Source organism: Cornus florida, unplaced genomic scaffold (assembly GCF_030987335.1).
Source record: "Cornus florida cultivar Cherokee Brave unplaced genomic scaffold, ASM3098733v1 CherokeeBrave_3.0.0_Hap2_Chr05, whole genome shotgun sequence".
Classification (NCBI taxonomy): domain Eukaryota; kingdom Viridiplantae; phylum Streptophyta; class Magnoliopsida; order Cornales; family Cornaceae; genus Cornus; species Cornus florida.
The window spans coordinates 40,430,623-40,502,711 of record NW_026775575.1 but is presented as its reverse complement, the minus strand read 5'-3'; the positions used below and the strand labels follow the sequence as shown (position 1 = coordinate 40,502,711).

General features: G+C 36.5%; 1 non-coding gene across 1 annotated transcript; it reads left to right on the top strand.

Annotated features, from left to right (window-relative positions):
• The first annotated feature begins 43,813 nt into the window (after window positions 1-43,813).
• Window positions 43,814-43,920, top strand: LOC132310733 (small nucleolar RNA R71). The gene has a single exon (XR_009482692.1). It is a non-coding gene; the product is annotated as a small nucleolar RNA R71 (small nucleolar RNA).
• The last annotated feature ends 28,169 nt before the right edge of the window (window positions 43,921-72,089 follow it).

Sequence of the window (72,089 nt, the reverse complement as noted above, 5' to 3'; positions counted from 1 at the left end):
TTTGATGAAACAAAAACCTAAAGTTGCATATTTTTTAGTTTGACCCTATTCTGTTACAGGGGCATTTCGAGTATTTCACAATGAGTTTTTTTCATTTTTTCTCAGGAGTCACGTAGAAAACTTGATTTTAAGGGGGTTTATTTTTTGTGTTTTTCCAGAAAACATCATCTTGGCTCTCAAAAATCCATATTTTTCTAGAAAATCCTTGCTGCCAGGTTTTGCAAATTTTTAGTACAAATGTAGTTGGTACTATTCATTGACTTTTTTTTGAAAATCGTCATGACCGATCCGAAACTTCCGGAGGTCCTGTGGGTGTATTTTAAGATTGCTTTTTCAATTTAGGCAATTTAAAAACCTCCCGAAGCCCTATTTCCAAAACTTGGGCAGTAGCTCGAATTATTTTTTTTCCTCTTGACCTGATTTTCTTGGGGGCATTCTGGGAATTTTACAATGCATTTTTTTTGTTTTCGTTCATGATCAGGGTAGGAAACTTGATTTTAGGGGGGGTTTCTTCTTTGAGTTTTTCCAAAAAAGTCCATTTAGATGCCCGTTTTTACTCTCAGTTGCAGCAGTGGTGGGTTGTCCTCGTCGGGCCGCCACGACATCATTTTTGTTTTTAGCCTTTCTCCCCCGTCCAGACTCCAAATTGAGTAAACTTTTTTTTGAACTTGACTAATTTGTCATTGTCTTTCCAGCGGTGTGCTCAATAGCAACTGAATCTATTTTTTTCAAAATAACCAGTTTGCCCCTAGGTTCTTTTTGTCCTTTTTTGAAACGACACTTCTGCATTTGTTTCCTTTGGGTTTCGTGACCTCATTGAGGGTCACATTGGTGTCTTAGAGACGCATTATATCTCTAGAGACCGTTGTTTCACCTTTCGCTTCCGCATTTCAGATCCATTACCGGGTCATCTTTTGGTCATCACTGATTCACCGGGTTTACAAAACTTGGGCCGTCACAAGTGGTATTAGAGCTCCTAGGTTTGAAAACCTTAGGACGACGGGTTTTGGGTGCATATCATGCTTTTGTTACCATGCTCTAAGTGTTTATATGCTTTATGATAACATGTTTTGGTTGATAACATGTTTATGTGCTTACGTGCTACATGTTGTATGCCGTTCCTTTAGCATTGCTTTATTCTAATGTAAAGAGCATGACATGTGACGTATGCTAGATTATAATTATATATGCATAATTATGTTGCATATTTGGCATGACACGAGATTGGTCATTAAGGCACGAGTTGAGGTTAATGGTGATTGTAGTCACAGTTTCATGGTAGTATAAGTTATTATCGACCTAGTATTGGTTTTAAGGTAGGTGGATGGTCACCTTTTGTTTAGGCTCTCATGAGATGAGTTGTTTGGCGTTACCATAGTGCTGGATTTGTTGGTTTGGAGCCATTATGAGGTGGATGGTCACCTTTTGTTTTTAGCCTTGATTGTTCAGGATGATTCCTCTGGAACTTGCATTTTTTGTGTGCGGGTACGTTGTGGGCGGGTGCATGGCACTGTCATACTACAGTACTAGCATGTTACATGTGCAGTTCGGATGGAATCAGTGTCGATTTTGTTTTGATAGGCGTTATCCTTTTGATCGATGATGATGGTGTTTGTTTTGGGGATCAGTCGTGGTGATTGATTTGGTTGTTGTTGGCATGGCTATAGTTGCCATTTTCTTTGGAGTTCTCCTTGAGTGATGACGCTTTTGGGATCAAGTCGATTGATTGATGTTTCGGGTAGAGAGAGCATTGCATTGTTAGCGTCACTTGTAGTGTCACCTCTAGATTTGGAGTTAGATTGTTAGAGTCTTACCATTGTGGTAAGGGCTCACATTTGTTTTGAGACAGGTTGATGTCATATTGGTTTTTGGAGATAGTTTATGGCTAGGACTGGTCCTTCCTTTTGCTTAGACACTCTAGGACACGATGTCCATAGGGTTCATTGTTGCATTATTTTGTCTTTTGCAGTTTCGTTTACTACCATGTTAGTAGTATGATTTATGATGTTGTGATGTATGAGTAGATGGAGGTGTATCCACATTTGCTTTCTTGTTGTGTGGTATTAACATGTCTTCCTTATATGCTTAGAGATGCCATATTGTTATTACGTTTTAATGACATACTTTTGTGCTTACGTGGAGACGAGTTGCATGTACCTTTGATTTTTATCTATATGAGTAGATTTCTTTCTGGTAGTTTCATTCCTCGTCACATGCATGACTTCCAGGTTTGGGTTCCCTTTTTTTTCTCCTCAGTCGCACATAATGTGTATATGGGTTTCCGTAAGAGTTTCGTTGTGAGATTCCTTCTAGAGGAGTTATCTCATTTGTTCCATCTTGAGCTGTCCACTTCCCTACGGTGGGAAGGATGCTCCATTTTCATGTTTGTCATATCAACACTTGTAGGAGGATATGGTTTCTTCTCTTTCCTTGGTTTGTGTTAAGGTCTTTACAAGGAGTGAGTCTCTTCTTTTCGTTGCGTTGTGAGGTAAGCTCGATGCTCTTTTGAGAATGTCTTTTAGAGACTTGTTTCTGTTTTGGAGGTCTGGATGTGGTTAACTCTTAGGAAAAATTTTAGAGGATCACTGTTGGATATGGCTTGTTGTGGAGTTTCTCATCCTAATTATAACTAGGTATGGTTTTGAGGAATCGTAGTTCCAGTGGTTGTTTATGGATCGATAGAAATTGAGGAATTTTGATTTAGCTTGGTGTTGCCAATCATGGTTTTGAGAGATTCATCTTGTGACCTTAGTTGTTGGTATTTTGATGTGTGTGCCACTTGGTGGATTTGTATTTTGAGGATTTAGTTATCCGTAATAGGGATGTGGATCTGATGTTTGATTACGGTGTAGTCTTGTAGTTGATCTGTTTCAGGGAGATGTGAAGGACTGTCGATGAAATGTCTTATTGTGAGGTTCGTTTTGATTTCTGTAGGAGTTGATTTGCTTGTCAGGTTTTGGATTCCTGATTAATGTTGTTAATAGGGGTATTTTGAGACATTGGAGATGTTGGTTTTGTTGTATTGAGGATTTAAGGCCTTAAGCATAGCAATACCTATGGCATTGTTGTCAGAGTTTTGGGATTGGCTAGGATGGTCTGGCCAGACATCTTTGGACCATATCTCAACTCTCACAAAATGTTGGTCTCCGTAGTGCTTTTGGCAATGATCATTTTTGACATTGATGTCATTTGTATCAAGAGGTTTCTTGGGTAAACCTAGTGGGGGGCAGGTTATGAATTAGTGCCTTATACTGCCATGCTATCGTGCAAAGTTATGTGTTGTGGGCGAGTACTAGTTGCCGTAGATGCTACCTTACTGACGAGTAAGTGTGGGCAGGCACTTGGCACTGTCATTGCTACCACACATTTGAGTACGTCGTGGGTGGGTTCTAGTCACTATTCGTACTACCGCATCGTCTTGTTCGGTACCCTGATATGATACATGGTTATCTTGGAGATCTTTTGGTGGTTGTTGTTGGATCGGTATGATGGTTCATCTAGAGGGATGTTTACGGTTGTTGTCTTCTGTTCCTTTGTCTCACCTTGGGTTCTGTGTGTGAGTTCCTACTTGTTGGGTGGCCATTTAGTCACCTTCCTTTTGAGAGGTTGTCCTGTTATTAGCACGTGGGTACGAATGACATTGGTTTGTGCATTGTCTTTCAGCATTAGGATTGCTTTTGTATCGCATTGTGTGGGATACTCAGAGATGTACTCCGTAGTTATCCTGGTTTCGCCATTTTGTTTTGGTTGGGACTGGATTTCGGGGACGAAATCCCTTTAAGGTGGGAAGGTTGTAATGACCCGGATTTTCATGGATTTTTTTTTTTTTTTTTTCCGTTGTCTTTCCTTTCTGAGTTCAGTTCCTCTTCGCTTAGTGTCATCTCGAGTGCTCTTGAGTGATTTTTGAGACTCTTTTTTATGGATTGACAACTTCCTTTGAGGACCGAGTCGTTTCCACATTTTTCGTTTTTTCGACAATATTCACTTTTCGTCCTTTTCCCTATTTCGTCCTTTTCCCTATTTAGTTTTTTCCCCGTTTGACACTTTGTTGGCATAACCACACTTCTTGTGTTCGAAGTTGGTTTTTGACTTCATGTATCTCCATCTTGAGTGGTTTCCACGAAATACGTATCTTTACTTTTGCAAGAAAGTACTTTAGTTGTTCCCGGTGTCCATAGGGGCATGAATGCAAAGTTCTTTGAAATTATTTTCTTTTCTTGGGGTGTTTTTCGTAAATATCTTTTGAAGATATTTTATTTCAGGGGTTTTTAGAAAAATATTTTTGGAAGATATTTTTATTCTGGGCCATTAGTGCAGTTTTCACTTTTTAGAAGGGCCATTGTGCAATAAATGAAAGTTATTGCTAAACGCCTTATTTTGAGCCTGGATCCTTGTACGGGATTCATTTTCACTTTTTGTCGAGTCGTGTACTCTTAGAAATTCCTTCTGGTCATTGTTTTCCAGTTTCAGGGTTTCTGGCCCAAGTTAGAGCCAAACTTGTTTGGGGCATAACTTTCTGTTCAGGACTCAGTTTTTGACGCTGTTTCTTCTGTTATTCATATTTTCTCATTTTGAATCTTTTTTGTTCATAGAGTTTTGTCATTTGAGTGCGTCTGCTCAAATTTCACTTTTTCGGACTCGGCGGGGCTCGTTCGGGGCACTTTTTGAGATTTCTATAAAAGGTCGCGTAGAAAACTTGATTTTGAGGGGGGTTTCTTTTTTGTGTTTCTCCAGAAAACATCATCTTGGCCCTCAAAAATCCATATTTTTCCAGAAAATCCTTACTGCCAGGTTTTGCAAATTTTTACAAATGTAGTTGGTACTATTCATCGACTTTTTTTTTTTAAAATTGTCACGACCAATCTGAAACTTTCGGAGGTCTTGTGGGTGTATTTTAAGATTGTTTTTTCAATTTAGGCAATTTAAAAACCTCCTAAAGCCCTATTTTCAAAACTTGGGCAGTAGCTCGGATTATTTTTTTTCCTCTTGACCTGATTTTCTTGGGGGCATTCTGGGAATTTTATAATGTATTTTTTTTGTTTCCGTTCACGAGCATGGTAGGAAACTTGATTTTAGGGGGGGTTTCTTCTTTGAGTTTTTCCAAAAAAGTCCGTTTAGATGCCCGTTTTTACTCTTAGTTGCAGCAATGGTGGGTTGTCCTCTTCGGGCCGCCACGACATCATTTTTGTTTTTGACCTTTCTCCCCCGTCTTGACTCCAAATTGAGTAAACTTTTTTTTGAACTTGACTAATTTGTCATTGTCTTTCCAGCGGTGTGCTCAATAGCACCTAAATCCACTTTTTTGCAAAATAACCATTTTGCCCCTAGGTTCTTTTTGTCTGTTTTTGAAACGACACTTCTGCATTTGTTTCCTTTGGGTTCCGTGACCTTATTGAGGGTCACATTGGTGTCTTAGAGACACATTGTATCTCTAGAGACCGTTGTTTCATCTTTTGCTTCCGCATTTCGAATCCATTATCGGGTCATCTTTTGGTCATCACTGACGCACCGGGTTTACAAAACTTGGGTCGTCACATAAGCCATGATACATGATAAAAATGGCAAAAGCCCCATGAAATACAAGTCCAATTCATCAGAACTCTAAGTAGAAATTAATTAGCCTAATTAATTAATTTTTCTAGAAATCAAATTTTTCCAAAAATTCTCAAAATAACATATGTGAATGTCCATTCCATGGTGATTGCAAATATCACATCAATTTCACAGAGCAAGATATAGTCACGTGGAATTTAATTAACTTAATTTAATTAAATCTCTAGATTTCAAAAGTTATTCAAATGATCCCAAATTAATATATAATAAGGATTAAGTCATGGTCATGCCATATATCAAGTCCAAAATGAAATACAAGCAAAACACAATTAACTAGAATTTAAATCAAATTAAATTAATTAAATCTCTAGATTTGAAAACTCATTCAAATGGTTCCAAATAAATATATAACAAAGATCAAGTCAAGGTCATGCCATATATCAAGTCTAAAGTGAGTTATACGCAAGTTACAATTGATCATTAATTTCTTAAATTAATATAAAACATGTATACAACTTGTATTTTACTACAAAAGTAATTAAAACACTTGGAAAATAAATTATAACACCCCCTACCTCACAAGAGGATTGTTCCTCTTGAACCCAAGGCTAGCAAGCACAAAATGGTAAACCCTTCAAGGGTTATGTAGAGGAAGATGAGGGGAACAAAAAGTATTCCCAAGGTTAAGCTTAGAAATCAATGGAAGGCTCTCAAAAATCAAGGTCAAAGCTTAAGGCTTTAAGCTTCTTCCATGGAGGCTAGGGTTCTAATGTGAAGGATAATGAAAAATGTGAGGGAGATGAAATGTGAGTGGAGGATTTAGAAGTCCTCCACTCACTAGGTGAACAAACACCATGGTCAACACGCACACACATATGCAAGACTACATTTAGAGCCTACACTTGTCACAAATCAATAGCTCCTTCCTAGGCTTAATCTTAAGCCTACACTTGTCAACCATCTAAGCCAACAAGTGCACCAATCCTAAGCCAACAAGTGGGTGAATCTCCACCCCCCACATGTCATCATCCAAGGCATCAAAGTGTTTCCACACAAATGTCAACAAGTGGACCAATGAGAATGTGACACTTGTCACACTTTTCGAAAATTGTAAAAAGGTCCTTTTTAAAAATATCTTCAAAATTAAATTGCAAAATGGTCCCTAAGATGAAAAATAATTACTTTAAGTAATTACACAAGTAACCCCAAAAACAAAAGTTTCCAAAGAAAGTGTGCATCCATACCCCTAAGGAAGAAAGTAAACAAATGGCATACATTTCTAGGAAAGTAAAAATACACGTTTCTAAGAAATCATATATCATGAGTGCATGCAAAAGTGGAAGCAAAACCAAACACGAAAAGTGAGGTTGTGCCAACAAAGTGACAAACGGGAAAAAGACAAAAGGTGAATAGTGCCCGAAAAGTGAAAATGCAAAAATGACTCGGTCCTCAAAGGAAGTTGTCAATTAAAGGGAAAGAGTCTCGGAAACCATTTCCAAGCACTCGAGATGACACCCAGTGATGAGAAATAGAACTCACAAAAGAAAATTAAATGAAAAAAATTTATCCGTATAATTTGAGGAAAAAGGAAATGAGGGAAAATGACCGGGTCATTATATTGTTGGCCTTAAAGATCTCATCTAAAGGAAAATCTAATTGTTTTGATGATTACAAATCATTAATGATGTTAAGTACTAAAATTTCAATGAGTGATGTATAGATGATCAACATTCAAGGGTAAACCTCAATGATGAGCTACAAAGTCTATTCCAAGCAATGGATACAAAGTAATGAGCTATAAAGACTATCTCGAGCATTCCAAGCAATGGATATAAAGTAACCTTAAAGTTGTAAGAATTCAAAGGCATATCCAATCAAAGAAAACTTAGACTACAATGATCATTCAAGCATTTCTAAGAAAGAAAGCAAGTCTTCAACAAGCTTAAACATTATGATCAAAGAATGAAGAAAAGGGTAGATAGAATGGTGAGAGCTTAGGACTAAATGTCAAAGTATATTTGAATATATTTTGAAGCTCAAAATTATAGGATTATGCATATTCACTCTAATTAAGTTTACAAATGCCTAATGATTACTCATGAACTTCATATTTACATTCTTACTTTAGCTTCACATGATAGGAAATGCATAGGACTTAATTAAATTCACTTTTAGTCATGCACAACAATGGAGCCACCTCTATGAAGAATGGATCATGCTCTTTTCTTTCCAGTAGCAAATTTTGGCTCAAGAATCATACTTCCAAGAATTGAGCCGCCTTCTATTTTTTGGAGTTGCCTCCATGAGATGTAGAACCATCTCCATGAGACATGGAGCTGCCTCAAAAATGATAGAGAGCAGCATCCACTTTAACATAGAGCCGGCTCTCTCTGTGGGATTTGAATTCCAATGGAATTTTTGCATTAAATGAACTCTAACCACCTCTAACAACTATATTGAGCTCCAAAACTCTATAAATTTAGATAGTTGGTCTGCTGAATATTTACACCACTTAAAAGAGCATTAAATATTCTCACTTAAGCATTCATTTATATTATTACATCCTCTTATATCATCTTAGAGATTGAGCTTCATTTATATTCATATCTACTTTAGTTATGAGTTGAACTTGTACAACTTTTCTTTAAGAGAGAAACAATCTTGTATTTCATTTATATTGCTTCAAACTTGTAAGGGTTGGTGTGACCCAAAAGAAGCCAATGAGAAGGGTGTTCTCCTAGCAAGGAAGATAAATAAGGTCTTGCTTCATGTGAAGGTTTGCTCTCCACCATTAAGAAGAAGCTCTAGTGAATTTGGGAAGTCTCAAGGGGACCTTGAGCCGAGGAGTAAGAGCTTCCGAACCTCGCTGAATCACCAAGTCATTATTTGCAATTTCTTATCCCTATCTCTTTTATACTTGTGCTATATATTGCTTAACTATCTTAATTGATTTTTGCATGATAGTTGGTTAGAAATATAATTTATAAATTACAAAAATTGGCTATTGACTCTATTCACCCCCTCTAGCTAAAGTCAATTAGTGACTAACAAGTATCTTTATACTAGTGCACTGAGCTGTAGTATTACACTAATGAGGAAAGAAACATGGCACATTCTACCAATCATTGGTGAGGGAACATTCTAACATTCCTTAGTGAAAGGACCACAATACCCCTGCTAGTTTTGTTTCTTTTATCCTTTAGTACACTAGCAATACAACAACTCACATTGTATACTTATATATGATATATACCAAAAACTTGGTGCCAAAGAAATGAATAAATGTCCTCACTCTATCACTCTAGGACCACTGTCCACGTGTCAAGAAAATACACTCCACACAATGACTTAAATGCCCCTCCACCGGACACTTGTCAATATATAACAAAAATGAGTGTTGCAACCTATATATTTACTAACACACTATATATCTGAGCTCTGTGAAGCAATGTAGCATTCAAGGGAAATATAAAATGATCATATAAACGTGTGAAAAGACTAAATTTCCCCTGAATGAGCCTGTGATCAAGAATACATATGTTGCACCAAAAATAACTCTGTCTTGGTTTGTGACTTGAACTTGTGCTACAATGTACTTTCTTTAATCAATTGAAAATGAACGCTCTCATACTTAAAAATTCCACATTGCCCCTGTACATCACTGAACTGGCCTGAGCACACCAAAAATTATAGTATATCACAATAATGGATCTGTGATCAATCTTCTGACATTTAAAGATTAAACCCCAGATTAAAGCTGAAACCAACAAATTATTACAAGAGCATAATAGTCCTAAGTTCTACCTCAAAGGGCAAAATAGTCCAAGAATCATGGCAAGGGAAAAATTGTCTAAAGTTCTACTACAAGTTAGCTCAAGAACCATTGTAAGGGAAAAATCATCCAAACTTCTGCAAAAAGGGGCAGAATAGTCTGAACATCAACTTCGTGGATAAAGATGTCAATTCTCTCAAGTATGAACTTCAAAGGTAAGAATTACACTTGAATTTCATCTATCACTATTTAGGTTCATGCATTCACCTTATTTGTGATCACATGCTTTGAGGTGCATGGTAAATCCTTTGATATTTTATTTATTTATTTTGGGAAAACTAATTTTCATGATAAAATATGTACATTATGCTTAGTTTAAGTTTCTAGAACTTTCTACTAAATATACACGTGATATATATCTTCATATGTATTTTCTTAAAAGTATATATAAGGTCAATATTACTTAAGATGAATTTGCTAAGCATGCTAATACTTCCCATATTGAGATTTTAGCATATACTTGAGCATTAAGGATATATTTTATCAAAGATTGCATATAAGCTATTTTGATAAAGTTCTAAGTTTCCTTAGAAACTATATATAAGTATGCATCATGAAAATATTGTTACAGAACCTTCTTGCACATTTTCTATACTTAATACACGTGCATAATTATTTTAAGTCGGTCACTAATTACCAATGTCGAAAATAACAAGTTGTTGTTGTGTCGATCGAACCCAGCACTTCTCAATCGGTTAACAAAGTACGCCAATGACTTCGATTGACCCTAAGCATATCTTAATCGATCTAATGCTTTAAATGTTAGATCACCAGAAACATTTTAAGTATAAAACTAAATTTCTATATTGAGTTTACTTGATTAGTTTTACATGTTTTAATACATTATATGGGTCAAGTTTAAAAAAAAATTTAAAAAGAAAAGATATGTATATACTTTATATGATATATTCTACGAATGATCTATTCTTATATAAATATACTTTTATACTATATTATGTATCTTATTTATAACTTGGTAAACAAGTTTACCTAGGGACCGTACCATTTAAGTGGGGAACAAGTATAGTTCTCTATATATACACAAATTCTGATCATTCAGAATATGTGCCATACCATATATCTCAAATAATATAGCCCCGAGTGCTTACCACCGCCAAAAGCATTAATTTATTTGTTTATTTTCCACAAGTGTTCTGTATGAGAGTTCTACTTGTGTGTATCTATAAGAGAGTATGCATGAAAGAAATTTCTTATGTGATTTAAGGGCACCACACTTGATATATACATACACATACATCTTATATATCCTATGTTATTTATTTTTGCATTAATCATATTGGTCCCACCTTTGAATTAGGTTCTGTCGTTGTGAAAAAGTTGTCACAGGTCCACTTCTTTGTGTTTTAAGTGATTTTGGAACACATAATGCATTATATTGATCTCTAGGGCAGTATGGTCATTCTATACTCTTAAGAAGACTATTCAAATAGCCTAACGAAGGTACATTGTGTTGACAGTTCTCATTGTAGGCCAATTAGGGTTTCAGACCCTTGTTCAGAAGATGATATTTTGCTTCAGAGACATTTAAGGGCAATTGAGTCTTTTCACACTTGTATTATACATAATACACTTGTTTAAGATAGTGCATTGTATTGAATTGCTCTATATCAAACTTTGATCAAGTGTTCACAGATGCATCTACAAGATTATGTGTATATTGACAAGTTCCTTTCAACAGGGGTATTTTGGTCTTTGCAAATGTTGAGCATCTATGTAACACGTGTCTTCTGGTCCTAGTGTGAGAAGATGCATGCTGTTATTCATTGCTTAGTGATTAAGGTTGATATATATACAAACATACAAGTTGTCAATGAGCTTGCTCATTAAACTAAATTATGTAATAGTGGTAAGGGTATTATGGTCCATTCACAGAGGGAATTACAGATTATTCCGTGGCCAATGATTGGATGATGGTGCCAGATATATTTCCTCGTTTAGGTAGGAATTGTATCAAGGACTACTATATATACACTATTATAATGTATTTTAAGGTTTGAGCCTTTTTTGAAAACCCTAAGCAAGTTGCATTGTATCACACACTCAAGATACCTAAACAATGACCATTTTCTGAGCGTTGAGATTTATTTATGAGCTTAATTAATCTCAAAAATGGGTATTAAGTGTATGAGCGCTTAATGATGATGAGTGATGTGTACCAAATTATAACCACTCGCACTAGCACAAATCTTTACAGAATAGGGCTATATTAAGGGTGTCAAACCACAAAGAGACCGTCGTAGTTTATTTAAGCATCCAATTAATATTTGTTTGATTCAAGGAAAAATATTAATTGGTTAAATTGTCTGTCACGAACATAAAAAAGTAAACTAAATTAAAGATAAGATTAAAAGAGAGAAAGTCTTAGGGATTGACTTCACCACAAATCTCGTATTATGGTCAACCATTCAACCTTGGGATTTCACAATTTATGTATCAGATGAATTAAACTCAATAACATTTATTAATTCAGGTTTAAAGAAAGATGTTCCATAAACTTCAACTAACAATAACCTATCTTCGGTTGGGACAAATTATCTACCTACCTACTTTTAATTAATATTGCAGTATAACTCATCTTCCCTAGGCATAGATTATCAAAACGTTCATTCATGAAAAATGTTAGAACACCATTGCATAATCTCTTTTCTTATATCCTATAAGCATCCACCAGTTTCGTACAATAAGAATAGGTTGAGAACAATTTAAGAACAATTAAATCTAAGACAAGGTATTAATTATTCAAAAATCATTATTTCATTAAAACACCAATAGATCCATAATCAATTGCTTATAATTATGCAATCAAGATACATAAACACATAAATCCCCAAAGTTAGAATGATCAAACCATAATACTTAAATTCGGGCTACATCAATGCCCTAAGAAAGGAATTAGCTACTCATGACAACGCTAGATATCATTTGTATTGTCATGGTCTTTATCATCACGGACTGCAATTCTCTTCTTGGGATTTTCCCTTTGAAACCCTAAAAGCTGCCACCAATTAAGAGAATAATAACTAAGAAAAGAGATATGAGATCCGTTGCCTTGTGCCTCCTTTTATAGAAGAATTAACTTCTAATAAGGGTTGGATAGACTTTTAGGTCTTCAGGGGTGATTTGGGCCTATCTAGAGTGAAAAATGACTTAATTAAGACAAATTCCGCATCTGAAAAGTATGACTAAACAGCAAGGGCTTGAGTTTAGAAGATATGGCTCGAGCCTCTTGAGATAAGGCTCGAGCAGAACTTCAACACTTAGTCAATTTTCTCCTAATATTTTCTGAAGCGTCTTTTTCATCAACACTTAGAATATTTTGGGGATGAATCTTCATGGTGTTCGATCACTAAGTCATGGTGCTCGATTACTGTTTCCTGAGCCTCGAGCCTTAGGGTTTTGGGCTCGAGCCTTTTGGCAAAGGCTCGAGCTTTTTGATAAAGGCTCGAGATCTGGTAACTTTGGATTTTTTGAAGTGTCTTTTGGTATTCCGAGGCAGTTTTAGCTCAATCACTTTTGCAAGTGCTCGAGCACCTTGAGTTTAGGCTTAAAACTTAAGATATAGGCTCGAGCCCTTTTGAGAACATAAGCTCGAGCCTTGGTACTTAAACTTCTCCAAAATCACCATTTTGTCTCTAAACTTACTTCAAATGATCGGCAACAACTCTACAATCTTCAATGTCGGTCTTTTTATTATAAAAGCTTGATTTTAACCAATTCTTTGGGAAAACACCTAAAAAAATGAAATAAGCATAATTCAGTATAAAACTAGATAGAAGTATCACTGTAAGTCTTAACATACGTGTATTTAGGGGCTCAAATATGTAATATTCAGCGCTCATCACACCCCCAAACTTACATATAACTAGTCCCTTAGGAATACAAAACTAAAAAGCCATTTTTATGGGAATCACAGTTGTATTTAGCTTATGTAACAAGCCTTGAAACCCCTACGTTACCCTTAGTAGACGAGTTGTAGTCTCAAGAGAGTTTCCAGTAATGGTAGCCACAAACATCTCAAATAGTGTCTTACTTGCACAATAAGCTCATTCAAACCTATTTTCATATCACAATGTCCCAACAGTGCATCAATCAGTCAAATATAACAAGTATAAGGAACTATATGAAACCGGAAAAATCTCTAACCCTCGATATTATATAAGTAGCCATGGTCCCTATATGTCAATTTAATCACAAGTTTAACAATCCCAATCCCCAAAATCCTTTTTAATAGTGAACTCACAATTTTAAACATGTGGCTTACTATCCATACTTATATCTGACTTATATTATTCCTCAATTCACAAGTAAACCTTTCAAATTCTAATCCCCAAGGCATTTTTTCTAATTTTCTACTGGTATGCATTTATTTCATTCATCACTTATTTTTTTTCAAAAGGGTACTGTGCAATGCTTAGGTCTATCAAGCTTTCTAGTTTACTCATGTAACAAACTTTTAGCCAATGGCTCCCAAACTAGATAGCTTTAGGGTATTAGGTGTTGAAACACCCCTAAGGACCTAATTGCTCAAGTAATCTAGGTAACCTAAACCACTTATATAACAAAATTTTAGTTAATGACTCCCAAACCAAATGGTTTTAGGGCATTAGGTGCTGAAACACCCCTAAGGACTTAATTGCTCAAGCAACCTAGGTACAGACCTAAACTAGACCCTTTATTTCTCTTTATTTATTTATTTATTTATTTATTTTATTTTATTTTATTACATTGGTGAGAAACCCTTTTCAACTTTGTTGCAACATACCATTTTTTTTCTTTCTTTCTAATAATTTTTTTTTTTTTATACCTTAGTTATCATCAAATTCACCTTCGCATCTCAGTTTAACACAAAATAGAACAAGACTTAAAGTTTATACCACATAGAATGCATGCAAGTGTGAATATGTGCAAAGTGAAGTATTCTAGGAATCAAAATCATTAAATTGTAACTATCCTGACAAAGTGGACCACAGGCATTAACTGATTTGAAATTTTTTCAAAAATCCCAATTTAGCATGAATTCGGTATACAAGCCATCTTTAACCAATATCAGATTGCAAATGGACATCATAACAATCGACAGACTCAAACTCATGCCTAAACAGTTAAAATTCATTCCCTTATGCATAACATATTATCAGCACAAAGTTTAAAGTTATTTGTGCCTTACCCCAAAACTTAGTGTGCACATTGTCCTCAATGTGGGGAAATAGATATAGAGATAGAAAGATATTACCAAATATGTAGAACTAACAAAGATCAGGAATGCTAGCACAGAGGGGCAAAATGGGCATTTTACCCCCAAATTTAGTCCTTTGTACCTGGTAAAATAATTACACTCAACAACACACATCAGAGTACCAAGTATATTAAGTAAAACAGATATATATCAATAAGCACAAGTAGATATGACAATAATATATACACATGCTAAGTTTAACGTTGATAGCTCGACCTCATACTAAGTTTAACGTCGCTAGTTCGACATAAATGTGACTTCTCTAGTCCAAATAAATAGGATCATAAAGTTCTACGGTCTCCACATTGCCTATCTGCACACTACCCTCTATGTAGGGTTTTAGTCTTTATCCATTGACTATGGATATGACTCCAGCCTTGGAATCCTGTATTTTTATTGCGCTATAGGGTATAACAGATTAACCTTGTGTGGACCCTCCTAACGTGACCTAAGCTTTTTAGGAAAAAGTTTCAATCATGTATTAAACAATCAAACTTTTTACCCTGGATTAAAAGTATTACGCAATATGTGCCTATCATGGAATGCCTTGGTCGTTGATTTATAGATTTTAGCACTCTTTTAAGCATCATTATGCAATTCTTCGAGTTCGGAAAGTTGAAGCTTCCTATTAGAGCCGACAAAGTTCAAATCGAAGTTGAACTTTTTTATGACCTAAAGAGCTTGATGCTTTAACTCTACAGGAAGATGACATCCTTTACCATAAATGAGACGATAAGGTGACTTGCCAATCGGAGTCTTATAAGTTGTTCGGTAAGCCCACAAAGCATCATTCAGTCTCAATGACCAATCTTTACGATCTGGCTTAACCGTTTTCTTAAGAATGTTTTTAATTTTATGATTGGATATTTAAACTTGGCCACTTGTTTGGGGATGATAGGGAGTGGCAACCTTATGAGTAATGAAGTACTTTAACAATAAGGTACAAAAATACATGTTATAGAAATGAGCACCTCCAGCACTAATAATTGCTCGTGACATACCAAACCGGCTAAAAATGTTCTTACGAATAAACTCAACCACGACATTGTAATCGGCGGTTTTAGTAGCCATTACTTCAACCCATTTAGACACATAATCAACAGTTACAAGAATGTACTCATAACCGTACGAAAGTAATAAAAGGACCCATGAAATCAATATCCCAGACATCAAAGACCTTAATGATTAAGATCGAAGTTAAGAGCATCATGTTCCTTCTGGAAATTGATCCTAACTTCTGACATCGAATACAAGACCTACAAAACATATAAGCATCCCTAAAGAGTGAAGGCCAAAAAAAACCACATTGAAGGATTTTAGCTGTAGTTTTCTTTGCACTGAAGTAACCTCCACAAACAAGAGTGTGATAGAAGGAAAAAATACTACGAAACTCACTCTCAGAAATACATCTATGAATAATTTGATTGGCACAATATTTAAAGAGTTGGGGATCTTCCCAGAAGTACATCCTAATTTGGGAGAAGAAATGATCTTTTTCCTACTTTGACCAATGTAAAGGATTTTTACCAATTGTGAAATAATTCACAATATCGGCAAATCAAGGCAAATTCCCATGAGAAACCTCACATAGTTTCTCATCCGGATAGGAATCATGAACTAGAAGTGACGTTGAGGTGTCCTCAATTAAAATTCTAGAAAGATGGTCAGCCACCACATTCTCTGGCCATTTTTTATCCAGGATTTCATAATCTAACTCTTGAAGTAAGAGGATCCCTTGAATCAGACGGGGTTTGATTTCTTTTTTAGATAGAAGATGTCTTAAAGTAGAATGATCTAAATAGACCGCTACCTTAGATCCTAACAGATATTATCTAAATTTATCCAAGGCAAAGACAATTGCAAGTAACTCTTTTTCAGTAGTGGTGTAATTCAATTATGCATCTGAAAGAGTTTTGCTCACATAGTAGATAACATGAAGAAGTTTATTTACTCGTTTTCCTAGGACAGCACCCATAGCATAATCAAATGAGTCGTACATGATCTCGAATGAAAAAACCCAGTTTTCAGGATTCATGATAGGAGCAAAAGAAAGAAGAGAGTGAAGCTTATGGAAAGCTTTAAGGCATGATTCATCAAAGACAAAAGGAGCATCCTTTGCAAGTAGATTACACAAAGGACAAAAAAATTTGTTGAAATCTTTGATGAAGCGTTGATAAAACCCAGCGTGCTCAAGAAATGATCGCACTCCCCTTACAGAGGTAGGAGGAGGCAATTTAGAGATTAAATCTACTTTGGCTCTATCAACTTCAATACCTCTTTCTGAAATGATATGTCCTAAAATAATCCCCTCTTGAACCATAAAATAGCTTTTTTCCCAACTAAGAATAAGATTTGATTCCCTACAACGCTAAAATACTAGGGACAGATGTTGAAGACAGTTTTCGAAAGTGGATCCAAAAACAAAGAAGTCATCCATAAAGACCTCAAGAGACTTTTCAACCATATCCGAAAAGATAGATATTATACACCTGTGGAATGTTGCAGGAGCATTGCACAAACTGAAAAGCATCCATCTATTATAGCTGATTATAGTTTTCTCAATAATCAATATGCACATGCCATCCAGTGGTGGTGCGCTGTGGAACTTATTCTCCCTCAGAATTCTCAACTACTGTAATACCTGACTTTTCAGTAATCAATATGCACATACCGTCCAGTGGTGGTGCGCTGTGGAACTTATTCTTCCTCAGAATTCTCAATTACTGTAATACCTGACTTTTTAGGTATTACCTGAGTTCGACTCACCCACTTGCTATCTGAGATAGGGTAGATTATTCTTGTATCTAGCTACTTCACAACTTCCTTCATAACTACCTCGTTCATATTGGGATTCAATCTTCTTTGGAGTTCCTAAGATGTTCGGGAATCCTCCTCTAAATGAAACTGATGTATTAAATTATGGGGCTAATTCATTTTAAATCAGCCACACTCCACCTAATAGCCTCTTTATTTTACTGAAGAACTTTTAAGAGTCTGCTTTTTGTGGAACTTGTAAGATTGGAAGCAATGATCACTGGTAGGGTGTCATTTGAACCCAAGAAAGCGTACTTAAGCTTGTCCGGGAGTGGCTTAAGCTCAAGTTTAGGTGGAGACTCGAGAAAAGGAATCAGCAGAGTACTAGAGAGTGGAGGAAGGGGCACAGTTCTAGACTTCCATAGAGGAAAATTTATGATATGAGTGGTGTTAAGAAAAGAATTCACTTTAGTAATTGAAGATTTGATATCAATTTCCTCAAAGTTAAAGTGATTCAGACAAACCTCTAAAAGATCTTTGGATATAATAGTTAGGAGTGATTCCTTAACCAACTTATCGATAACATTAAGGAAGAAGCATTCACTATCATTATGAGGATGATGAATGGCATTAAAGATGTTTAACTTGGTTTTCATATTTCCAATTCATAGCACCAGTCCTATAGTTAATGCAATCATTTGATGTAGCAAGGAAAGGACGCCCAAGTATGACTGGAATATCCTTTTTGGAATCGTGGACTCGTTCTGCATCAAGAACTAAGAAATCGATCAAACCATGACATTGAGGCCTAAACTAGATTTGGAAGGACTTGGAAACATTGTTATAACGATCAGTTTAGTACTAAAATTTAAGTAAATTATTGCGTTGATTTTTGCACAAGTGAGTTTGTTGCACATAGTAGCGTTGAGTTCCTTTTCATACAATGGTTGGATATATTTTTACCTATTATTGGAAATTATATGTCAGATTGGATGTGTTCCCCACATATAATTTGTTGAAAAGGTTGGATTTGTTCCTTACCTTATATCTGAGAGGTTGGATTCGTTCCTTACCTATGTATATGTGGTTGCATGTGATTTTTATATATGAGGTTTTGTATGGTCTAAAGTTGGAATTTGATCCCTTTAAATGAGCAGGGAAAGTGAAATTTATTTATTTAGATGGATATATTATCTAGTGTACCTTTATTTATCTAGGTGAGGTAAGATTATTACTTGTTGAGCAGTGATCTTGCTGAGCTTGTGAGCTCACCCCATTTTAACATTTCATGTACTTGGTGGTTGTAGAGTTGGCGTTGAGGACCGGAGCAATTCAGAGTTTCTTTTTTTTTTTAGTTGTGAGAGATTTTTATTTTGAGGACTTAATGTAACTTCATGTTGATTTGAGTAATGTATTTTGGAATGATTTTTAGTTCACACCCATTTTGAGTTTTGTTATCATATGTATTTGTATTGGAATTTTAGGGCGTGACAGATTGGTATCAAAGCTAGTACCTAGCCGGAAGTGTGGTGATAGTGATGATGTAGACGGTATGAGTGGGCAGGTGAGGTGCACTGGCGAGCTAGCATACTTGGAAGCAGGTCACAGTATCCCACACTGCCTGGGAGAAATGGTGATTATATGTAAACTCGCAGAATTATATACTTCGAGATTGAAATTTCTAAAAGGGTGGAGACTGTGACAACCCAAATTTTATTTAGGCTTGATTAATTATATCGGAGACTTTATTGAAGTAATCAGTGGAATTTAGACTTTTTAGTTACTAATGCTAATGTGATTAGAGTGCACAAAGGAAACGTAGTACATGATGTTAAGGGTGTAAGGCTTGATGTTGTAAGCACTCACTTAGAAGTAGATATGACATTTTAGAATATCAGAGAAGGTTTAGATACCTATAAGTTTATAGATTCTTATAAAATAGCACATTGTTATTTAATTATGTTGAATAGTTTTTATTAAGGTTCTAGAAAAGTGATCTTGTCCCTCCATTAGATTGATCTTGGCTATTCAGTGAGGAGAGAATGGCTATAAATGAATGAGCTAATTGTGTTCTAACAGTAACAATTCATCTAATTTTGAGGACAAAATTTATTTAAGGAGGATAGAATGTAACATCCTTATTTTATTGTAACCTAAGTATTATATAATTGCAAAATAGATATAATAGATAAATAGATTATGTTGGTGATATTGTATCACATTATTGTAGCGGTTAATGATAGAATCTATTGGGTATGTTACGTTGTGTAACCACTTACCTAGGAACATGTCGACGTGGAGAATCGTTTGCAACTGAATGAATGTATCTATATTTAAACAGTAACCACTCAGGGTTTGATTAATTTGTATAAACGTTTTAGTGTTTATGAAGAAAGTGGTTTTGGGATGAAGTTTAAGGTAATCAGTATTCCCTTTACATTTTATTATTTAGATTTATTTTAATATTATATTTGTCAGTGGTAAAAGAGTAGTTTTGGTAATCATAATGATTGACCGTGAAAGGACTCGAAGGATTATTAAGTTGGATTAGGAACTATCATCATGTGAGTAAGGCAAGTTTAATCTTTACCTTCTTCTATATATATATATATATATATGATTGAGAGCACATATTTGGTGATTCTATTTTTTCTAGATTGAGGATAGTTAAGTTCTTGTATTAATGTGAATAATTAAGTATTTAGTGATTCTGTATTTTAGATTATTATTAGCATGTTTACAATTATTTTATTTTTACGATTGGTTATTGTGGGTGAATGATTAGCAATTGGAAGATACCTGTTATATATGGATTTATAGGTTGATAGATCCATGACATTGAGGCCTTTTGGGGTAAAGCCCAAGAGCAAAAACCGTGCGGGAGACAACTTGTCCACTTTTATTATTACATCTTCAACAATACCTTGTGGTTGCTTGATAGAATGGTCAACAAGCTGTAGAACAACTGACGTAGGTTTTAATTCTCCCAAACCTAAATTCTCATACATCGAGTAAGGAATGAGATTTACATTTGCTCCCAGGTCAAAAAGTGCTCGCTCTATCACATTGTTTACAATATTGCAAGAAATTGTAGGAGCACCAGGATCTTTAACCTTAGGTGGAGTGTTGTGTTGAAGAATATTACTTACTTGCTCAGTGAGACAAATTTTCATAGGAACTTGGCTCCTCAATTTTCTCTTTTGAGTACACAAGTCCTTTAGAAATTTGGAGTAGGCAGGGATTTGTTTGATAGCATCTAGAAGAGGAATATTGACTTTTACCTGTTTTGAAGACATCCATCATGTCTTGGATTTTCTCTCCTTGCTTACCAAAGTAAGAGGGTCCCTTGAGACGTTCAGGAAAAGGTGTTATTGGATCATAAGCTGTCTTGAAATCTAGAGTGAATTAATTAAAATCTATTTAATGGCTCAATTGATTTAATTATGTTTTAACTTGATATATGTAATGTCCTTGACTTATTCCTTAGCATATATTAATTTAGAGTCATTTGGAGTTATTTTAAAATGTAGAGATTTAATTATTTTATTTTTAATTAAATTCTATTTAGTTGTTCCAATGATCTAATCAAGTTTTTGATTTGATATATATAATGACCATGACATAATCTTTGACATATATTAATTATGAATTATTTGGATGAGATTTAAATTCTAGAGAAATTAATTAATTAGTTTAATTAATTTTTATTTAAGTGTTTTATTCGTTTAAATAAGTATTTGACTTGATATATGTAATGACCATGCTATGATCTTTGATATATATTTATTAGGGAATATTTGGATGAGATTTGAAATCTAAAGAAATTAATTATTTTATTTAATTAATTTCCATTTTTATTGCATTAATGATTTAATCATGTATTTGACGTTGATTGTATGTTTGAATCATGATTTTGGACTTATGTTATATTTATGAGATTAAGTTTTCAATATTGATAATATTGTTATAGTGTGTAATGAATCGCACATTGAAGATTCGACATCTTATGCCTTGTATGTGTAACGAATCGTATATTGAAGATTTGACATTTTATGCCTTGTGTGTGTAACAAATCGCACATTGAAGATTCGACATTTTAAATGTCATTTTAGACTTAAAACCCTAGGACATGGCTTGTGTGATTTCATCTCTACTTGTGCATTGAAGGTGGTTTCTATGCATTATCTAATTTTGTATAAGTTTTGGACTTATTTTGGAAACACGTGGGACATCACACAATTTTCCATGGCTAAGGCAAAGTCCTAGTACAGGGGAGAAAAGTTCCCTCTACAAATATAGTGCGTACTTGGGTTGTTCCTGTGGATTAGTAGCCCGATTGACTGCTGACATCTAGTGCGCACTTAGGTCGTTCCCGTGGGTTAGTAACCCGATTAACTGCTACGTCTTGATTCTATTTCGGGATTCGATGTCCAAGATATTCCACTATTTAATTTCTCATTTAATTCCAAGTTGGCAACTAATGCTTAATTGTGACTTGTAATTTTAGTATATAAAAGTTCTAAATTTGTTTTTGAGACTTGTGTTTTTTGTACTTCATTTCAACCATTTAAGTAGTTGAGATAATCCTTTAGTTCACTTTGGAACATAGACGCTAAGTGGCGTGAACCACTTTAGTTGATTTCGCATTTTAGATTTTAAGTTGATAACTTTGATAATCTGTATCTTATTGCGTTGTATTAGAAGTTCCAATTATGTAAACTGTATCATTTTGTTGTTTTCGCATTTTAGATTTCAAGTTAATAACTTTGATAATCTATATCTTATTGCGTTGAGTCGTATACTCCAATTTTGTTAAATTGCATGAATATTGGGCTTTATGCTAGAAATGCTTTAAGGTAGCTTAGGATGCTCATTTAGTCTTACTTTTGACATAGACATTAGGTGGAATGAACCACATGGATTGATTCATATCAACTTGCAAAACTTGTAAAACTTTAGGTCTATGCATGTTCATTCCCTAAGAGTAATGTACGTTACTCACCCAGCTGAATGCGATTTGTTTCAGGCAAGAAGACGTGATTTCTGGATGTACAATATCCCTAGGTTGTTTTTTAATTTCGAGTACTCTTAATGTATATTTTTTCCCACATGCAAGTGTTAGTATGTTTAAGTTTTACTTGTAAAGTTGTAATACTTAGTTAGGTTCAATATGTCGTTTATGCCTTTTATTATGTAAAGTGTACTTAGATACACTCTTTAAGACATATTTAACATGTTTGTAATGAGGCCCATTTACTTTTAAGTTATTTCTTTTAAGTATTTTTTGTTTCATGTATAATTATTGAAAAATAGGAAAATGTGAAGTTTTAATGCGTCATTTTCAATTCAGAGCATGTAAAGTGTGCCTAAGCACACTTATTAGGACTATTTTAATATATTTGAGGTGTAGCCAAGGGCCAAACACCTTTTCGTTTTGATCTACGCATGTTGGCTTCAAGTTTTACTTTTAAAAGTCATTTTAGGTAAATTTTAGGTTTGATAGGTCGTATTTTGCATCGGGCATATTTGGGGGTTACAGACCATTCCCGCACGCTTTAAAACACTTATTACGTTTGCGTGCACAATCGTTTTAATACACAACTTCATATTCGACCATTTGAACACTCGAAGCAATTTCTATTTTAGGTTTTTTGTCAAAACTGAGCATAAGGGCATTTTGGGGATTTCACATAAAAAATAAAAAAAAATTGACATAGCCAGCTAGAAAACGTGATTTTAAGGGGGGTTTCTTCTTGGAGATTTTCCAAAAAAATAATTATTTAAAGGTCTGTTTTTGCTCTCTATTTAGCATTTTCTGCCAAAATCAGCTGCTATCAGCATTTGTTTGGCCGCGAGTGCATGGGCGCGTGCGCCCAGCACGCGCATGGGGGCTTACTCCCTTAGCTGCGACGACACCGATTTTGTTTTTGACCGTATTTCTTTGTCTAGACTTCAAATCAAGTGATTTTTGAGTCTAACATTATTAATTTTTTGTTGTCTATCCAACAGTGTGCTAGGTAGCATCTATATTTTTCTAAAAATTACCATTTTGCCCCTAGGGCTAAACTTGTCCATTTTTAAAACGTCACTTCCGCACTTTATTTCCTTGAGTCCAGTGACTTCATGGGAAGTCACATTGGTGTCTTAGGGATAACGTACATCTCTCGAGACTTTATTTCCGTGCGAAAAGACCATTTTGCTCTTAGGGCCATACCTGGTCTATTTTCAACCCTAGCTTCCGTTTTTATTCTCGTTGAGTTCTGTGGCCTTATGGAAGGTCACTTTGGCATCTTAAAAATGTTTCGTTATTCTAGAGACTTTGTTTTCTGTTTTCTCTTCCGCATTCGGGGTCCGTTATCGGGTCAAACTTTGAGTTATCACAGAACGCACTGGCTTAAAAAACCAGGGCCGTCACAATATGTTTAAATCGGATAAAAACTGAGAGTTTATATGTTTAAATATATGTTTACATGCTTTGTATAATTTTGTAATTTGATGTATGAATTATTGTTATAACTTGATCTCTACATGCCTAATTACTGTAATTAAATTATTAAAATATTTTGTATAATTATTAGGAAATAATCTTCAAACGATCTATGACAGAATTCTGAATAGCAGTTTGATAATTCTGTTTTTGACCAGATAATAGTGTTTTTTTGGTTGTAAACAATCTATTAAGAAAAATCCACTAGCTTTTGCTTGTGGGACATATCAGTTTATGGCCGAAAACCATCATTTAGAGTTCCGAAATTGCGTTTTGTAATTGTTAGAAGGCATCACAGTATTTTTGTGATATTTGTTAGAGGCTAAAACGAAATCCGATTGTCTTCATATTTTAAATTTGGTTGCTTTTGTTGATTATATTTCTTATTATATTTTTCCAGAGTTTTTAGAGATACTTTATTTTTAGGCTTATTTTCAGAATTGCGTTCATTGTACTAAAACTCGATAAATTTTAAATGATGAGTTAAATATAGGGTATATATTTGATAAATAATATTAATTATATTAATCATATGACCGTCACAGCATGTTTAAATCGGATAAAACAGAGAGTTTATATGTTTAAATATATGTGTACATGCTTTGTATAATTTTGTAATTTAATGTATGAATTATTGTTATAACTTCATCTCTACATGCCTAATTGCTGTAATTAAATTATTAAACTATTTTGTATAATTATTAGGAAATAATCTTCAAACGATCTATGACAAAATTCTGAACAGCAGTTTGATAATTCTGTTTTTGACCAGATAATAGTGTTTTTTGGGTGTAAACAATCTATTGAGAAAAACCCACTAGCTTTTGCTTATGGGACATATCAGTTTATGGCCAAAAACTATCACTTAGGGTTCTGAAATAGCGTTTTGTAATTGTTAAAAGGTGTCACAGTATTTTTGTGATTTTTGTTGGAGGCTGAAACGAAATCCAATTGTCTTCATATTCTAAATTTAGTTGTTTTTGTTGATTATATTTCTTATTCTATTTTTTCAAAATTTTTAGAGATACTTTATTTTTAGGCTTATTTTCAGAATTGCATTCGTCGTACTAAAACTTGATAAATTTTAAATGATGAGTTAAATATAGGATGTATGTTTGATAAATAATATTAATCATATTAAAAATCTACTGGTATGGTATTAAAATATAATAATCGTAGTTTGAGTATATGATGTAGTATGATAAACGTTATTAAGCATAATTATTTTTTCTCGTTGATAAATGATATTTATTATATCATTGTTATTATTGGATATTTTGATAAATAATATTGATCATATTATAAATGATGTTAAGAATAATGTGATTTATAAATAATATAATGGGTTATACGTTGTTTATTTGATGTTTATATTGTTTCAATTGTTATAACAATTGTAATGGATGATTTAAAAGATTATAATCATGTTATTAAGTATGTTATGATCTTATATATATATATATATATATATATATATATATATATATATGATCTTTATATGTTATTTTTTTTATTGTGTGGGAACCATTGTCAGGATATGGTTTCAGATTTATACACCATTGTTAGGAAATAGTTGTATATTAAGGGTGAGCTGATTAATAAGTTTAGACTTATTCCTTATTATGCCATTGTTAATATATAGATGACGGACATGGATTTTGCTATTATTAGGATATGGCTATATTGCCCCTGGGATGTGTAGCTGGATATAGAGGATGTGAGTATTGATAAGCGCTGAAAAGTGCACATTTAAATCCCTTAAGCTTGAGTGTTCTAGTACCTCATTCTATCTTATTTTCCCATTTTAGTCTAATTTCATGTTATTTCCCTTTTCAGACACTTATCCCCAAAATAAGTTAATTCAGCTGAATTAGAGCATTAAAAGAAGCAATCTCAAGCTTAAAGGAAGAAAGGAGCAAAGTGGAAGCAAAGTGGTGAAGGAAGCTCTCCATAATCGATCGAACCCAAGCTCCAATCGATCTCATAGTGATCGATCCAACCATGCCACGATGGATCGAGCTTTTTATCCTTATCGTCAGCAAAATATCTTCTTCGATCGATCCAACATTTCCTTTGATCAATCAAACCCCTTTGATCTTATCCTCACCTACCACTTTTGTCCTTTGCCCAAAAATATCTCAGCCTTGTCATTATCCAAAAAGTACGCCGCCAAGTTTCAATCGATCCAAACAAACTCATGATTAATCGAACTTCCTCAAGTTGCGTGAAAAGTTAATTTTAAGCCAAATTAAATAGGTGCTCGTGGTGCAATCATTTAGAGGTCCTAATGTACGAGTGTAATGACTCGGTCATTTTACTTCCATTCTTTTTTCAGTAATTTCTTTTTTTCGTCTTTTTCCCTATTTTGTCATTTTGTCATTTTTCATTTTTACTTGCATAAACTCACTTTTTGTGCTTCGATTTGAATCCAGCTTTGCATACATCCATGATATTTAATTTTCATGATATCTACATTTTTACTTTCGTAGAAAAGCATGCTAAATGTTTACTTTTCTTGTAAAGGACATGGATGCATAACTTCTTGGTAATATTCTTAACTTTTGGGGTTTTAGAGTAATTATGCAAAGTAATTATTTTTCGTCTTAGGGACCATAATGTAATTTAATTTGGAAGATATTTTCAAAAAGGACCTTTTTGTAATTTCTGAAAAATATGACAAGTGTCACACTCTCATGGTACCACTTGTTGATCTTGTGGTGGAACCACTCGGACGCTTATTCTCTTGACACATGGAGGGTGGAGATTCACCCATTTGTTAGCCCAGGATAGGAACACTTGTTGGCATGGATGGTTGACAAGTGTAGGCTTAGTATTAAGTCTTGGAAGTTTACTAAGATTCATGACAAGTGTAGGCCTCACAATTGGTCTTGCAATTATGTGTGTGTGTGAGGTAGTGCAAGAGCACCTAGTGAGTGGAGGATTCCATCACATTTAGCTTAGGGTTTACACTTTAATTTCACTTCATCTCTTTCCTCTCAAGCCCTAACTTAGCCACCATCGGAGCAAAGCTTGATTCAAGGCATTTGACTTCATTTTTGGCCTCCTTCCACTCACCCTAGACCCTTGAGCTTGGAATACTTTTGCTTCCTTTCACTCTCCTTTACAAAACCCTTGTTAGGTTTTCCATTTTTGAGCTTGGTTGCCTTGGATTAAAGAGATTCAATTCTCTATTGAGGTAGGGGGTGTTCTAATTTGGACTTGATATATGGCATGGCCATAACTTTCTCCTTGCTATATATTAAATTAGAACCAATTGAATGACTCTTGAAATCTAGAGAAATTAACTAGTTAGTCTACTTAATTTCTATCTTATTGATCTAATGATTTAGTCTTGTAATTCATGGAGCTTTATTGTGTTTTTATCACATATCATGACTTGTTGCTCAACTTGTTGGTTTTGGAAACTTGGGATATCATCAAGAACTTGACTTGGCTAGGACTTGATTCTAGTACGGGAGATAGAGAGCTCCATATACTATAGTGCGCACTAGGGGAAAGTACCCATGGGTTAATAGCCCTAAAGTGATCCCGAAAGTACGGTTTTAGTCCGGGGCGATATCCAAGTATCCACTTTGGTTTGATTTCACTCTTTAAATTCTAAGTTGATAACCTTGTGAAATTGTATCTTATTGTGCCTTGTTGAAACTTTTGATGTCTTTTAAATAGCATGGATTAAATTATATTGAATTATAAACTTTGTATAAGGATAAGTCTATGCATGCTCATTCCCTACAAGTAAACTTGTTTACTCACTCCAAAGTTACCGAGTTGTTTTTCAGGTAAAGAAGCATTATTATGGGATGCACAACACTCTTAGACTTGCTTGATTTATTGGAGTATTTTTAGTGATATTGAATATGCACTTGTTAGCATATCATGCTTCCTTTTGGTTTAATGTATCAAAACTCGTAATTATTGTTTTAACTATGTAATGTGCACTTAAGTGCACCTTTTATTACCCTATGGAGGTGTATGTAATAAGGCCAAAGGCCAAAGACATTTTATATGACATGCATGCTTTATATCTTCATAGTTGCTTATGGAATATATGAGATTTTATGCATTGAAGGGTCATATTTTGCATATGACATGCCATGAGGCCATAGGCCATTGTAGCACGTCTACTTCGTCATTTTACACATGCGTGCATGTTCATAATTAATAAAACTCATAAGTTCCAACTTTTGAACTATTTTTGGGCGATTTTATGAATTTTCATGAAAAATTCATGCATTGGGGTATCATTTAATGTTCCTTTTGATTTAACATGTTTTGGATGTTCGTATAAGGCTTAAAGATGTTTTGAAAGTTGCTCGAATCAAATGGAATACATGTGGAATCTTAGGAACGGATCGAGCACCTCTCCCATGCTCTGTAGCAGCTTTTTCTGCTGCAGCAGGGTGCATCGACTGGCTGATAGCAGATATCAGCCATCTGACACATATCGAGTTTGCATTCCAGTAGCCTTTTCGAGAAAAATGGCATTTCGGCCAATTGACAATTGAGGTTCGGTCGGCTGACGATGGGGTTTCGGCCGGCTGGTCATTGCCGTCGATCGGCTGATGTTCCCTGGAGCCTTCAACTTTTAGTTTTCTTTGACAGATTTGTTACACTAACTTAGAGGGGCATATCTCCATTGTTTTAAATCCATTTCAGGTCATTCCTGAGTCTAAATTCAATAGCTTGAAGTTAGCTTTCAAATGGTACCAACCATTCATCAAAACTCCAACCGTTGCGAGAGATATCATGGTTTTAATGAGACAGGGTCATGGTATCTCCTAATCGGAGAATACCACTTCGTTCTAAATTCTTATTTTTTCCATCTAGACTCTGAATCAAGCGATTCTTGAGCCTATATTAGTTCATTTTTTGTTAACTTTCCACTGGTGTGCTTGGGAGCATCTATCTCTTTGTGAAATAACTATTTTGCCCCTAGGTTCATTCTTATCCGTTTTTAGTGTATCGCTTCTACATTCATTTTCTTTGGGTTTCGTGACCACGTTGATGATCACATTGGTGTCTTAGAGATATATTGTATCTCTAGAGGTCATTGTTTTACCTTTTTTGCTTTCGCATTCTGGATTCCTCATCGAATCTACGTTCGGTTCATCTTAGGACGTTCTGGCCTAAAAACTAGGGCTGCCACAAGTGGTATCAGAGCTCCTAGGTTCGAAAACCTTAGGACGACGGGTTTTTGGTTCATATCATGCTTTTGTTGACTTAATATGACATGTTTACATGTTTCTTAGTAACATGCATAGTATTATGACATGTATCTATGCTTATATGCTTATGTATTAAAAAACATCCTTGTTTAACATGTATACTTATTTGCTTAAGTGCTTAACTGTTTAAAGGGCTTTCTTTAGCTGTTTTAGCATAATCGTATATTGCATACTTTGTCTTGCTTCATGTTTTATGCTCTCATAGTGTGAGTTGCATTTGGTCATAATAGCTTGTGTTAATGTTGACCTCTTTCCTTGTGTACGTTTAGCATCATAGTTATCACGTGTGGAGAGTCTTCACGTCAGGGAGTTGAGGAGCAGGTAGATAATACTGAGTTTACGAGGGGTCCAGGAAGGCCCAGGATTCTAGTTCGTGGTATAGGTCCTAATCCACCACGAGCTCTAACTTATGAGGAACAGATCGCGCAAGGAGTGGCTCTGGGAATGTCAGAGTCCATTCAATAGATGTTTCATCAGTATATTACAGGGATGCAGATTTCGGTACCGGCACCAGTCGCTAATTAGGCATTGGACTATTTCATAAAGTTACAGTCTTCGACCACTTCTTTCTGAAGGCTATGAGGTAGGATATGAGAGTGCAATTCACAGGTCTTTATTAGGGCATGATGAGTGTCATTGAGTATGAGACACGCTTCACTTCTCTTTCCCGCTACGCACCGAAGATGGTAGCTATCGATGAGCTTAGAGTAAGGAAGTTTTAGGATGGGTTACATCTTGATATTAGGCCACAAATTTCAATGTTGGATTTGAGGACCTACGGAGAGGTGGTCCAGAGGGCTATGATGGTTGGGGCAGAAAATCGAGATCAACACAAGATCAAGGGTTTATATAAGCAGCCGCGTAGAGAGGCTTCTTCAGTGTCTGTTAGGGGTTAGTGGAAGAAGGCTAAGGCCGGGGACAAATTATGCCTTCAGGGACAGTCACAATAGGTTTGGTCTGTATCTGCAGTTTTAATATCTTCGAGGTCAGCCTGGGGAGTGATTTGTCACCATTGTCAATAGCCAGGGCATATCAAGCCTCGCTGCCCGCAGCTCCAGCCACAGACTAGTCAATCATAGGCTAGTAAGCCTACAGCTTTGACGAAGGTGTTTTAGGGGACTTGCAACTATTGTAAGCAACCCGGTCACATGAGGAAGGATTTCCCTCATCCATGGAGTAGGGTACAGAGTGGCGCAGGTTTACAGGCCACACCGGCACAGTCGACAGTTGTGTAGTCAAGTTTTAGGGTGCCTTAAGCACCACAGCCAGTGACACCGCCAGTTGGTTCTTATCTGGGTAGAGGTTCTACGCCTATTGTTTTTGGACATCAGTCGAGCCACCAGGGCAGTTCTCAGTAGTCAGGGGCTCAGGGACGAGCTTACGCATTGCCACAGGCTGATACCTCCTCTAGAACTTCTACAGTTCGAGGTATTTTTCCAGTTTTCAGTTCTTGAGCTAGAGTTCTTGTTGACACGGGTGCATCACATTCATTTATATCTACATCATTTGCATATTCTTTGGGTCTGAAGGTCACGCAGCGGGATAGTTTCCTTTGTGTTGACATACTAGTTGGTGTCCAATGTTTTTGGACCGTGTTTGTCGGGGTTGTGCTATTAAAATAGCTTGGCGGACCTTAGAGTTTGATTTTGTTGTTTTTGAAATGGCGAGCTTTAACCTCATTCTTGGGATGGACTAGTTGTCTTTCTTTCATGCCACGATCGATTGCTTCCGCGGGCGAGTGTCTATTTACACTCCCAAGGGAGATTATTTTCACTTCATGGGAGATTAGAGCGATTCCCACTCGATAATGATTTTTAGTATCGGTAACTAAAGTCGCCACAGGTCCGACTTGGCTAGCCTGTTAGCTGACGAGGATAACAGTTCTACTCGTGCTTATCCAGCAGTTGTTGTGGAGTTTCTGGATGTTTTTCCAGAGGAGTTAACGGAGCTTCCTCCTATTCGGGAAGTCGTCTTTGCCATCGATGTCATTCCCAGTACTGCGCTGATTTTTATGGCACTATACCGTATGGCACTGGCAGAATTGGATGAACTAAAAACTCAATTGGATGATTTGAAAAGCTAAGGGCTTTATTTGTCCTAGTGCTTCCCCTGGGGAGCACCAGTCCTTTTTGCGAAGAAGAATGATGGATTTTTGAGACTTTGCATCGATTATTGCAAGCTGAACCACTTCACAATTAAGAACAGATATCCTTTGCCTAGGATTGATGACTTGTTTGATCAATTGAAGGGAGCCACTTGTTTTTCGAAGATTGATTTGAGATTGGGTTACTATCAGTTGAGGGTTAAGGATGAGGATGTATCCAAGACCACTTTTCGCACACCGTATGGCCATTATGAGTTTTTGGTGATGCCATTTGGTTTGACAAATGTTCCAGCAGCTTTTATAGACTTGATGAACCATGTATTTAGTGACCATCTTGATCAACTCGTTGTGGTTTTCGTTGACGACATTCTTGTATACTCAGTTTCGGTTGAGGAACATGAGTATCATTTGAGGACAGTGTTGTAGATCCTTATGGATAACTGGTTGTACACTAAGTTCGAGAAATGTGAATCTTGGCTATTGGAAGTGAAGTTCCTTGGACATGTTGTGTTAGGAAGCGGTGTTGCAGGGACCCATCAAAGATTGAATCGGTGATGGATTGGGAGTGTCCCAAGACAATGTTTGAGATTCGGAGTTTTTTTAGCCTAGCTGGCTACTACCAGAGATTCATTCGGGATTTCTCTCGTTTAGCGGCACCTATGACATGATTTACTCGCAATAGTGTTAAGTTCGTATGGAATGAGGCCTGTGAGTTTGCTTTTTAGGAGTTGAAAGTCAGATTGACATAAGCTCCAGTTTTGATCATTCCTGAACAATCTGTGATGCTTCAAGGGAAGGTTTGGGTTGTGTCTTGATGTAGACAGAGTGGGTGGTTGCTTATGGGTCTCGACAATTGAAGACTCACGAGTTGAACTACCCTACACATGATTTGGAGTTGGCAACAGTTATCTTTACCCTGAATGGGTGGAGACACTATTTGTATGAGGAAAAGTTTGAGGTTTTCTTCGACCACAAAAGTCTCAAGTATCTCTTCTCTCAGAAGGATTTGAACTTGAAACAATGTAGATAGGTTGAGTTCATGGAGGACTATGACTTTGAGTTACAGTACCATCCGGGTAAGGCCAATGTAGTGGCCAATGCATTGAGTAGGAAGTCATGGGGGACTCTTGCTAGCGTTTCCATTCATAAATGGAAGATGCTAGAAGAGCTTGCAGATCTTGGTTTACATTCTTATGAGGATGCTTCATCGGCTATTTTGTTTAGCCTTGCAGCTCAACCGACTTTTGTTAGTAGAGTTATTGAGGCACAGTTGGAGGATGGGGAGATGAAGGCCATCCATGTTCGAATTTCAAGCGGTGAGAATGTAGAGAGTTGGACTTTACATTCTGACGGTGGTCTCAGGTACAAAGGGATGATGTTCGTTCCTTTGTCTTGTCATAATGATGTTCTTTGGGATTTTTACTACTCTCGGCTCGCAGTTCATCCTGGTGGTACGAAGATGTATCACAATCTGCAGCGTCAGTTTTGGTGGCAGGGCATGAAATGGGATATTTCACAGTTTGTGGCTTGATGCCTTACTTGTCAACAAGTGAAGGCAAAGCATCAACGACAGGAAAGATTGTTGTAACCATTACTAGTAGCTGAGTGGAAATGGGAGCATATCATTATAGATTTCATAACGGGACTTTCGAGGTCTCAGGCAGGGAATGATGCCGTTTGGGTCATAGTTGACAGGTTGACTAAGACGGCTCACTTCTTACCCATGGCAATGACAGATAGTGTAAAGAGACTAAGTGGACTATATGTTAGGTAGATTGTTAGGCTTCATGGGTTCCAGTCTCCATTGTTTCAGATAGGGATCTACGGTTCACATCTCACTTTTGGTAGAGTTTTCAAAAGGCTCTTGATACGGGGCTTCATTTTAGCACGGCATTCCATCATCAGACTAATGGTTAGTCGAAACGTACCATTCAGATATTGAAGGATATGTTACGGGCTTGTATCTTGGATTTCGGTGGTAGTTAGGAGGACTACTTGCCTTTGGTTGAGTTTCCTACAACAATAGTTATCAGAATAGTATTGGAATGGCAACTTTTGAGGCATTGTATGACAGACCTTATAGATACCGTTGCTTTGGGTCCTGACATTGTCATTGAGACTACAGAGAAGATTAAGTTGATTTAACAGCGGTTGGTTACCGCATAGAGCAGACAGAAGAGTTACGCTGAAAGGATGAGATGAACCTTGTCTTTTGAGGCAGGGACCATGTCTTTCTCAAGATTTCTCTACAGAAGAACTTCTGAGATTTCGACAGACTAGCAAGTTATCCCCTAGGTTCATTGGACCATTTGAGATTTTGGAGCGCGTCGGTGAAGTTGCTTATCATTTGGCGTTGCCGCCGGAACTGGATAGAGTTCACGACGTCTTTCATGTTTCTATGCCGAAGAAGTACAAGCCAGATCCATCACATATTTTGCAATGGACTGATGTGGTTGTTGATGAGGACGTGACCTATGAGGAAGGTCCAGTCTAGATTCTTGACTCATGGGAACAAGTCTTACGGACCAAGACCATTCCATTGCTTATGGTCTTGTGGAGACACCACGGCATTGAAGAGGCTACCTGGGAACTCGAGCAGGAGGTTCACTCCCAGTATCCCCATTTGTTCTCTCTTTTAGTTACAATTCAATTTCGGGGATGAAATCCTTTTTAAAGAGGGTAGGTTATAATGATTTAGTCATTTTACTTCCTTTATTTTTTCGGTAATTTCTTTTTTTTCCTATTTCGTCCTTTTCTCTTTTTTTTTTTTTTTTTTTTTTTTTTTACTTGTATAACCTTACTTTTTGTGCTCGGATTTGATTCCGGCTTTGCATACATTCATGATATTTAATTTCCATGATATTTACATTTTTACTTTCATAGAAAAGTATGCTAAATGTTTACTTTTCTTGTAAAGGACATGAATGCATAACTTCTTGGTAATATTCTTAACTTTTAAGGTTTTAGAGTAATTATGCAAAGCAATTATTTTTCATCTTAGGGACTATTTTGTAATTTAATTTGGAAGATATTTTCAAAAAGGACCTTTTTGCAATTTCTAAAAAATGTGACAAGTGTAACACTCCCATGGTGCCATTTGTTCATCTTGTGGTGGAACCACTTGGAGGCTTAATCTCTTGATACATGGAGGGTGGTGATTCACCCATTTGTTGGCCTAGGATAGGAACACTTATTGGCATGGATGGTTGACAAATGTAGGCTTAGTATTAACTTTTGGAGGTTTACTTAGATTCATGACAAGTGTAGGCCTCACAATTGGTCTTGCAATTGTGTATGTGAAAGGTAGTGCAAAAGTACCTAGTGAGTGGAGGATTCCATCACATTTAGCTTAGGGTTTATACTTTAATTTCACTTCATCTATTTCCTTTCAAGCCCTAACTTAGCTACCATTGGAACAAACTTGATTCAAGGCTTTTGACTTTTTTGGCCTCCTTCCACTCACCCTAGACCCTTGAGCTTCGAATACTTTTGCTTCCTCTCACTCTCATCTACAAAACCCTTGTTTAGTTTTCCATTTTTGAGCTTGGTTGCCTTGGATTATAGAGATTCAATTCTTTATTGAGGTAGGGGTGTTCTAGTTTATTATCTAAGTGAATTAATTACTTTTATAGTGATGTATATGTTGTATACATGTATGCATGTATGCATGTCTTATGCCAATTTAAGAAATTAATGATTTATTATAGTTTGCATATAACTCACTTTAGACTTGGTATATTGCATGGCCATGACTTGAACCTTATTGTATATTAATTTGGCATGATTTAAATGAGCTTTTAAATCTAGGGATTTAAGTAATTTAAATTGATTTTAATTCTAGTTATTTGTACCATGCTTGTATTCCAATTTGGACTTGATATATGGCATGGCCATAACTTTCTCCTTGTTATATTTTAAATTGGAACCAATTGAATGACTCTTAGAGAAATTAACTAGTTAGTCTACTTAATTTCTATCTTATTGATCTAATGATTTAGTCATGTAATTTATAGAGCTATATTGTGCTTTTATCAAATATCATGACTTGTTGCTCAACTTGTTGGTTTTGAAAACTTGGGATATCATCAAGAACTTGACTTGGCTAGGACTTGGTTCTGGTACGAGAGATACAGAGCTCCCTATACTATAGTGCGCACTAGGGGAAGGTACCCATGGGTTAATAGCCCTAAAGTGATCCCGAGAGTACGGTTTTAGTCCGGGCGATATCCAAGTATCCACTTTGGTTTGATTTCACTCTTTAAATTCTAAGTTAATAACTGATACGACCCGAGCAGTGCACAAAATAATATACAACACTTTAGGTTTAGAAATAATGTCATGTGGGTATCATATTTTATAATTTATAAACCACTAAACACTTATACTATGGAGTACGAAGTGAGCAGGGATTGCCCCAAGAGATCTCAACAATATTGGTTCTTGGAATTGAATTCTACTTTAGTACCTATGTGATTGCTAAAAAGATTTTTTGTTTTGTGATTAGAACTAATTTTAATCTAAATGGTTGCAATAAAATAATAGAGTTTAAAGATTAGGAAAGAGACTTAGGGTGTAGGATTCACCACTAAGTACATTCCCTAACTCACTACTTTCAACTAACTAGGGGAAAAATCAAATGTAATTCTAAATGAGGTTAATAAATGAGGTCAATTTCAAGAATGAATCAACTATTTAATGACAATTAAACTAAGTGTAGTGCAATTCACTAATTCAAAGTATGATTCATCAATTCAAGTTACAATTTCAACGCACATAAAACTAGAGGATAATGCAATTGTGATAATAAGATGAATTTCAAACACTAATATGGATTGTCTACTTACGTAGGAATTAAATTACAATTAAATTAATTAACCTTAAATTAAACTAACTAAGCATGCAATTAAACTAATTAGAAAAGAAATTAACTAATTGTGTAGGCAATCCATCTAGTATAAGTAATATTCATCAAATTGAATCACAATTACAACTAATTATCACCAAGCATAGACATCACAAGAATCAATTAACAAGATTTCAAGTGTAAAATTTTATTACCAAGCAAACACACATAAGACAACATGATATTAACATTGATAATCAATTGGAAGAATTTATTCATAAACATTCAAACCTATACACTAATTACATAAATTAAACCCCAAAAAGAGAAAAGTTAGGAATTAGGTTACATGTTTAGGGTTTATCCAACCCTAAGTAGAAGAGTCAGCCACTCATGGTTGATGGATTAGAAGACAAAACAATCTCCATCATCTGCTTTATCATCTCTGAGCTTCTTCTTCCAAACCCCAGCCTGTTCTTCAGTTTCTCCTCTTTTTCGTGTTTTCCAGAGAGCGTAATAATATATCGATTCCAGAATAAAATAAAAATTTAATAAAAATATTATAATCTAAACTAATGGGCTTATTTTTCCTTTAATACAAAACCTAATAATAATAATAATAATAATATAATAAAAACTTAAAATAATGAAAACTAAACCTAAAAATAATGGGCTTATTTTCCCTTTAATACAAAACCTAATAAAGCCCATAGGTTACAAAAATCAGCTCAAAAGGCTAAAACCCATGGCCATAAAAGCAGGTCAGACCCGTAACTAAAATTGCTGCCAGAAGCTTGGTGTCCGGACGCGATGCTACTGCATTTTTCTGCTTCCTTCTGAATCTTGTCCTGATGTTTTTAGCTTGACTCCAAAATGGTTATAATGGACCATTGTATGCCTATTTTAGGACTAAAACATGAAAGTAAAACATGAAAGTAAAATAGATGTAAGGACTGAAATACCCTAACTTAGGTGATGAAATGTGCAACATATAAACACATATCACGCCCCCATACTTAGATGTTGCTAGTCCCTAGCAATGAACTACAGTATGAAAATGAAATAAACATATATACAACTATAATCTAAATAAACAAATAAAGATAACACCACTTTCGTAGGGATCACGGTTGCATTTTGCATATGCAACAAGCCTTTTCAACCCCTAGGTTACCCCTAGTGGACCAGCGAAATCTCGTGAGGCTTTCTAGAAATGGTACCCACAAACATCAACAACTCTTTCTTACTTGGGAAGCAACGACACATATCAAACTAGTGTTGAAAGTAGACTACTTCAAGTATGTAAATTTCTACCATTTCCAATCTATTTTCAACATTTCAACATCATATAAACAAGAATGGTCCTCCATACATCAGGTAATTAATCATGCAAATTGAATTAAATCTGTCATTCTTTTTTAGTGAACCGGCATCAAAATGTGTTGATATCTTAGCAAATCAAAGTAATGGCTTAACCTTACCCTCAAACTAGTATACAGATATAGTACCAGACATCAAGACATTGAATGAACCTTGTTATTCAATCAAGCATATTTTTTTTTTCCTTCTTTCTTTCACCTTTGGTGAATACACTTTTTTTTTTTTTTTTTTTTTTTTTTTTTTTTGTTCCTATTTCTATTTCTCACCTTTGGTGAGTGCCTTTATTTCTTTTCTTTGCAAGGTCATTTTATTAAGAATGAAACCTTTCAAAACATAATAGCTCAATTGGGATAAACCAAAACAAAAATCAACTAAGCATGTACCCCCACAATTTGAATGCTAGTGTACACAAGTGCAAGTGTAGAATTCTAAAATCAACTCTCAAAGTATTTTCAACCAACAAGATAATGTGTACCACAAAAGGAAACATGATGTCAAAAATTAAAATTTACCCCTAAATGGCGTTCTAGAGCATACAAGAAATATTAGACTCTAACAACTTGCTTTTCAAAGGCACTATGCTTCAAATGTTCGGAATCATTGCCAAACACATCTCAAATCTCATCATGCATTTAAAACTCAACTTAAAATAGAATGAATCATGATGACCTTACCCCTAAACTTAAACTATACATTGTTCTCAATGTGCAATGAGAATAATGAAAAATAATGGAAAGAGTATACCGTGATTGCAAAGACTATGAAGTCCGGCACTGATCTAGTAGAAAAGATATCTCCCCCAAACTTGGATGCAAAAACCTAGTTGTATAACCATACTAGCAAACTCACATCAAATATCACATGGGATAAGCAATGCATATAGTCCAAAATAATATATAACATGATGCAAAGAAATATGAGATGAAACCCTTGATAAAAGATGAAAACATACATAACCAAGCATAAGTGCACAATGAGAAAAAAAAAATTTCTAGGCGATGGTCGCTTTAGGCCAGGCGAATAATCGCCTGGCACCTGATAGTTACAAGCAATTTTTTTTTCATTTTTTATTTTTTTATTTTTTTTTTCTCGGCGATGGTCGCCCAAGACTGGGCGAATGATCACCCGACACCTAATAGTTATACACAAAAAAAAAAAAAAAAAAAAAAAACAATTCTTTTTTTTTCTCTGGGCGATGGTCACCCAAGGTTGGGCAAATGATCGCCCAGCACTTGATACTTACAATTTTTTTTTTTTTTTGGGCGATGGTTGCCTAAGGCCGGGTGAATACAATACAATTAGTGTTTAATGTCGCTAGAAAGACGTGAAATGCTCTCAATCTTCAAAGTAAATGGGATCCACCAAGAGGGCCGATTCCACATTTCTTTGAAGAGCTTGTCCATCAATGAATGGTTTAAGCCTTTGACCATTAACTTTGAAGGTCCCTTGATCTTTTTAATTTTGAAGTTGCGCCCCATGATGTGAGACGGAGATGATTAGATAAGGGCCTTCTCATTTAGTTCGAAGCTTTCCAAGAAAGAATTTGAGTCTAGAGTTAAAAAGCCATGCTTTTTGCCCAGGCTCAAAGGACTTTTTCACAATATGTTTATCATGAAATGCTTTAGTCATTGCCTTGTAAATTTTTGAACTATCATAGGCCTCATTTCTCCATTCCTCTAGCTTATTGATTTGGAGCAAACGGTCCTTTCCAGCTTGATCAAGATCAAGATTGAGCCTTTTTATTGCCCAAAGTGCTTTGTGTTCTAGCTCAACCGAAAGATGACAAGGCTTCCCATAAACAAGTCTATATGGAGACATGCCTATTAGAGTCTTGTAAGTCGTCCGATAAGCCCAAAAAGCATCATTTAGTTTCCTTAACCAATCTTTTCGGGTTGGATTAACAGTTTTCTCAAGAATGTGCTTGATTTCCTTATTAGATACCTCGACTTGCCCACTTATTTGGGAATGGTAGGGAGTGATCACTTTATGTGTGACAGAGTATTTCAAAAAGAGTTACTTCAAGAATTGATTGAAGAAATGTTTTCCTCCATCACTTATCATGGCCCTTGGCATACCAAAACGACCAAAAATATTTGATTTGACAAATACAATTACCTTGGAGTGGTCATTCATTTTGGTAGCACAAGCCTCAACCCACTTTGACACATAATCAACAGCAACGAGAATATATTGAAAGCTATAAGACATTGGGAATGGTCCCATAAAATCTATGCCCTATACATCAAAGATTTCAACTACGAAGACTGAAGTTAAGGGCATCATGTCACTCTTTGACATTGATCCCAACTTTTGGCACCAAACACACACCTTGAAAAAATTAGAGGCATCTCAGTGAATTGTGGGCCAGAAGAGCCCACTTTGAAGAACCTTCAAAGTGGTCTTTTTTCCATTAAAATGCCCACTACAAGAGTGTGACAAAACACAAGGATGCTTGAAACTTCACTTTCTGGTACACATCTCCTTATGATTTGATCCGGGCAATAACGAAACAGAATGGGATCTTCACAATAGTATTTTCGGATGTTAGCAAAGAATCGGTCATTTTCTTGTTTTGACCAATTAATAGGAAGTTTGCAGATTACAAGATAGTTAACAATGTCGGTGAACCAAGGCAACGTCCCATTTGAGATTTGAAAGAGTTGTTCATCTGGAAATGATTCATGAATTTCAAGATTTGGAGAAGATTCAACCATTGATCTAGATAGATGATTGGCAACGACATTGTCGGAGCCCTTTTTGTCCTTGATTTCAAAGTCAAATTCTTAAAGAAGTAGGATCCATCTTATCAAGTGAGGTTTTGTTTCCTTTTTCATTAAAAGATGCCTAAGAGCGACATGATCGGAAAACACAATTACCTTAGATCCTAAGAGATATGACCGAAATTTATCAAGGGCATATACTACGGCAAGTAATTCTTTCTCGGTGGTAGAATAGTTTAATTGGGCACTCGAAAAAGTCTTACTGGCATATTATATAGCACATGATAACCTACCCTTTGCCCCAAAATAGCACCCATTGCAAAGTTAGAAGCATCACACATAATCTCAAATGGTAAGGACTAATTTGGAGGTTGCATGATGGGAGCAGATGATAGAAGAATGCGAAGTTGATGAAAAGCATTTAGGCATACTTCATCAAAGACAAATGGAGTCTCCTTGGCAAGACGGTTGCACAAGGGTCTAGTACTTTTGCTAAAGTCTTTGATGAACCGGCGATAAAAACTAGCATGTCCTAGAAATGAGCGGATTTCTCTCACCGTAGTAGGTGGAGACAATTTGGAAATTAGCTCAACTTTCGCGCTATCTACTTCTATTCCTCTTTTAGAAATGACATGTCCAAGCATGATTCCTTCTTAAACCATGAAATGGCTCTTTTCCCAACTTAACACAAGATTAGTTTCATGACATCTTTGAAGCACTTTTTTGAGATTTTGGAGACACGAATAAAATGAGGACCCAAAAACTGAGAAGTCATCCATGAAGACTTCTAAATACTTCTCCACCATGTCTAAAAAAATTGACATCATACACCTTTGGAAAGTAGCGGGAGCATTGTATAATCCAAAATGCATCCGTCGATAAGCAAATGTACCAAAAGGACATGTGAAGGTGGTCTTTCCTTGATTCAATGGATCTAGGGCCACTTGATTGTACCCTGAGTAACCATCTAGAAAGCAATAGTATTGTTGCCCGGCCAATCTTTCCAAGATTTGGTTAATGAAAGGAATGGAAAATGGTCCTTCCTAGTGGCAGAATTCAGCTTTCTGTAATCTATACAAACACGCCACAAATTGGCAGTGCGTTTCGAGATAAGATCACCCTTAGCATTTTCAAAAACTGTGATTCCCGACTTTTTGGGAACCACTTGAGTTGGACTAGCCCACTTGGAAACAGAGATAGGATAAATGATTCCCACAACTAGAAGTTTCACAACCTCTTTCATGACAACTTCCTTTATATTTGGGTTCAATCTCCTTTGAGCATCCCTAAATGGCCTTTCATCCTCTTCCATGTGTATGCGATGCATACAAATAGAAGGGTCAATTCCTTTTAGGTCAGCCACACTCCATCCAATGGCTTCTTTATTAGCTTTAAGCACTTCCAAAAGATCATTGTTTTGGTTATTTTCAAGATTTGAGGCATTGATGACTGAAAGAGTCTCTTTTGGGCCTAAGAAGGCGTATTTGAGATTGGATTGAAGAGGCTTAAGCTCAAGAGTAGGAGGAGAGATGATAGAAGGAACTGGTGGAGTACTAGAGAGTGAAGGAAGAGGTTCTTTCTTGCTTTTCTAAGGTGGAAAATCCAAAGTGGCCATAGAGTCTATAAAATCATTCACCTCACTTATGAATTCTTCTATGTCAAAACCACAACTTTCAAACATTTCACAAAGGCACGCCTCAAGAGGGTCCTTAGATAAAATAGAGGGAAGAATCTCCTCTATGGTTTCATCCAAAATATCCACTAGGAAACACTCGTCTTCATTTGTGGGATGTTGACTCGCATTGAAAACATTAAGCTTAACCATTATATTGCCAAAAGAGATGTCCATAATGCCGGATCTACAATTAATGGTGGCATTGGCATTGGCAAGGAATGGTTTTCCTAGGATGACTGGAATATGATTGGTAAGATTAGGGACTGGTACAGTATCTAGTACCACAAAATTAACTGGGAAATAAAATTTATCAACCTTAATTAGAATGTCCTCAACAATTCCCCTCGGTTTCTTAATTGATCTATCGGCTAGTTGGATTACTACCGATGTTGGCTTCAAGTCCCTTAATCCTAATTACAAGTAAACAGAGTATGGAATGAGATTAATACTTGCACCTAAATCAAGTAGAACTCTACGAACCGCTTGGTTTCCACTACCACAAGAAATGGTCTGACCACCCAGATCCTTGAACTTAGGAGGAGTGTTAGACAAAATAATGGAACTCACTTGTTCCATTAAAAGCACTTTCTTAAGGTCCTTTCCCTTACTCTTCCTCTTTTGAGTGCATAAGTCCTTCAAAAACTTTGCATATGGTGGAATTTACCTAATTGCATCTAGAAGAGGAAGATTAATTTTCACTTGTTTAAACACTTCCATCATGTCATGAATTTTTCCTTCTTGTCTCCCAAATGATGAAGTCTCTCTCAAAGCTTGAGGAAATAGAGCTTTTGGCTCATAAGGCTTCTCTAATTGGGGAGATGATGATAAAGATGATGGAATATCCATTTTGGAACCACTAGCATCAAAGGAATTAAGAATAGGATTTTGAATGGGACGGATGCAACCACTTGGTTGCGTCAGTTCATTATCCTTCTTGGGTCCCTCTACCTTATTGTCCACTTTCCTACCATTCCTCAAAGTAGTAATTGCTTGAACTTGCTCATTTCTAAGAAATCCTGATGAAGGACTTACTTGCGCCATAAATTGCCCCTTAGGATTAATCTCAGTTTGACTAGGTAATTTACCTTTCTCTCTCACATTTAAAGAATTAGCTAATTGCCCAATTTGAGCTTCAAGCTTTACAATTGACTTAGAGTGAGAATGAAACAATTGATTATCTTTTTGAAGATCTCTTAAGGCTTCCAAGACCTTGTCTTCAAAAGCGGGACTCTTAGGAGGCGCTTGATTTGGATTAGAGTAAGATTGAGAATTTGATGCATGATGATGAGAATAGGATTGAGAATTGGATGCTTGAGGATGAGAATATTGATTCACATTTTGGGGATAGAGTGAAGGATGGTAACCTTGAGAATTCTAATTTTGGAAATGTGAAGGAACATACTTTGCTTGGTAACCTTGAGTTTGAGGAGGGTTTACACCATCTCCTTGATTTTTCCATGCAAAGTTTGGATGATTTTTCCACCCCGGATTGTAAGTATTAGAATAAGGGTTATTCCCTTGATGAATGAAAGCAACATTTGCTTATTCTTGAGACTCACTTGGGATGATTTGTCTAAGAGGACAATTTAAAGTATGGTGAGTGTAACAAGAACAAGTCATGCACATTTCATTGGAATGGTGAGGATAAGATTGAATTACCGGACCTTGATTCAAAAGGAATTTATCAAACCTTTGAGTAAGATTTTTGACCTCGGCTGCAATTTCCATGGAAGTGTCTATTTGGCATAAAGCTTTCTTTTCTCCCATATTTGCTAGGCAACCCCCCCCCCCCCCTAAGAATATGAAGACCTATGCATTGAGTTTTCACTCATTTTTTCAAAGAGATGCCAAATTTCATCTTCATTTCTTTCTATGTAGCTTCCACCACAAGAAGCATCAACAATGCCTTTATTAGCATCGGATAAACTTGAAAAGAAACATTGAACTAATTGCCACTTAGGAATGTCATGATGTGGACACTTCCATAGCAAGTCATTCAAACGTTCACATGCTTCATGAAAGGGTTCTTCTTCTTCTTGTGCAAATTCACGAATGGAAGTTCTCATTGAATCGGTTCGACTAGTAGGATAGTACTTTTTTAGGAACTCTTGTTAAAATTGTGCCCAAGAGGTGATTATATTTGACCTCAAGTTGTTGAACCAATATTTAGCTTTATCTCAAAGAGTGAAAAGGAAAAGCTTCATTTTAAGACTTCTTCTGGAACATCCATGATTTTCACGGTGGAACAAACTTCCAAGAACTCATCTAAATGTTTAGAAGGCTCTTCATTACTCAACCCATAGAAAAGGGGGCACATGTTAATGGTGGAAGCCTTAATCTCATAATGATGAGCACAAAAATTTGGCAATTGAATGTAAGTGGGTGCATTATATTGATTTGGAGTATAACGATCCCTAAGGACCATTGGTGGATTATGAGGAAGGTATGCCATTTAAACATATTGTTGTTGTTACTCACCAATTGGGGGAACAACATTTGGCCTTGGCATCCCTAGATTAGGTTGTTGCAGCATATGATTGATTGGTTGTGGCATTCCGAAGGGTGGATGCACACCTTGAGGATCCATAATATTAACTTATGGTGAGTGGTGCACACCGTTATGATCCACATATCCAAGATTTTCAATGGGATCTTCAATTGGATCTATTGGGTCTTCTATTAAAGGTGATAGAAGATCAAAATTTAGAAGATTAGGATGACTATCCCTAGTACTACCTCTTAAACACCGAAAGGAAACTTCAAGATTTTGATTTACAGGAGCAAGAGGACGATTAAGTGATCTACGACCATACATGCACTAGAATAAGTCAACACACCAACACTTCAATTTTCCAACCTCCACATAAGATGTTCAACTCCTCAATAATATCAATGCACTTAAAACAAATAAATGCCTCCACACAGGCCGATGCCTTTTACAAGAAGGTATGCTTGGACTTAAAAATAAAATAATTCAACTTAAGCCTCCACTTGGGCTATCCAAAGCATGCAAATTGGTAAACAATTAAAGTACTAAAATTAAACAAAACTTACAGATGGTTCTTAAGCAACTTCAAAAAAAAAAAAAAAAATTTGCTTCTAAGTCCAACGTTTACTCCACTTTGCTTCAAGTACCTAATTGACAAATCAAATGAGAAAATAAAAATTAAAATGACTTAAAAGTAAATAATCAACAAAGAACTAATGTCTAATTTAATTCTTTTAAAAACCGTTTGATCTACGGCAACGGCGCCAAAACTATGATGCGACCCGAGCGTAGGCACAAAATAATGCACAATACTTTAGGTTTAGAAATAATGTCAAGTGGGCATCATATTTTATAATTTATAAACCACTAAACACTTATACTATGGAGTATGAAGTGAGCAGGGATCGTCCCAAGAGATCTAAACAATATTGGTTTTTGGAATTGAATTCTACTTTAGTACCTATGTGATTGCTAAAAAGAGTTTTTGTTTTGTGATTAGAACTATTTTAATCTAAATGATTGTAATAAAATAATAGATTTCAAAGATTATGAAAGAGACTTATGGTGTAGGATTCACCACTAAGCATATTCCCTAACTCACTACTTTCAACTAATTGGGGGAAAAATCAAATGTAATTCTAAATGAGGTTAATAATTACAATGAAAAGTATAAATCATCAATTTCAAGAATGAATCAACTAATTAATGACAATTAAACTAAGTGTAGTGCAAATCACCAATTCAAAGCATGATTCATCAATTCAAGTTACAATTTCAACACACATTAATCTAGAGGATAATGCAATTATGATACTAAGCATGAATTTCAAACACTAATACCTTGGAATTAAATTGAAATTAAATTAATTAACCTTAAATTAAACTAACTAAGCATGCAATTAAACTAATTAGAAAATAAATTAACTAATTGTGTAGGCAATCCATCTAGTATAAGCAATATTCATCAAATTAAATCACAATTACAACTAATTATCACCAGGCATAGACATCACAAGAATCAATTAACAAGATTTTAAGTGTAATAAAAGTTTATTACCAAGCAAACACACATAAGACAACATAATATTAACATTGATAGTCAATTGGAAGAATTTATTCATAAACATTCAAGCCTGTACACTAATTACATAAATTAAACCCCAAAAAGATAAAAGTTAAGAATTAGGTTACATGCTTAGGGTTTATCCAACCCTAAGTAGAAGAATCAGCCACTCATGGTTGATGAATTTGAAGACAAAATAATCTCCATCATCTGCTTCATCATCTCTGAGCTTCTTCTTCCAAACCCTAGCCTGTTCTTCAATTTCTCCTCTTTTTCGTGTTTTTCAGAGAGCGTAATAATATATCGATTCCAGAATAAAATAAAAATTTAATAAAAATATAATAATCTAAACAAATGGACTTATTTTCCCTTTAATACAAAACCTAATAATAAAAATATATATATAATAATAATAACTTAAAATAATGAAAACTAAACCTAAAAATAATAGGCTTATTTTCCCTTTAATACAAAACCTAATAAAGCCCATAGGTTACAAAAATCAGCCCAAAAGGTTAAAACCCATAGCCATAAAAACAGGTCAAACCCGTAACTAAAATTACTGCCAGAAGCTTGGTGTCCGGACGCAATACTACTGCATTTTTCTTCTTCCTTCTGAAACTTGTTCTAATGCTTTGGCTTGACTCCAAAATGGTCATAATGGACCGTTGTAAGCCTATTTTTAGCTTTATTGCCCTGAAATACACATAAACATAAATTAGGACTAAAACATGAAAGTAAGATAGATGTAAGGATTGAAATACCCTAGCTTAGGTACGTAAATGTGCAACATTTAATCACTTATCAATAACCTTGTTAAATTGTATATTATTGTGCCTTATTGATAGTTTTGATGTCATTTAAATAGCATGGATTAAATTATATTGAATTATAAAATTTGCATAAGGATAAACCTACGCATGCTCATTCCCTATGAGTAAACTTGTTTACTCACCCCAAAGTTACCGGGTTGTTTTTCAGGTAAAGAAGCATTATTGTGGGATGCACAACACTCTTAGACTTGCTTGATTTCTTAGAGTATTTTTGGTGATATTGAATATGCACTTGTTAGCATATCATGCTTCCTTTTGGTTTAATGTATTAAAACTCGTAATTATTATTTTAACTATGTAATATGCACTTAAGTGCAGCTTTTGTTACCCTATGGAGGTGTATGTAATGAGGCCAAGGGCCAAAGACATTTTATATGACATGTATGCTTTATATCTTCATAGTTGCTTATGGAATATATGAGATTTCATGCTTTGAAGGGTCATATTTTGCATATGACATGCCATGAGGCCATATGCCATTGTAGCGCGTCTACTTCATCATTTTACACATGTGTGCATGTTTATATTTCATAAAACTCATAAGTTCCAACTTTTGAACTATTTTTGGGCAATTTTATGAATTTTCATGAAAAATTCATGCATTGGGGTATCATTTAAGGTTCCTTTCGATTTAGTATGTTTTGGATGTTTGTATAAGGCTTAAAGATGTTTTGAAACTTGTTCGGATCAAATGGAATGCATATAGAATCTTAGGAACGGACCGAGTACCTCTCTCATGCTCTGTAGTAGCTTTTTCTACTGCAGCAGGGTGCATCCATTTGCTGCAAACATTGAAACACAATAAAAGGAAGAGAGTGATAAGGCAGTACAAACAGCGACCAGAACCCGCCCACACTTGCTTGTCAGCAAGGTAGCATGACAGTATAAGGCACTAGTCCATAACATGCCCCAAACCAGGTCAACTCTGAGAAACCTATTGATACGAATGACATCAATGTCAAAAATGATCACTACCAAAACACCACGGGAACCAAGCATCTGCGAGAGTTGGGGTAGTTAATCCCAAAACTCTGACAACAATGACACTGGCACCATTACGCTTAAGGCCTTAGATCTAGAAGGCACGAAGGAAAAGGAAATGAAATGGTGCCTCCCTGGCCCACGTCTCACTCCACCAGACAAGAACTGCGATTCTACACTCACATGAGCCTTACTCGCATCAACCGTCAGAACAGACAAGAAAGTTCCCTACATGGGTCCTTACGGAATGAATTTCTCCTATCCAAGGAAGAAACTTGTGAAACAAGAAAGCATCCAAGGGATACAACAGATCCTAAGAGACACTGTCAAAACCAGACATAAAAGTAAACAGCTAGCATGCAACATTGTAATGGACTATCTACTCAAGGTGCCACATAAGCAAACAGACATGTTATCAAATCAAAACATGTTATCAAGAGCATATATACACATAAAGTATGCTTAACAAATAATAGATGTCTCAAAACACCTAAGCATGTGAACATGTTATCATACAAGACATATTATCAATCAAGGCATGTTATTAAGATATAAATGACACATCAAAGCAAAACAACGTGAGCATGATATGCACCCAAAACCCGTCGTCCAAGGTATTCGAACCCAGACGCTCTGATACCACCTGTGACGACCCTGGTTTTTAGGTCAGCGTGTCCTATGATGGACTGAAGATTGACCCGATAACGGATCCAGATGCGAAAGCAAGAAACAAGACTCTAAGAAGTCAAAGTGACCTTCCATGAGGTCGTCGAACTCAATGAGAACTGATGCGGGAGCGAAAGATCAAAAACATGACAAATAAGCCCCCAGGAGTAAAATAGTCATTTCTGAAAAATATGGATTCGGGTGCCACCGAGCACACCGCTGGAAAGACAACAAAAAAATAATCAGGATGGACTCAAGAATCGCATGATTCGGAGTCTGGACGAAGGAGAAATGGCTTGACGAAGAAAAACAATCACTTAAGGCTAAAAGGGTAAATTGGTAATTATCCAGGAAGACTCGGGTGCAACCGAGCACACCGTTGGAAAGACGACGAAAAATTAATCAAGTTCAAAAAAAAATTCACTTGAATCGGAGTCCGGACGAAGGAGAAAAGCCTAAAAGAAGAATTGACGTCGCGGCAGCCCGACGAAGACCATGGCGCACATGGCGCCCATGCACAAGCCCACCGGCACCACAGCAGGCGCCCAATGGCATGCATATGCTGACAGCAAGGGTCCAAAGCAGATTTTCCAGAACTGAGACTTGAAACGGAGGTCGAAACGAGTTTTTCTGGAAAAACACGAACAAGAAACCCCCCCTAAAATTGAGTTTTCTACATGACATCGTGAACGGAAATGAGAAAAACTCAATGTAAAATGCCCCTCCAAGAAATCTGGTCATGAGGGTCATAAAGCTGCTAAATGAAAACTGGAAGCTGAAACTTCACGAGGGATTTCCGGTACCAAGACGACATTTTCTGGAAAAACATGAAAAAGAAACCCCCCCCCCCCTAAAATCACGTTTTCTAAGCGACCATGTCAAAAGAAGAAATAAAACTGATGTAAAAGGTTTAGAATGCCCCTAGATCAGATTATGCAACAAAATTTCAAAATGGGTCCCTAAGAAGCTCAATTCACAAAGGAAGAGGTTTTTGTTGAAAACGATCATGCACGCAAACGTAACTTACCTATTAGGACATGCTACAATAGTCCACGACTTAAAAATACCACCGATGCAAAATTTGACCCCCCTAACGGCCGAAAAGGCAAAAATGGACTTGAAATGAAAAATATGGAAACCAAAATTAGGAAATGGTTTCAAATGACCATTTGGCCCTTGGCCACACTTCATACAAGATAAATGAGACCTAGTGGAGGTGCCGGAACACACTTTGCACCACCCGATTTGAAAATGAACCCTTAAAGGCTCGGATTCTACTATTTTAGCCCAAAATGCAATATATGAACTAAAATGCAAAAATAAAAACTAAATGATGTTTGGCCTTGGCCACACCTCACATATGGAAAATGAATGCTAAAGGATGAATTACATACACAATGTACACACCGGTGCGAAAATGACATATCAAAACCCTAATTTTCATACTTTACTCATTAAAGGCAAAATTCAACATTCATGAATATTCATGGATTTCAAATAAAGTTCCTTGGCCACAAATTATATACATAGAATGAATTCCAAAAAGTGTGCTTAAGCACATAATACAAGTCAAATGCGAAAAATGACATTTTGGCCTAATTACACAATACAATTCAAAAACTGAACTCAAGCATGCTAACACTTGCATGCGATCAAGAATGCATTTAAAAGGACTTCAAGTCTCCAAACCACCTAAGGAATGCTAAACATCACGAACCAAGTCTTCGTACCTGAAATATGCCCCAGTAACTTTGGGGTGAGCAACATAAAGCTACTCGTAGGAAATGAGCATGCATCGACCTAGCATTTTATAAATTTATCACCTTAAGGTGAAACATGTTAAAGGGGCTCATGCCACCTAACGTCTATGTCAAAGTGAGACTCAGGGACCATCCTAAGCTACCTTAGAGTCTAAGCAACAAGAATCATGATATACATACGTATATGAAACGAATCATGGTTGGGATAATCCAAAGAACACGACAAGAAAACAATGGAATATAAGGATCACATTATCAATGCAATTTACATGATTGGAATTAAACCAATTAACACGATGAGAATTATACACAGAATCAAGAACAAGGCATAATAAGTATGCTCGGACATATGTTAACAAGAATTACATTATCGATGCGATTCACATGACAAGGAGTATACTTGAAATCACGAATGAGGCATACTATATATGCAACGAAACAAGATTGGAGCATTTCACATAACACGACAAGTTTAAATCTTCGAGGAATAGCAACTTGAAATTTAAAGAGTGAAATCAACCAATGTGGAAACTCGGATATCGCCCGGATTAAAACCGTACTCTTGAGATCACTTTAGGGCTACTAACCCATGGGTACCTTTCCCCTAGTGCGCACTATAGTTGTTGGAGGTCATTCCCCGTACTAGAACTAAGTCCTAGCCATGTCAATTCTTGATTGATATCCCAAGTCCCAAAATCAACAAGTTGTGCAAGTCAAGATTGTATCAAATACAATAAATACATTAACCACGTTTCATACACAACCAAGATTTTAGAACATACAAGTCATGCCCTAAGTTCATCAACTATAATGACATGTGAAATGTCAAGAAATCATAGTATGCATCTATATGCATTATAACCAAGGTACATAACATAAGGATTCCATTGAAGTAGATATACCACAAGCATAATATACATGATTCAAGTAATTACTAAGCAACACATGAGTAATTAAAATCATTTTAAGACAAACGTACTAGTTCAGTAAACATATTAATGAAGTCATGATACTAGGGGTCATGATTAAACCGATCCGATGGGAGCATAAAAAGGGAACTTAATCTACTCATGCATTCTAAAGCAATATAACACAAGATAGAAGAGAGATTTGATATCAAACCCTAGCTAAAGCATGAAAGTATGATGACTACACATACGGGCACAATGGTGGAACAATTTTTTGAATTTTTTATTTTAAGAAAGCATGTATAGACAAAATGCAAGAAAAACAAAGAATAAAATGGATGAGCAAAATGCAAAACGAAAAATAAAGAAGGTAAAATGTAATGAAAGAATATGTATAATGCAATAAATGAAAAACAAAAAGTAAGAAATGATGCAAGAATTAAAAACAAAAAAAAAATTGAAATTAAAAACTCTTTTATTTATTTATTTATTTATTTATGACATAACAAGTATGTACACACACACAATAAAATGCAAAGAAATAAAAATGCAAAAAAATGAAAATGCCATGAAATAAAGAATACAAATTTTTTATTATTATATTTTTTTTATGAAAGTATGTACAATGAAACAAAATGTAAGAAAAATGCACAATGATTGCTAAGTTTAATGTCTCCAGCAAAACGGAATGCCACTTTAAAAGATTGTTTTTTTTTTTCTTTTTTTTTTTTTTTTAATAATAAATTTTTTTTAGACAAAATAAATATGTACACAAACAAAAATAAAAAAGCAAGTAAATAAAAATGTAAGGAAATAAAGAATGCAAAGGAATTTTTTTTTTTTTTTTTTTTTTTTATAAGAGAAAAGTAAGTAAATAAAATAAAAGAAAACAACAAAAGTAAAAGAAAATGAAAAATAAAATAAAATAAAAATAGAAAGAATAAAAAGTCAAAAAGTCAAAGGGGCAAAGTTGTGATCGATCTAAGGGTGATCGATCAAAACTCGATCGATCCAAGATGTGAAAACCTGCAGACAACTTCGAACGATACACAGATATATGAAATATGTAGAAATTTAAAAAAATTCTAAGTATAGAACTGAGATCAATCGAAGGGATAACTAGATCGATCGAGAAATAATTGGATCGATATGAAATAAAGTTCACACGATACATAGAGAGCTGATTTATGCAGAGTATTGACTGCAAAGAGGTTCGATCGATTGAAGGGACACTTGTAATCGATCGAACTGGCACCAATGCCTAATTTTGAGATGAAAGTGCTGAAAATCCTATGTTAAGCCCCAATGATGGTAACAACCAATGATGGTAACAAGAATGGAGATTGAAAATGGATGGAAGAATGTACACAAGAATGAAAAATAAAAAGAAATGAGAGAGGAATAGAGTTTTGAAACTCTACAAATACTAGTGTTTATGCCTAATATGCATGAAATCTTCAATGAAGCTGAATGGAACATATCTAGACGTCACAAGAAGTGAAAAATAAAAAGAGATGGGAGAGGAATAGAGTTGAAAACTCTACGAATGCTAGTATTTAACGTCTCTAGCAAGACGTGTATTCGACTCACTAGTCGAACGAATCAAAAACCGGATATGAAACATCTTTATTGACCCTCTTTTCACTTTTCTCATTTGATGCCTCACTTATAACAATGAAATCATCCTCCAAAAGAATGACTTGAAAAGAAATGAAAGAGATGATATTGTTCCTTTCATCCACGGTCTTGAAAACAAAATCAATCATGGTTGGTCTTGCCTCTTTGTTGTGTTCTTGAAACATATTCAAAGGATCATTCACTTTGATAATTGGTGAGGCATTGTCTTTCAAAGACTCATTTGGAATATCAAGAAACACCTTCTCTTCATCCTTTTCCTCTTCCTCAAAAATCACCATCTCCTCACCTTCCAAGTTAGCTAAGGAGTCCGTTAGAGAGTTCACTTCATTTTTGGAGCTTTTAAGGTCAAAACCACAAATTTTATACATTTTAAAAAGGCATGTCTCAAGAGGGTCATTGGAGATAATAGAAGGAAGGCCCTCTTCAACAAGTTCCTCCTCCTCCTCTCCTACCTCTATAGTGGTCAACAACTCCTCACTCTCTAAAGTAGCAATGGTTGAGATAAAATCATGATCAAAACAAGGAAAGTCCTCATTAATCATATGATGCTCTATTGGATTAGCCACTAACTCATTTGCCACTTCTTCCTCTATACAAGATAGAGTGCTAGGCATTGGCTCACTTGTTACTTCTTCCTCTCCACTCTCATCATCCTCATCTACATAAATTGAAGTTTTTACCATTTTTTCATTTGCCTCTTCCTCCTCCTCTTGACGAGAAAGAGTATTTGCAATTTGCTCAACTTGACCTTCAAGCATGGCTAAAGTTTGAGAATGAGAATTAATAAGTGGAGTTTGTGAAATATGCATATCAGGTAGAGCTAACACTTTTTCTTCAAATCCGGGTGAGTACCTAGAAGGTGGTGGAAGTGGTTCATCATAAAATGGTGGGAGTGGATAGTAGTCATAAGAAGGATCAAAAGAGTGATCAAGTCCATAATAAGATGATACATGTTGAAATGAATTGGACTTAATCTCATAAGGATTAAAATATGATGGAGGAGCATAAGGTGAAGGGAAAAAATTTCCCCCCAAACTTGGATCAAAGAATCCCTCCATTCATAATTAAAATCCAAATGCAAGAAATAATGGCCTCCACACGGGCCGATGCTTGGACAAAACTTAAAGCAATGAAATTAACCTCAACAAGGGCTATCACAAGCATACAAAGAAGTGAAATAATTAAACTACGAGATTTTCAAGAAAAGCTCACAAAGGTCCTTAAGTAACTTCAACTCCAATCCTAGTTTTAAGCTCCAATAATTGCTTCAAGTTCCAAAGTTTGCCTTTCTTGTAGTCAAGTACCTAATTGAATAAATAATAATGAGAACAAGAGAAAAGAATATACAATGGATAATAAAATAAAAATAGAAGCAATCAAATGAATACTATTATCTAGCTTAATTCCAACAAACCGTTAATCCCCGACAACGGCGCCAAAATTTGACGAGGCCGCTTGTACACGCCAAAATAATGTAGTGAATGTGCAGTTTAAGAAAAGCCTTTTTGGTCAAGTTTAAATTTATAAAAATCACTACCACCACTACTACTAACATAGCAAGAGTGAGTAGGGATCGTCCCAAGGGATTATACATGTTGGAATTTAACTTTGACTCTAATGTATCAATTGATTGCAAGGACAGATTGGTTGGTTACTTTAGAAAATAATTAATTAAAATGCAAGTAAAATAAAACTAAGTTGAGATAGGGATTTAAGAGATGAGAAGTGAGGTCTTGGGGTCTATTGGAATTGCCACCAAGCTTGTTCACCAAACCACACACTTTCAACTAATTTGGGAAAAACATTTTTGTGAACAAAATGCGACTACCAATTGCAATATTAAGCATGGACCATCAAATTCAATAATGTACTATCTACCTAACCAACAAATAAACTAAGTGTACAACAACCCATCAATTCTAAGCATGACCCATCAAACTAGTCACAATTGTAACATACATCAATTTAGAAAATCATGGAATTTGCAACTATAAGCCATGGAATATCAACTCAAGTATAAATTGTCTACCTACCTACAAACATGAATTAAATTATAGAACAACCCATCAAGCATAAGAATAATCCATCAAATTAATTGACAAACCCATCTAATAAAACCCATTTCTAGCCATCACTAGATTCTCAATCAACCACACATAGACATGCAATTAATATAGAAAAACTAGTGTAGAGATCAATTCCCAAATAATCACACATAAGACAACATGTAATAACAAAGAGAATCAATAGGAAGAATTAAACCATATGAATTATGTGAGACATAATTCCCAATTTAATCACACATGGACATGTAAATAAACTGTATAATTAATAGGAAAAATTAAACCATAGAAATCATAGAAATATACCAAGATTCATTAAATTCATAAGGCTAGAACATTAATCACAAGATATTATTCCCCAAAAAGTATGAAAAAGATAGAGGTTTAGATTACAAACTTGGGGCTCATCCAAGCCCCAAGGAGAAATCTAGCCAATCATAGAGGAGGTAGATGTGATCTTTGAACCCTCAAGGGAAATCCCCAAACATGGCTCCATCTTCTTCCTCTTCTTCTTTGTTGAATTCTAGACAAAGAGAGAGTGTGTAGATCTTAAGATGTGTTCTTGGAGCCTCCACTCTTCTCTTTTCTTTTAACCCTAATCTCTAACTTTTCTAGAGAGAGAAAATAAAATTACAATATAAAAGTAAAATGATAAAAAGCTCTTTACAAAATGGTTTAATTCCCTTTAAATACAAGGTCCTTTTCTTAACCACTAAGTCAGAAATATAACCCCAAAAATATCTAATACCACAACTATGTGGTAGGTGGAGTTCGAGCACGCAAGAATAAAACAGCTCACTAGCAGCACATTTTTTATCGATCCAACTTTTCTTCGATTGATCTGGGTTCGATCAATCTCACTTTACTTAGATCAATCAGAGTTGGTTCGATCGATCTCTGATCGATCTCACTTGGCTGTTTTTTAGCATCAGCCTCTTTTTGCTCCAGATCAGCCTGCTTTTGCTCTAGATTCTCACCAACACCTAGTTTAACTCCAAAAAGGCCTTAAGAAGCCATTTTTAGCTCATTTTAACTTTATTAACCTAAAAAAGGAAATAACATGAAATTAGTTTAAAACGGGAAAATAAGATAGATAAAAGGTCCTAGAATACCTAAGCCTAAGGGGTTTAAATGCGCACTTTTCAGCGCTCATCAACATGCTCACTACGCTAGAGACTATCAAACCCTCAATCAAATGACAATAGCACGTAAAGTCAAAAACCAAGAATAGTCCATTAAAGGAAGGCCCTAAGCTATGTACTATCAAACTTCTCAAACAACATGCCATTAAAAACCATTTCACAATCTCATTTCCATTCTTACTATGAAAATACAAGCTATACAATCATGAGAAAATACAATCTAAGACAAGATAATAGATTTAACATAATCATTTATAGAATTTAAGATCTATTACATCAAGTGTAGAGCCCTAGATTATGAAACTACCATATATATATTTCAATCCCTAAATTAAACAAAACTAAAGCATGCTTACAAGGAAGGGCTTCATCACCTCCCTAGAAAGGGAGTTAGTTACCCATAGAAGCAAGGGAGGAAGGAGGTGAGATGCTCAACCCCTCTATTTTTGCACCTAGAAACAAGCTCCAACCCAAGCTCTCAAGAACCCAATATTTCTCTTTCTAGAAATCCTTACAATGTGAGATAAGTGTTTACAACCATTCAAACCCTTTTTATGAGTCAAAAATCCTACAAAAATCCCTTAATTCATGGCTCAAATTTCCTAGAAGAGTGCAGAGCCATTCATTCAGTCAAGGGGACAACATTGGGTAAAATAATGGAGTTGGCAACCTGTTGTCTGCAGCATAGCGAGCAGCCGCGGGGTGTCAAAGGTGTCTTCCACGTGCTACAGAGGGGCACCTGAGGCTCGGCTGATGGTAAATGGCGAGCGCCCACAAGAACTGGCAGGGGCCCGTGAAGTTTCAAAGTCACTGCCCTCGGGCGCCCGCGGAGCTGTCGAGGCCCCGCGAAAACTGAAACTCTCTGCCTTGTGGCGCCTTCCAGAATTAACTTGTAATGGCGGGTGCTGGCGGGTACCTACCATTGCATTCTCTAGGCTCACTTCCCTTTTCCTAAATTAGCCTTGGCTTGGCTTGACGATGCAATCATCCTTCTTAGCACTTTTTGCAAAGAACGCCATGAGTTCAATGGATCACTGGCTTAGCAAAACTGTAGGTCCCCAGCCTGGCATGCTTGTGATCTTTAAGAACTCACCAAAACCTTAATTTTATTTCTTTTTGAGGAACAAACCTGAAAATAAACAAAGACATACAAATGAAGGTAACCTATACAATAGAACCAACTAATGGACTTAAGTAATGCAAATAAGGGCGATTGAATATGCAATATTCGGCACTTATCACACCCCCAAATTTATATTTTGCTAGTCCCATAGAAAAACCAAAATGAAGTACTCAATGAAATGACAACGATTGGAATGCTACCCAAAAATATCAACCATGGTGCAAGAAGATGCACAAAGCTCATTTGCAACTTAGAATAGAGAGAACATTGGAGATGGAATCATTATGAAGACTACCTTGTGTATATGAAGCCTTGATATAACAAAATGGCTAAATATATTTCAAGTCTCATGCATCAACATCATAATTTATATAAATACTTCAATTGTCATATCTATGAAAGAAATCATCTCTAGCTTCATTAAAAGTGAACCGGATTCCCAATATGTGGCTTTTACCTTCTTTTTCCCATTTTAAAAACAAAAGTCTTCAAATCATTGAATTTTCTTTTTAAATGAGGTCTCTAAGGCATGAATTCATTCAAAATACAACTTTTGTTGTTGTTGTTGTTGTTTTTTTTTTATTATTATTTTTATTTTATATATATATATATACATATTATGGTCATGCCATCTCAAAGTCCCTTAAGCTTTCTAACTAATCCATGTAGCAAGTGCTAGGCCAGCAACTCCCAAACCGGATGGCTTTAGGGTGCTAAGTGTAATAACACTCCAAAGGCTTAATAACTCGAATTATCAAGGCTACGAACTCAAACTAACCATATTTATTTATTTATTATATTTTTTTTTCTTTGTGAATTTTTTATTTTTTATTTTTAGATTCAAGCCAAAGATATCCATTCATTAGGGTCATCAATTCAAATCAACTGAGTCATGGTCAAGGTGAATCAGGTTACATGCCTCATGATTAAGTTTCCGGTGTGCTTCTGTGAAGTGTGGAGCATAGAAGAGAATGAAATCCGACGAAAATCTAATTGAAACATTTATACAAGCCAGTTTGAATCAACATGATCATTTCAGATTTTTCCTTACTTCAAAACTATCATTTGCCTCTATACACAAAGTATTAAACACATGCTTCAATCTCCAACAAGATCTAAGATTAAAAGATCATTGCTTCCCTAAAATTATTTTTTTTTCAATTTACATGAACAATTTTGCACATGCAAAGAAAAATGCATACCAAAAATATACCCCAAAGTTGAATGTCACATTGTCCTCAATATAGGAAGACAAAGAATGAATAATGAAAAATAAAGATGGTAACATGAGCAATATTACCAAGTATAGTTAGAAAATCTATGGCCATGTAACAACATGCCACCATGTGAATTCTAAAAGCCACGCCCCCAAACTTGAATCTAAAAACCTGACAACAACACATCTATGCACAACAAGCATTATACAGAACACAAATAGAGATAAAATAAACAACTGCAATTTTATTTAATCAAAACCTGAGCATCCATGCAAAATAGCAAAAAGAATTGCAATCATAAGTTCAAAATAAGAACTGAAAAGCATGCCAAACGTGGCCCAAAATAAAGCAAAAGAGTATTACTGAAAATGAAAATAAAACTGAAAGCAGAAAATCACTCCATCTTCGGAGTAGAGGATGAGCCACCGGTTCCGCTTGGTGGTCGGTCAGTCAAAGATTGCAGCATGCCTGCAATACCTACTGCCCCTCCTAAGTCTCCTTACAAAAATCCGTAAGGGTGCCCTCTATGGTCTCCACTCTCAACTACAGTGTGTTAATATGGGTGCTAAGGGAGTCATAATCAGCACGGGACATGGTAGGTGGAAGTGGCGTAACAGGTGCGGGAGCAACCTGTGTAGGAACAATAGGGAAAGCTGGACCTCCCCAATCTAGCACACCACCTAGACGGGCTTGACGAGATGTCTTAAGCTGGACGGTGCTGGACTTCCATGCAAATATGGGAACCAAATATGGGAAAGGAAGTGCCCAAGTCAGTGCATTATCTAGCTGTACAACAAATCGATCATTGTAAACCTTGAGAAGCTGGTCCAAGATGAGCTGCAAGATACAAAACTAATATCCCTTCTTAGAGGCATAAAAGGTGTTCAGAAAAACCCCCTTACGTTCAGAGTGCGTAGGGATGGGAAGGACATTTTTGGCAAGGACGGAGTCCAAGAACCACAGCCGGCACAGAAGGTATGACTTATTCGTGCTGGTTTTGCGACTGCCAGTATAATTATTGTGGCAAATCTCCTGGACAATGTCTGGCAGAGTCACATCAGGGAAAGCACTGTAGAGAGGCTGGTCCTCCTCATCCATAGGAGATGTCAACGGACACTCCAAAGCCGCGGCAAGGTCATTGATGGTAAACGCATAACTCGTGCCATCAATGGTTATCTTAATGATATTTGGCTCCGTGCATGAATAGAACATGTCGGAGTAGAATTAGCGGACTATATGCGGATAAAAAAAGAGTTAGCGCATGGTTTGAACAGAGTCTTAAGGTCGCGGTCCTTCAATTCGTTGACGCCCAAGCCGTTTCTGGGTTTTCCTTAAACTCGTCCTTAATGACGAATTTGGCTTCGGTTTCAATAGGCCACTTAACCCAATTTGGAGTAGGAGCTTCCCCGGATGGTCCTTCAGAGGAACGAGCATGCTTGGATGAAGTTTTGGGAGCCATTTGGAAAAAAGGAGTTGGCTTAGGCAATTTATCGAACACCTGGCGTGCAAGAACACATTTCAAAAGGCAAGAATTGATTAAAATGGTGAAAACCCAAAAAATTTTGACATGTAAACAAGATATTCAAGCCCCAAAAAATACTACATCTCTACTCCATCAATCCCATCCTCCATTAATTCGTAAATTGAAAGAAAGAGAGAGTAGAAGAAGTTTACCTAAATTGATGGAGAAACCAACAAAATCCCTCTTACTTGGTGGGAGATGGATGGAATGATAAGGATAAGAGATGTGGGTTTGATAGAAGGATTATAGAGATGAAGAGATGAAAGTGAGAAATAAAGGGTTGAGAGGTGCAAGGGAGGGTTTGAGTCGCTGGAATGAGAGCGAGGGAGATATAAGATTTGAATGGGCCTTGGAATGGCTGATTTAAAAGGGGGCCCGAAGCTTGGTGGTTGCCCGTGTCATAGGGCGGGCGCCCGCAGGATGTCAAGGCTTGGCGTACGCTAAGCCTGGCGCGCAGCTGCGGGTGCCTGTGGCACTCAGTGGGCCCCTGCAAGAATTAGTGGGCAGCCACCAAATTAGCCAGGTACTGATTTTTGCTTTTAGCCAAACGAAGGCCAGGCCGGGATCCAAAAATTTTCCAGTTAGAAACTTAAGCTCCTATGGACCCTAGACACCTTGTATAACCCTCGAAACAGGAATTGGAGCTCATTTGCAAAAGCGCTAATTTTGGGGTCCGAATTTCCCGTGATTTTTTGGATTTTTTGAAAAAATTGCCAAACAACCTTGAAAAATTCTGAAAATGGTACCGAGAGCTTAAAATGACTAAGTAAGCCTAAAGTGACTTTTAGAACGTAATTCGAGACAGTTCCAAAAAAGGTCAAATTTTGGCTACACTTAGCTATTTTCCGAAATTTTTTTGGCTAAGGCAACTTAGAAAAGGGAAGTTTTGGAGTTGAAAGAATTGTTTCCCAAGAGTGCTAAATTTAATATCGATAGCTAAACGAACCATAATTCAATATCAATCCTCGTAAATTGGGTCCGTTAATAGGACTTTTTCCACTTTTCGAAGCGGGACGATGCCATCAACATAAGGCTTAAACCACTGGCAATTAACCTTAAAGAGAGATCCATCGGTAAGATCATGAAGTTCAATTGCACCATGATGAAACACGAATGAGATAACATATGGACCATCCCACCGCGAATGGAGTATACCGAGAAAAAGTCGCAACCTAGAATTGAAAAGCCAAACTTTCTGTCCGGAGGAAAAAGACTTGTTGACAATATGTTTGTTATGAAATGCTTTAGTCTTTACTTTATAGATTTTGGTGCTTTCATACGCATCATTGCGAATTTCGTCAAGCTCATTGAGTTACAATTTACTAGTAGAGCCGCCTTACTTAAGATCAAAGTTAAACCGTTTTATGGCCCAAAAAGTGCGGTGCTCTAACTCCACTAGGAGATGACAAGATTTGCCAATGACAAGTCGATATGGTGACATACCAATGGGCATCTTATATGTTATCTGGTAGGCCCAAAGCGCATCGTTTAGTCTTAATAACCAATCTTTGCGGTCCAGTAGAACCGTTTTTTCCACAATATGCTTAATCTCACAATTAGATACTTCTATTTGACCATTCGTTTGAGGTTGGTAAGGTGTGGCAACCTTGTGAGTGATAGAGTATTTGAGAAAGATGAATTTGAGATAGTGATTACAGAAATGAGAACCTCCGTCACTGATGATGGCTCTAGGCATACCAAATCGACTGAAAATGTTCGATTGAACGAACTTGACCACAACTTTATGATTATTGGTTTTGGTAGCCTTTGCCTCAACCCATTTAGACACGTAATCCACCGCTACGAGAATATACTCATAGCCATAAGAAGATGGAAACGATCCCATGAAGTCAATTCCCCACACATCAAAAAATTTTATGATTAAGATGTGGGTCAGGGGTATCATGCCTTTTCTCGACATGAATCTGAGCTTTTGGCAACGCTTACAAGACTTACAGAAATTGTAAGCATTCCGAAACAAAGAGGGCCAATAAAATCTTCTTTAAAGGACTTTGTCAGTGGTTTTCTTGGCACTGAAATGTCCTCCACGTACAAGAGTGTGGCAAAAATTTAGGACAGTTAAGAATTCAGTTTCGGGAATGCATTGCCAGATGATTTGGTCCAGGTTATATTTAAACAATTCCAGATTTTCCTAAAAGAAATTTTTTACTTGAGAGAAAACCGGTCTTTCTCTTGTTTGGACGAAATTTTTCCTACCCCAAGGTAGTTGACAATATTAGCAAACCATGGAAGATTTATATGAGAAATCTGATACAATTGCTTATCTGGGAAGGAATCACGAACCGTACCAAATTTAGAAGATTTCTCAATGAGTAAACGAGAGAGATAGTCGGTGACAACATTGTCTGTCCCTTTTTTATCTCGAATTTCAATGTCAAACTCTTAAAGTAAGAGTATCCATCGAATTAGATGGGGTTTGGTCTCTTTTTTGGCAAGCAAATGCCTTAGAGCAGCATGGTTTGAAAAGACAATGACCTTGGATCTAAGAAGGTAAGAACGGAATTTATCCAAGGCATACACTACAGCTAGCAACTCTTTTTCAGTGGTGGTGCAATTCAATTGAGCATCAGAACGAGTTTTGCTAGCATAATAAATAGCATGTGGTAGCTTGTCCACACGCTGGCCCAAAACTGCACCTAATGCATAATCGGATACATCACACATAATTTCAAATGGAAGAGACCAGTTAGGCAGTTTCATGATTGGGGCTGAAGAGAGAAGAGTACGGAGCTTTTTGAAAGCTTCCAAACATGCTTCATCAAAATTGAAGGGAATATCCTTGGCAAGAAGATTACACAAGGGCCGTGATATTTTGCTAAAATGTTTGATGAAGCGGCGATAAAATCCGGCATGACCAAGGAAGGAACGGATTTGTTGGATAGAATTTGGAAAAGGAAGGCTAGAGATCAATTCAACTTTTGCCTTATCGACCTCAATTCCCCTTTTAGAAATAACGTGTCCCAAGACAATGCCTTCTTAGACCATGAAATGTCTCTTTTCCCAACTTAGAATAAGATTTGCCTCCTTACATCTTTAAAGCACAAGGGATAAATTGTGGAGACGTGAGTCAAAGGAAGATCTAAAGATGGAAAAATTATCCATGAATACTTCCAAAAACTTTTCAACCATATTAGAAAATATGGACATCATGCACCTTTGGAAAGTTACCGGTGCATTGCATAGCCCAAAGGGCATGCGTCTATAAGCAAAGGTTCCAAAGGGACATGTGAATGTGGTCTTCTCTTGATCTTGAGGATCAATTGCCACTTGGTTATAGCCAGAATAACCATCAAGGAAACAGTAGTAGCTTTGGCCGGCAAGCTTTTCTAGGATTTGATCAATGAATGGGTGTGGGAAATGATCCTTCCTAATGGTAGAATTGAGTTTCAGGTAGTTAATGCACACACGCCACCCGGTAGTGGTGCATTATTGCATAAGCTCTCCCGCTGAATTTTCAACAACGGTGAGGCCGGATTTCTTGGGAACAACTTGAATGGGGCTTACCCACTTGTTATCAGAGATGGGGTAGATGATTCCCGCATCTAGTAGCTTGTTCACTTCTTTCATGACCACTTCCTTCATGTTTGGATTCAACCGGTGTTGTACCTCTCTCGAAGGTTTTGCGTCGTCCTTTATATGAATGCAATGCGTACAAATAGAATGGTCGATTCCTTTTAAATCAGCCACTGCCCAGCCAATAGCTTCTTTGTGCTCTTGTATCACCGATAAAAAGCTATTTTCTTGGTCCTTTAAAAGGTCCGATGCAATGATGACTAGAAGAGTTTTATTTATACCAAGAAGCATATATTTGAGGTGGACCGGGAGTGCCTTTAACTCAAGTTGTGGTGGAGATTTCAATGAAGGGACCGGAGGAGTAGCTGAAAGTTGAGGAAATGGTTCTCATGGCACTTTCCAAGGAGGATAGTCCATGATAGCACCAACTTGGAGCAAAGAATTTACTTCTTGGATGGATTGATCGATATCAAAGTTTGCAAAGTTAAAGTGAGACATGCAAGTTTCAAGAGTATCCTTGCTTAAAATAAAGGGGAGAGATTCTTCGACCACTTCATCTACCACATCAATGAAAAAACAATCATCCTCTTCGGAAGGATGTTGAGTTGCATGGAAAATATGGAGTTTGACTTGTTTATTTCCAAAGGCAATATCCATCACCCCGGTTCGACAATTTATCGAAGCATTAGCCGTAGCTAAGAAAGGCCTACCGAAGATCACAGGAACATGTTTCTTTGGATCATAGACCGGTTCCGTGTCAAGAACCAAAAAGTCTACCGAGAAGTAGAATTTGTCCACTTTGATAATGATATCTTCAAGAATGCCCTGTGGGTGCTTGACCGATCTGTCGGCAAGCTGCAAGACCACGAAGGTTGGCTTAAGATCCCCCAGCCCAAGTTGTAAGTAAACTGAATAAGGAATCAAGTTCACACTCGCTCCTAAGTCAAGGAGGGCCCTTTCTATCTTATTGTCACCAATGACACACGAGATTGTCGGGGCACCCGGATCCTTATACTTTGGAGGAGTGCTGTGTTGAATTATCACACTCACTTGTTCAGTTAGTTTTACCTTCTCTTGTAAATGAATTTTGGAAGTGCATTTTTTAGTACACAAATCCTTAAGAAATTTGGCATAGGGGGGAATTTGCTTGATAGCATCTATGAAAGGTAGGTTGATCTTTACTTGCTTAAAGACCTCCCACATGTCCTAAATTTTACAACTTTCGTTCCCAAAGTGTGTTGACTCTTGGAGACGTTGAGGAAATAGAGCCTTAGGCTCATAAGTGGTCTCCACATTTGGGGTGACAAGCTTGGAATTTTCAGTGCTAGACTTTGGATTTTTAGGATTGAAATTTGGATTCGATGGGCTAGAATTTAGATTTTTGGGAGGAAAAACTGTTTCATCTTTTCCTCCATCAACCTTGTTATCCACAATTCTACCACTTCGAAGGGTGGTGATTGCTTGAACATGTTTATGAGTAGGCCCACTCGAAGGAGGGGCTTCATCAATCACATGAATCCATCTAGGATTCTCAAATGGTTGAGCGGGAAGCTTTCCCTTATCTCTTTGAAGAAGTTAGTTCATTAAATTAGCTATTTATCCCACTTGATTCTCAAGTTTAGCTATTGACTGAGTAATGTGAATGAACCATTTGGAGAGTGGGCTGCAATGATATCAAGAGTTGCTTGTTAGATTCTAACATTTGCTTGTTAAGAGATTCCATCATTTGCTTATTTGCAGCGAGAATCTCATCAGTTGGAAACACAGGAGGTGGAGTAGAAACATTTGGATTACAGGGTGGACGATAACTTGAAGAGACCTGAAATTGCCTATTTGGAAATTGAGAAGAGGGTTGATTTTGATGCCCTTGATTTTGAAATGTCGAATTTTGTGGGGCGGGTTGCCTCCATGAAAAATTCGGATGATCTCTCCATCCCAGATTGTAGGTATTGGAGTAAGGATTATTTCCAAGCCTAAAAAACATAGCATTTGCTTGCTCTTAATTATTACTAGGAAATTGCTCCGGTGTGGGGCAATCTTCCGAGAGATGGAATGGGCTAGTGCATGATGCACACACCGCACTTGCTGAATTTTGAGACAAAGAAGGAGAGAGATGTGGTGCCATTAATTTGTAAAATTTGTAAGCTATGGCATCCACTTGAGAAGATTCTTCCCTCATTGTCTTTGGTTGACAAAGATTGGTGTTCTTGGCATTGGTTGAGGTTGGAGCCCTACGAGAATTATGTTGCAATGAGTTTTCACTCAAATTCTCGAGTAAAGTCCAAGCCTCATCCGTATTTTTAGACACGAACATCCCTCCACAAGATGAGTTAACCATGAGTCTATGTGGTTCGGTTAAACCATCATAGAAAGCTTTCACCAATTGCCATTTTGGAATTAGGTGGTGTGGACTTTTCCTAAGGAGGTCTTGAAGTCTTTCCCAAGTCTCATGGAGTTGTTCCCCATCGATTTGGGAAAAGCTAAGAATAGAATGCCTCATTTGATTGGTTTTACTCATCGGATAGTATTTTTTAGGAATTCTTGTTGCAATTGAGTCCATGTAGTGATGGAATTTGCAATAAGGGAGTTTAACCAATATTTTGCCCTATCTTTTAAGGCGAATGGGAAGAGACGCAAATGGAGTACCTTTTTAGGGAAGCCCTTCAACTTGATAGTAAAACAAATTTCAAGGAACTCATTAAGATGCTTATAGGGGTCTTCATTTTTAAAGCCATGAAAGGATAGAAACATTTGAATTGTGCTAGATTTGATCTCATATTGGGCTGTATCGATGTTTGGCATCACTATGCAAGAAGGAAATGCATAAGTGGCAGGGATGAAATGGTTCATAAGAGTCATAGGTACCACATTTGGAATTTCAGCCCTTTCATTATTGATTTCCTCATTCCCTACATTTTTTTCATTTCCTGCCACTGTATTAAATTCAAGTTCAATTCCTCTTATATTTTCAGATTCCCTAAGGTTTCTTCTAAGAGTTCTTTCAAGTGAATTTATGTCAATTGGTGCTTCAAGAGTTGGCAAAGATAATGACCTACGACCCAACATCAGCAACACAAATCACAACAAGCACAACACCCCTTCACCATAACATCCACATACAATGTTCCCGTTCTCTTCAATTATCAACAAGATGAAAAATAAATGGCCACGACAAGGACCGATGCTTTGCAAGATAGTAAAACAGGAATAGCCTCGATAAGGGATTCACAATAAAAAAAATCACTAATTTAAACACATGAATGATATTCACAATGCAGAGACTAGAACTTTGAAAAACTTATCGGGAGTCCTCTAGACTTACGATTTTTCAGCTTTCCCTCAACAAGCCTTGAGTCCCTATAATCTCACAAGAATACTTAAACAAAGGAATCACCAAAACCAAAGTGAAAAATATCCACAAATCACAATATTCACAATCAAACCAAAGTTAATCAAACCTCAGTTACGAAACCGTTTGCAGTCCCCGGCAACGGCGCTAAAAATTGGTGAGTTGATATATCTACCAATAATAATCAACCCTTGCAATGACACAAATCATTGTAAAATAGGGCTATCATAGAGGTAAGTTAAACCACAAAGACTGCAAGTTTATGGCAACCAAGGTCTTTAAAATCACTTTGTTAGATGAAAGAAGTGTAGATATTTTAGTTTGTTTGTCACTTAGAACTAGAATTGAAATTTGCATAAAACAATAAATTGAAGGAATTTAAGATGAGAGGAACTTAGGTAGAGAGGGTTAGGGAAGTGAATCAACTACCAACCCCATAAACATGTTAGCTTGTGATTAACATAGGGAACAACATATATATATGACCATGATATGTAGCAACACTTGATTGCTCCATTATCTTCAAGAAATTCATGAAATCAAGAGGCAAGTATAATCTATCAAAGTTTCATATGCTTGAACTACCTAAACTAGGGTATAGCCTTAGACATGCTCACTAAGCTAGAGACTATCAAACCCTCAATCAAATGATAATAGCACATGAAGTAAAAAACCAAGAATAGTCCATCAAAAGAAGGCCCTAAGCTATGGACCATCAAACTTCTCAAACAACACGCCATTAAAAACCATTTCACAATCTCATTTCCATTCTCACTATAAAAATGCAAGCCATACAATCACGAGAAAATACAATCTAAGACAAGATAATAGATTCAACATAATCATTTATAGAATTTAAGATCCATTATATCAAGTGTAGAGCCCTAGATTATGAAACTACCATATATATATTTCATTCCCCAAATTAAACAAAACTAAAGCATACTTGCAAGGAAGGGCTTCATCACTTCCCTAGAAAGGGAGTTAGTTACCTATAGAAGCAAGGAATGAAGGAGGTGAGATGCTCATCCCCTCCATTTTCGCACCTAGAAGCAAGCTCCAACCCAAGCTCTCAAGAACTCAATATTTCTCTCTAGAAATCCTTACAATGTGAGATAAGTGTTTACAACCATTCAAGCCCTTTTTATGAGCCAAAAATCCTACAAAAATCCCTTAATTCGTGGCTCAAATTTCCTAGAAGAGTGCAAAGCCATACATTCAGTCAAGGGGACAACATTAGGTAAAATAATGGAGTTGGCAACCTGCTGTCTGCAGCATGGCGGGTGCCCGCGGGGTGTCAAAGGTGTCTTCCACGTGCTGCAGAGGGGCACCTGAGGCTCGGCTGATGGTAAATGGTGAGTGCCCGCAGGAACTGGTAAGGGTCCGCGAAGTTTTAAAGTCACTGCCCTCAGGCACCCACAGAGCTAGCGAGGTCCCCGCGAAAACTAAAACTCTCTACTTTGTGGCACCCACCATAATTAGCTTGTAGTGGCTAAGGCTTGTGGGCGCCCGCCATTTCATTCTCTAGGCTCACTTCCCTTTTCCTAAATTGGCCTTGGCTTGGCTTAATGATGTAATCATCCTTCTTAGCACTTTTTACAAAGAGCGCCATGAGTTTAATGGATCACTTACTTGGCAAAACTGTAGGTCCCCCGCCCGGCATGCTTGTGATCTTCAAGAACTCACCAAAACCTCAATTTTATTTCTTTTCGAGGAACAAACCTGAAAATAAACAAAGACATGCAAATGAAGATAACCTATATAATAGAACCAACTAATGAACTTAACTAATGCAAATAAGGGCACTTGAATATGCAATATTCGGTGCTTATCATCTTGCTAGAGATGTTAAACACTAATGCTTCGTAGGGTTTCCAACCCTATTCCTCCCTCATTTCTATTTTATTTTATTTTCTTATGTCTTCTAGATATAATTTGAGATCATACTTGTTGTTTGAGACTTTGATGGGGAATGCATGTACTTTCAGCTCAAAATCTAGCATTTAGTGCCCTGTTCGATTGATTACAAAAGAGATTCGATCAATCGAACATCATCTTTTCATATTTTCACCTCTGTCCCATCGTGCAAAATTCTCTGCATATTTCAAGTCTTTGTGTATTGTTCGAACTCATCTTTCGATCGTTCAAAGTTCCTTCGATCGATCTAGTTTTCCCTTCGATCGATCTTAGTTCTATACTTAGAAAAATTTTGAATCCCTGAAAATTTCATCTCTTTGTGTATCATTCGAAATGTATGCAGGTTTTCACGATCTTTGATCGATCCAAATCCGATCGATCATTCTTCGATAAATCTGTGTTCTCCACTTTGATTTTAAATTTTTAAAATTTCAAAATTCAAAATTTATTTTTGTTTTAAAATAAATATATATATATATATATTCAAAAATCCAAAAAGATTTTTAATTTTCAAAAATTCAAAAATTTTCAAAAATATTTTGTCATTTTGTAGCTTCGATCGATCTGAGCACCTTCAAGATCGATCCAGGTTCAATCGATCTAACAGACCCTGTGATCGATCGAACATGTCAGGACCATTTTTTAAAAAAATGACCCAAGGGTCATTTGGATCGTTCATGGATAGATCCAATGCCCTTGCCTTCTCTCCCAACACTGTTCATCGTCTTTCCTACCTCCGACAACACTCCGGTAGTCCCAAGCTTCATCTTCTCCATCTCAGATCGATCTCCTCTTCCTCATCTCTCTCGATCCACTTCTTTCCGTAGTTTTGGTAAGTTTTGCAATTTCATTTTTTTCATTTTTGTTTTCTTTCCATGATTAAACATGTTGCCATGCTTAGATTAGAGCCTTCCATGTTGATTTGTTGCCATTTTTGAAGTATTCAAGCATGTGTGTGTGTGTATATATATATTGTTCAATATAGTTTTTCATTTCTAAATTTAGATCCGGGGGTCACGTGCCGATTTAAGTGACCATTAATGCTTTGTTGAGGTATATAGGGGGTCACGAGCCTTGAAGTGACCATTTGGATGCCCCCGTGTTGTCCATGTCACAGATCCGTGACTTTTCATATTCTTCCACATGTTCGATCGATCACACCAGTACCATAATCGATCATGGTACGATCGATCCAATTCATGTCATGATTGATCTAACTTAGATTGATCGTATTTTTTTCATGATCGATCGAACTTCACTGATTTGCATATAGTGCTCATATACCCTCTCCCGTGTTTCATGATATCTTATTATTGCCTAATGTCTGTGTTTTCCGCATTTGTTACATTCTGTTCATTTCATATCTAGCATGTTTCACTTTACTAGATCATTCACTATCTATATTTGACTGCATTACCACTTGTATATATTCATGTATTCTATTATGAGTTGTCTATCTTTATTTGACAAACATGTTTCTGTTTGTATGCTTTCATTTCTATATCTCGTATAATATTTCTTGTTACTAACTACAGTTGTAAGTGTTCGTTCTTTTTGCAGACCATGCCTAGGTTCAAGACCATGGCTAACAAGACATATGACCACTGGGTGCGACAGAGGAGCCAGAGAAGCCTAAGGAGCCAGCTCCCGCACAGTCTGAGCATTCCTCCTCTTTTTCCTCCTCTACTACTTCTTCATCATCACAGGAGGGTATGCCCACACCACCTCCTTCACCTATTCTGGGGTCACCATCTGCACAGCCTAGCCTAGTCTGAGACAAGGTCACTCGGAAGTTCTCACGCCTTTCAGTTGCACATAAGTCCATATTTGAGGAGGACTTCTTTACACGATCGATTACGACCAAGTGGTCCTATGATGAGATCTACCGCCGCCATCTCTCTCCTATCTTGGCCCCAGTGGCCAATCTAGTTTACCCGAGGCTTGTCCAGTTGTTCTACCAGATCCTCCGGCCAACCCTGAGCAACCTGGTTGAGCTATGGACTACCATTGACAGTCATCTCATCTGCATTACCGTCGAGACTCTGGTGACATCTTCTCAGTGCCCACATATCTGTCCACTAGGTATTGATTATCCAACTTTGCGGAGGCCATCATTTGCAACCATGGCCATAGCTCTTCATGGCACTACTACTGCTACTGACACCTTCGCCACCCGGACTTACTTGCCTGACAGCCTATAGTTCTTTGATTCGGTTTTATACCAAAATATTTTTATAGCGGGGCACAAGATCCAAAAGCAAAAGGATTTCTTAGTAGCTTTATATGCTATATATACAGGGCATTGGTACTCAGTCCCCTGCACTTCATTAGACTATTATAATGAAGTTGTATGACACTTACATCAGCAAGAACAAGCCGAAGTAACTCAAGTTCCATCCTTATGCACACTTGATTACATAGGTCCTCTGGGACCAGCACTATCCTTTTGACCTAGAGGAGCCTACAAAGCCTGAAGTATGCCACTATAGGATTAAGGACTACAATAAGAGCTATAATGTTCTTATTAAGAGTTTAGAGGTAGAGGCAGCGCAGGCAGAGGAGGATCTTGAGGACGAGGAGGAGGCAGCAGTAGCAGCAACAGCAGAGGTAGAGGCAACAGCAGAGGCACCGGCAGTAGAGAAAGTTTATATGGATATTGACCTGGAACAAGAGCTTTAATTGGGGTCACCACATCACTCTCCAGAGCAGAGCCATCACGTGCAGACCCAGGACGAGCATCAGTCTCCTGATGGCTCCACACTGCCACATCAGGATGATCCAGTCATTCCTGACACCTAGGCTCAGACACCAGGCTTAGGGGAACGTCTCCAGATATTGGAGGATGCAGTTGTCTCTCTCCAAGCAGATGTGACCACTCTCCACATGGATGTCATGATAGCGCTGCAGGATATTTTCAGATACATCCGAGGCTCCCGTCCTGCCAAAACATCCTCATCTGCCTGACCTCTCTCTCTCTATCTCATTTATATGCTCATGTTCTTAGACTGATACTACAATTCTTTGATTCTATTTTTGTGGCCAGTCTGTTGGCCCGATACTGTGATGTACATCATACTGTTTTTACTTTTTATTTTTTATTTATTCATAATATTTTGGATGTCTCGAGCTTATATTAATATTTTATACTAATTGACTACATTATCAGGTGCATCTCGGTAAATTCAGTGAGAGAGTGCAGCCTATATTTTTCAGGACCGCCCTTATTCCTCTCTTTATTTCATTTTCTATCCCACTTGCACTTGCATGCCCACTGTGCACCATTATTATCCCATTTGTTATTTGATGAGGTTTTACTCTAGTGCCATCTTTTCAGGACCACAGTTAATCTCAAGTTTGAAGGGGTTATACCACCCACTTCGAATACTTGTGTCCCGACCATTCATCACCATAGTTGCACTGGTATACTATTTCCTCTTCATTCTGTTTTCTTTGCACATTAAGGACATTGTGCCATTTAAGTTTGGGGGTAATATGTGTTCTTTGCATTTAATTCAAGATTTTGAGCATGACTT